We start from the raw sequence: 72,089 nt of genomic DNA on the forward strand, positions 1-72,089 counted from the left end.
TCTAAAGCTTTCGACATGGTATGGCACGATGGGCTAATACAAAAACTTAAAAAAATAGGACTCAAAGGTCAGATAATAAACTACATCCAGGACTTCCTAAACAATCGTAAAATAACCGTGGGTATAGACCAAACTCTATCGGACCAATGTCCCCTAGAAAATGGTACTCCACAGGGCAGTATCCTCAGCCCCACCCTCTTCAATATAATGATAAACGATCTATTCGAGGGCCTATCCCCTAAAGTAAACACATCAAAATTCGCGGATGATGGAGCCATCTGGATCCGCACTAAAAGCATGAACATGGTCCAAAATTTACTCCAAAAATCTCTTAATAAAATACAACAATGGGCTGACAAATGGGGCTTCTCCCTTAACTCAGAAAAAACAACAGGAATAGTATTCAAACATAAAAACATGAAACCCGCCTCGCCAATCCTCCAGCTAAACAATCAAACAATCAAATTTCAAAAACAAACCAAATTCTTAGGACTTATTTTCGATGAACATCTCACCTGGGATGCTCACATTCAAAACCTAACAACTAAATGCAGTAAAGACCTAAACACCCTAAGATGCCTAACTGGCTCTAACTGGGGAGCATCCAAAGATACCCTCCTCTCTCTCTACATATCACTAATTAGATCAAAACTAGACTACGGCTGCGCCATATACAACACCCTAAACAACTCTCTATCTAAAAAACTTGACTCAATACAATATCAGGCTCTCAAACTAATTACACGCACCCAACATGGCACCTCCTACACCTCACTTCAGGCCTTAACAGGAGAAATGCCACTAAGTCTACGCAGGGAACAGCTAAGCTTAAATTTCTGGGCCGCGTCCCAATCAAACCCTCTCATCCAAAACTTAATAAACCAAAACATCAGCCCCAAAAACCAAGCTCTAGCTCGTAAACACCCCTTACTTACCCCAATATCCCAAAGAATAACAAACTACCTAAATGAACACCAAATTAAAAATCTTAAACAAAACTGCAAACAATCAAATATCTTCACCCCTAAACTTAAAATACCCAAAATAGACACAACACTAGCTAGCCAAATAAATAAACAAACCGACCCAAACATAGCTAAAACTACCACACTAGCATACATACACGAAAATTGGCCAAATTGGTGTCACATTTACACGGACGGATCCTCAAATCCGACCTCCAAACACACAGGTTTCGGAGTCCATACCACACAACCAACTAAAACCACACAATCCTTCCGACTCCCAAACAACCAATCAATATTCACGGCAGAACTAATGGGCATGGCCTCAGCCCTCCATAATCAAGAATCCAAAAAACACAAAAAAATCCTAATACTTACCGACTCCCTAAGTGGACTGCAAGCCCTCCAAAACAAAAATACCAAAAACCGACCTAAATTAATAAATCAAATACTTAAAAGCTCCAACGACCTAACTAAGGCAGGCAAACAAATAACCTTCTTGTGGATACCCGCCCACGTAGGAATATACGGTAATGAAAACGCCGATAAAGCAGCTAAACTATCCCTCAAAATCCCAGAAATAAGCTTAAACTTACCCATCTCAAAATCAGAAATTAAAAGTGTAAACAAGCAAAAAATCACAAAAAAATGGCATAACCTATATCTAAACTCAAATAGCCAAATCAAAAAAGTGCTCAGCAAACCACTAACCAAACCAAAAATTCTCCATCCATCCAAAAAAATCGACAGAGTAATCACTAAACTCCAAACAGGACACACCAACCTAAATAACCACCTAAAAAAATTTAAAAAACACACTACAGGTAACTGCCCACACTGCAAACAACCAGAAACCCCAGAACACGCACTCATCCACTGCACACACTACCTAACACATCGAACCGCATTACAAACCACCCTTAATCTAAACAAGGCTCTAACTCTAGAAGAAATACTAAACCCACAAAATAAACTAGAAAACTTCAAGGCCTTAGGCGTATTCTTAATAAAAACGGAACTAATAAAACGCATCTAAAAACACAATAACCTACCAAATCAAAATCACATAAACAAACAAACATCCACCATACCCAGCTCCCTTAGTTCTCCTCCCCAAACCCATCGGCATCTATTCCAAATCTCAAAATTCCCAAATTCTATATAAGCAACCCCTAAAACCCCCCTCTTGGGTTGCACAGACCACCTTCGCCCCTTTCGGAAACACATTAAATGGCCTGGCCGGGCCCGTGTGCGAAATACGCATCAGTCGGAAAGCGCACGTTAAATCTCCAAAGTAAGTAAGTAAGAAACTCTGTAAATCACTTGCTTGATAACGGTGTTAGAACCTACACCGAAACGTCGCTCTTAATTGTAATAAAGACTTCTAAATGCCTATCAAAGAAGTTATAGATACATAATTGTGTCTGCATTCACCACGTTTTGTAACAAAAGCCCCATGGACAATTTATGCAGTGAATGAGAACACAAGGTATTGTGACCACAGTTTAGATCCACGATCCACGATCAACAATGAAATCGGCACATGAAGCCCCGGTAAATCCTTCAAAATGTCACAATTGTCAGTCAGTATTGTGTATTTTAATTACTGGGATCAATGTATGCCCCAAGAGGACGATGGCCAGAAAAAATGAGAGGTCTGATAGCAAGGAATGTGATTCAACACCCCTTCAGAGGGCCTGTGCCATAGATATTCATCACATATTTTGAGTTCTCCTCTGACAAGTTTTAATTGACATGGCTCTCATGACTGTTATGTTATGTTATGTGGGATAGTGGTGTACAAAGTTGAAAAGATAAAATGTTTGACAGAATGGAACTTGGTTCTTTTCTGAGATTGCAAATGGTCAGTCAAATTCTTTGAGTTTTTGAGAATCCACATGGTATTATTCCATTTGACTTTCTTTGATTGTATTAAGGATTATGGTCAGTCGTTGAAACAGGGATTTGGTGGTAGATTTGCTGGACCCAGCAATATATCTCTCTTTGTTTGGATTTTTAGGGAGCTTTGGAATCCATTACAAAAGTGAAATGTACATGTCTTCAGGTTTTAGAGTCAACAACAGCAACGACAGTAATGTGTATATGTGTTCATGTACATCTATTAATTTCATAGGGCGAGTAATATGTGTTATCATTACGCAATACAAAATGGGACAGTAGGTAACTTTTGTTTAAGTGTTCGCTCGTCACACCAAATTCTGTACATGGGTACAAGGAATGAGGCACATTTGCTGGAATATTGCTCAAACCAGAGATGTATATCTATGATCACAACATTTTGTGAAAAATTACCCAGAGGCGTTCCATGTCGTGTAGTATAGTCGTGTGTAGCGTGAAAAAGTCAAATGTTTCTGCAACATTATCAAAAAGTGATGATACCCTTGACACGCTCACCTTTTCGCGAACACCCTGTAAACTTGGAAGGGGTCTTGTGGAACACATTTCTTTGAACACAGATCAATTCTACATAAACTACAGACTTTGAACATATATATACTAACTAAGAACAAGATTTACGGATGAACAACTTCTTTATTACAATAAGGAGCAAAGTTTCTATGTAGGTTCTTACACCGTTATCTAGCAAGTGATGTACAGAGTATGGTTGACTCTTAAAGAAACAGGCCAACATTGATGTAGTTTTTAAGAGAAGTCACACCATTTAGAATGCAATTAAAACCACATGAAAACAAACATCCAGCCACAAAATAGAACCATCAGGAGCAGTGTACCACATTCCATGCAATTGTGGAAAGCTTATATTGGAGAATTATGTAGGCCCCCCAAACCCAAATCAAAGAACATAAAAGCTCAGTCTCCAAAGATGACTCGAAATCAGCACTCTCAGACCATATCCGTGACAACCCAAGCCACAGCGTCAAGTGGAATCAAGGCAAAGCCCTCACCACCAACATCAAAGACTTCAAAATCAGAAAACTACAAGAAGCCATCAACATCAAATGACTCCAACCGTCAATCAACCATGACCAAAGGCTATTACATACCCCAGTGTACTATCAACGTATCAAAAAAAACAATCAGTCATAATCATTTTGTTATATTACTGGCTCCACCCTTTTATTTATATTACTGTCTTCGCCAGTCAATATGTTTACTACCCTTTTGTGTACATAACAGGCTTCTCTATTCCGGCGTTACTACATCTGATGTCTACTCATCATTGTCAGGTACATGTTCTGGTGGTGTGTGTCTCTGCGTTAGGCAAGATGTTGTGAACATGTGCACTCACCTTAGCACCGACATAGAAAATTTCATATGTTTAAAATTTCCAAAATCTGTGTTTAATTTGAAATGTGATTTAATGTTGTTGTGTACATATGTCCCTCCGGCAGGTTCAACATTTTACAAAGGGAGAACTGATTCAGGTTGCCTTATTGATAAAGTTGAAGCTTTTATATTGGAGCATTGGTCTGATTTCACTTCTTCACATGTGCTACTATGTGGTGATTTTAATGCCCGCACAGGCAACGAAAATAATGCCATTTCTGAGGAAAGTGATGACTTTGGACATGATGATGTATACATTGATGTCGACAATGCCCCTGTTGAACAACGTGTATCGCACGATGGTACTATCAATAGATTCGGACGCATTTTATTGAATCTATGCTTTGTACTTCGTATGTTTATACTAAATGGGAGAGTTTATGGTGATAGTGCAGGCGAGTTTACTTTTGTAGGAGATACTGGTTCTAGTGTTGTTGATTATTTTATTGCATCTGCTGATTTTTTCCAGTATGTAGATATGTTAAATGTTGGTGATCGATCAGATTCAGACCATTTCCCTCTTGAATTATCCTGCAGGTTTCCTTGTAGCAATCGCGCCATACATAGTTTAGACTCTGAGTATGATGCCTCTATGAACAGTACATTTTCATGGAACGAATCGAAGAAAAGCATTTTTATCACAGCACTTAGATGGTCCTTGCATATTCATAAAAATTCCTTGATGGATAAAATTGAAGCTAATGTAGAGGAGGGGATTACATATTTGGTACAGTATGTTCTAGACTCGGCATCCTGTATGAGGAAACAGATCAAATATGGTGAAAATAAACACGATAAACCAAAGTTGAATATAGCATGTAGGGCAGCAAGATCTGAATCCAGGAAGGCTCTCAGAAGGTATAGGTGTTGTCGCAGTGAATACAACCGACAACGCTACTGTAAACTGAGAAATGTGTATAAAACCTTTTGTAGAAAGTTCAAATATGATCTTAAATTGTCACGGCTAGTCCGACTAAACAGCACTTTACACAGTCCGAAATTATTTTGGAATACTATACGTTCTCTTCAGAGACATCCTACTCCCAAAGGATCTATATCCCAAACAGAATGGTTACATCATTTCAAGAAGTTTTTCTCAAAAGATGATTCGAAATATTTGGTAGACAATGAGTGCTTTGAACGTGATGATGATGGCGTCAGTGAAATTCTTAGTGATATTGACATGCTTCTGTTGGAATCGCCTATCACGGAAACGGAAATATTTAATGCTATATCTCACCTTAAAACAGTAGAATCTGCTGGTACTTATTGTGTTATAGCTGAAATGCTCAAGTACTCACTACCTGATACTTTGCCTTTTCTGGTTAAATGTTTCAATCGGATTTTTGATACAGGTATTTTTCCTTCTATCTGGTCAAAATCTATTATTATTCCGTTATTCAAGAATGGAAACGTAAACAATCCTGACAATTATCGGGGTATATCTCTCACGAGTATCCTTAGTAAAGCATTTACATCTATCATCAATAATAGATTAACACAGTGGTCAAATATGAGAGATTTGATCCCTGAAACACAAGCGGGATTTAGAAAGGACTATTTAACTTTTGACCACATATTTACTTTGTATGCAGTCATTGAGAAATATTTATCGCACAGGAAACGTAAGTTGTATGTTGCCTTTGTTGATTTTAAAAAGGCATTTGATTCTGTAAATAGAGCTTATTTGTGGAGGTGTTTGAAAAATAAGGGTTTAGGAGGCAAAATGCTTGTCATTATTAAATCAATGTATGCAAATGTAAAATCATGTGTTCGCTGTGGTGATATTAAGAGTAACTTTTTTGATTGTCCGGTAGGTTTACGTCAAGGATGTGTTTTAAGTCCTATACTTTTCTCATTTTTTATAAATGAGTTATATGTTGATATCATAGAGTCTGGTAGACATGGCGCCCAGCCCTCCCCTGATATAATAGAACTTTTCATGCTACTTTTTGCAGATGATGTGATTTTGATGTCTAGTACTATTATTGGTCTACAGAAGCAGCTTAACATCCTTTCCGAATATTCAGATAAATGGAAACTTAGTGTTAATCTTCATAAAACAAATATTGTTATATTTCGTAGAGGTGGTCGAGTGGCCACAAGAGAGAAATGGTTTTTTAAAGGTACATGTATTAATGTTGTGCATGAATACAAATACCTTGGCATATTGTTTACCCATACTCTGAATCTGAATAAGTCAGTAATTAATCTCACAAACAGAGCAAAGAACGCTCTGTTACAAGTCCACTTTGTTATGTCTAAGCTCGGAGTTATTTCACCAAAAATGTATTTTAAATTATTTGATTCTCAAATACAACCTATTTTACTATACGGGTCTGAGATATGGGGTTGTAAAGAGTTCTATACAATTGAAAAGGTTCATCTCCTCGCTTGTAAACAGTTTTTGAATGTTGGTATGTCAACACCAAGTAATATGGTTTATGGAGAATGCGGGAGATTCCCATTGTACATTGGATCTTACACTCGTTGTTTGAAGTATTGGTGTAAAATAATAATAATGCCTGAACACCGTTTACCCAAGAAAGCCTACAACATGCTCGTACACCTCGACAATCTTGGAAAGAACACATGGGCTTCTTGTATTCGTACATTGCTTTTTACATATGGCTTTGGTTTCATTTGGCTGTCCCAGACAATTGGTAATGCAAATGCTTTCATTAAGTACTTTCGCATGCGTGCCATTGACATGTTTCATCAGAAATGGCATTCAGATATTTATGAAAGTTCAAGATATGATACTTATTGCCAATTCAAGTCATTGCTTGAACCAGAATCCTATTGATCAAATTTACGGTACAGGAATTCTCGTAACACCCTTATTCGTTTCAGACTTGGCCTGAATGATCTAAAAATTAACACAGGGAGATTTTCATCTATTGAAAAATCGATACGATTATGCCCATTTTGTGACATTGTTGTCGAAGATGAATACCATTTCATGTTTATTTGCCCTATATACGAAAATCTAAGAGACAAGTACTTACCGAAGTGGCCTCCATCTCATTTCAATGCTAAAAGATTGTCTTCAATACTGTCTTGCAAGGATCTTATAACACAACATCAACTGGCTCTGTACATACATAATGCTTTTTTGTTACGAAGTGAATTGTTACCTTGACTTTGTATTTTATGAAATATGTTATGTAACTCCGTTGTATATGGGCCTGTGGCCTTTCATACAATAAAGAATTGAATTGAATTGAACCATACTCTGTAACAGTGTTAGAACCTACACCGAGACTTCGCTTAATAAAGAAGATGTTCATCCATAAATCTTATCCTTACTAAATACTCCAGCTTCTAAATGCCACTCAAAGAAGATAAATATACCTATTTCATATACACAGAATGGAAAGTTCATAACTTCACACACATACACATAATCAGACATACAAGATGAAACTACATTATATTTGTGTCCAACCATGTCCTTATATTCAGGTACATCGGAGAATAACGTCAAACCAGGAAATCAGATTAATATGTCTTTTGCATTCCCCAGAGACTTGCAAAGCTTTTTCAACCGTCATATATCTTCTAAAAATAAGCACGCAACAATGGAATGATTTTATGTTTAATCAAATACGGACTGTACGCAATATACTTTTCAGGTTATAAAGAAAACAGTGCAGACATATTTTCATATAGGAATAATAAGATATAATATGTAGTGTACTAATGTTTACACAAATCTACACATACACAGGGATATTGTATTGACTACGGCATTCAAGAATTCATATAATTCGTTTGAAATTAGAGGTTTCCTGCAAATATTTTGTAGTAATGACTTACAGGTTTCTCTCATACGAACATCAATACCAATGCGTCATCCTGTATTTATTTACCACATGTTATGTAATTATCAGCTAAATATGAATAGGGTTTTGTTTCTGATTTTAGTGATACTGTATATATTTACCACACGCTATTACAAAAACACAATCTAAAGGTTAATGTGATAAATCAGGATAGTCTAAACGCACATATATTACAACAAACAAAGACTCTGAGATATTTTTAGACTTTCGACTGACTGAAGCAATAAGCTAGCACGCGTTAGTAGGATATGTGTTTGTAGTTATATTCACAAACCTAGTACTTCCTTGTGAAAGTACCATAATATGTTTCGTAAGTGCCAACAGGTGCTTGGGCTGTAATTGTCACGTGAATCTCTGATGTTGTGCCCGGGACGTTGACTGTGACGTCAGCGTGACGCGTAGTGTACAGATGCATGTAGTCGCTGTAGCCCATGCTGGAGCCCACATTGATGGTGTAGGTGAGATGGTCTCTTCTGGGATAAAACACATCTCCAAAGGTAACCATCACACTGTCAGAGCTCCAGTAAACTAACGCTTTTCTTCCTGCGTTTGTAAATATAATATAGTAATAAGAGTAAATATGTAAACATTCATGGCTTTATAATCTATAATTTATGATTTCATCGTTCATGTTTGTTTTCTTTATCTGCAAACATAATACACGCTGATGAAACTGAATAGCAACAAAAGATAACTGCATGATAATAAAAATACTAGATCATATCAGCAATGTTATTATGTGCCTATTCACGAATTTCGATTGAGTGAGTGAATGTTGTTCACAACAACATCCTACAATATCATGCAATAACTACTGCACAATAGCTTGTAATATCAGATAAATGATCGATTGATAGCATTAGTATCCAATACACCTTAAGGCAGATCAAATATTGTAAGGACAATCGCTTCACAAGGTGGCTCTTGGGACAAGGACGGACTAATGCAGACCATGAATGTATGTTGTATCAGTATCACCATAAGATCATGACGATGACCAAAATTTAAAATTGTTGTATGCCCGTTAACATACCTTTGTGTACCAGTAAATTAAATTAAATAAATCTCATCACATGCTAAGATTTGGGAATATACCTCACGACAGTTCAACTGTACCTGTAAGTACTGGCACTGATCTGTCTACTGTTACAGATGCTGATACTGCCTCGCTGACTTGCTTGCGCTTGTTTACTGCACGAACCATAGCTGTATAATTTTCCCCATCCTTCAGTCTCACACCTGATATTTCACAGTATCTCAAGGTGGTGTCGAGCCATACTTCCATCCCTGTTACCCGACACTGGTAGTGATTGACAGACTCCTGGTCTGGCCAAGTCCACTGAAATGCAATATAGGACATTACAGACTGCGGCACATCCTTCCCATGTTGGCTGTAGCTGTTCCGTACCACAAAGTCTACCATGCTACCAGCAGACAATGGTGGTCTGAAGAGAATTTCTAGCTCATTTGATGAAACGAGCGTGTCTAGTTCCACGTTGTTGGTGCACTGTATGGTCATGTATATTCTGAGCCCGTGGGATGGATGTGGAACAGGTATCTGACATGATGCACCGCTCGTGGAGGTAACCCAGCCATGGAGATCAGATGTCAGTCTCTTGTAACCTATAAACATAAATTACGTTTTTGGAACAATATGTTGACAATAGGACACAGGGAATAATATGCTTCTGGTTATCATACATATGTAGATAGTTGGAAGATATCACAACACACACTTTACCTAGAGCACACCAGCATGCAGCAATTCCTGATTCATCGTCTTCAGTTGACCAGGATCCAGATGTGTGTGTTGTATCAGAAGGTTGGCTACCAGAATAGACAAGGTGGACTTTTACATCAGATATTTTAGGTGGAGTGTGGTCGAACACAATCGGGTCAGAAAGATAATGCGTCGTCAGTCCGGCACTATTCTCAGCTATGACTGTTGTATAAACTGGCGTCCCATGGGGGGCGGTGACCTCCACCAACTGGTGGAACCCAGCTTCTGCTCGGCGAAGGGTCTGTAGCTGAAACCCTCCTGGTGTTGTACCAACTCCAATCTGTATGTTCTTTAAGCCGCTTTCAGGGTCCATCAACCTTGTGCAGATACCTAGTAGTGAGGGCGTAAGTTGTCGTGTTGTTATTACATCTGACCCTTGTGTTCTCTCTTTGTCTGTGCATAGCTCCATTTCTATATTTGCATCCTGGAAGGTTTCTTTACTCTGAATAGTAACTTCTAAAACAGCTGAGCCATGCATAGTTTCTGCATCAAGTGTAAACTGGTATTCAGCACAGAGCAGTGTGTGGTTATATCTCAGAACAAATGGGATCTGGATGTGGATGCCACCCACTGAAAAAAGAGCCTCTTCATGATTGAGATGATCATGCTGAATAGAAACCCTCACACGATAATGTGAACCAGTGACTCGAGGTAAAGCAACTGTAAATACATTCAGGAAACCAGATGGAAGATTATTTTCCTCAAAGGACATGTTGGTGATGGAGACATTTGTGAAGTTCTTGCACACAAATCCATATGGAGGAGTCGCATCAATTAACACGGGAAGGGATGTCACTTCGTTACTGAGATGTCCTGCAAAATCCTCTGCTACTACAGACGCTGTGTAATATTGTCCATGTTCTAGATTCAAGGCATCAAAGACATTCGAGTTCCTGAGTGTCACTGTGGTGTTAGCTACAGTTTCTGATGAGTTGTCCTCCTTCAGGTGAACATGATACTGCTTCACACTTGAGTGATGGTCTTGAAATCCATGCCACGAAACACCGAAGGATGAGTTATCAGACTGTGTAAGTTTACTTTGATGATATTCAGTGTTGAAGACGTGTCCACCAACTGGAATGTCTGCATCCACCACAAAGCCATCAGAGATGACAGTGGCAGACATGTTTAGGGAGTTGATGGCACGAATGCCCACATAGTACTTGGTACCATGAGTCATATTTACCACAGGTAAGGAGATGTCTGTGGTCAGGCCTACACTCTGATATGGCAACAGGTCTGTACCTGGATAAAATAAAAGCTTTTATAGAGATTACGAAAATGAATACACATAGGATAATATGAACGTAACTGCAATATTTCCCGAAAACCACAAATATTTATTATTTACTCATCAAATATTGAGATAGGGAATATTGAACTTACCATATTTTGTAACACCAGCCCAGACTATGTATTCCTTGATATTTGTTTGCATTTCCTGGAACAATCCTTGCCAACAGGCAGTTATTTCACTGTGATTGCTGTTGAAGATGTCAAAGTCTCTGTTGCACGATGAATCTGAGTCTTTTAGCGCTCTGCCTCTTCTCACAGAAGGGGGTGTGTGGTCGACTCTTATACTTGGGGATGTGAAGACTCTGTATTCCGAATCTGAGTACCAGGCCCTAATGTAGATTGCATAGTCTTCTCCATGTTCAAGGGCTCGACCATATGGCAGACAGTGAATAATCTCAGTCCTCTTTCCAACATCATACCAGGTACTTTCACTAGCTGTAAATATTCCAGCCCCAAATGGTTCGTTGAGCAGGCCCATGCTCCATTCATATCGTTGTATGTCAAATGTTGTCTTCCAATGTCCAGCAATACAAGACAGAGAAGGTATGGCATAGGCGCCAGTTTCGTTATGGGCTTCAGGATATATTCGGACATCCAGATGCCTATGTGATGTACTATTAGACATATCGTGACAGTCTACGGGTGTAGAAGGTGGATTACACTTCCGCCCAACCACTGCACATGTACAGTCGTCAGTGCAGTAGTGTGTGTCACAGGAGTGGCGCTGTAGTTCAAGTATTCCTTCACGTCTAGTCTTGATATTTGTTGCTACTACTGATACTGTAACTTTACCAACTGGACTCAGAAGATGTGCAGAATTCTCAGCCCAAATAGATAAAACAATTTCGCCGCCACTAAGTGTCTGTGATAGTTGGATTGTGCTTGACTGCTCTTTCACTGATGAGTCATGGTTGACTGTGATTGTATCATTTGTTAGCTCACCTCCTTCATACGATGTTCCCACATTTATATGGTAGCATGAAATGTTCGATTCTGCATCTGAAAAGCCATACCAGGTAAGATTGACAAATGTTACTTCGGATGCATTGATGCTCATGGTTTGCCACGTTAGTGGTGGCTTAAAGCCTCCCAGTATCGGAGAAGTAGAATCAATCAGAATGTCGTTGCTGTGTGACGTTGTACACAACCCTGCCCTGTTACAGGAAGTCACCGACATTTGATATTTATCTCCATTCCTGAGTCTCTTATCTTTCTGTAGAATAAGTAGGTGATTGGTCTGTGGTCCTAACGTAATCTGTTCGACTGCTACTGCTGCCACGTGGTATGTTTTAAACGTAAGTATGTGCCTATGTATTGGACTGCCATCGTCAGTGAACTTCCACTTTGAATACAGGAGACTGTTATCCCATTGTATTGTGATATTGTCGGGTCCATCTGGTGCTGTTGACATGAATACTGGTCTGTCGATGGCTTTTGGTGCAGTGTCATCAACTTCAAAACTGGGTGAGACAGCCTCGACAAATAGACCCACAGGGTTGTATGCTCTTACTGTAACAAACAGAGGAACAGAGAGTGGAAGGTGCAGCCCACTTGCCAAGTAAGAATCGGAGAGGGCTGTGTTGGTGAAATTCATAATGTCACAAGAATGTAATGTCTGTCCAATGCAACACTCAAAGTGATGGATTCCTGTCTCTGCATCTTCAAAACCAACCCATTTACTGTGGACATATGATCTGCAGTGAAAGAAAGCATTGAAATAGAAATATAAGAATGTGGATTCAAATCGTTTTGGTGTTAACTAATATGGTTAACTGTTTTCTTTATTATTCGCACATGTTAAACAAAATTGTTAAGGTGGGGAGGCTGATGCAAGACAGAGAAGGATTTATAATGTAAAAATATGGCTATATAGTTTAGGACAAAGGTCTTACTTTATAATCTATTAATGCTTTCAACACAATTCACCTGTGACCGTGATATTTGTTATGGGTGTCAGTGTGACCGACAATAACAACACCAGCTGCAGGAGAGGATCCATCCATAACAATGCCATCAGAAGATGCAGTAACACAGAGTCCTGCATTGTTACACGCCTCTACAGTACTGTAATACTTCACTCCGGGGATGAAGGCATGTGTCCAGTTATAACCTGAAACATTATTCATATACAGTATACTCTCATGTGTGTTTACATGTAAACAGAAGCTATGTAATACATTAACAGTTAATTAGAACAACTTTGAACAACTATACGTACTTGTCCGAAGTCCAACAGACAGAAGAGGCTGAACATCCAAAACCCCAGGTGAAGTTCCAAGTCCTATTCTGTAGCCCTGGATGCCAGAGTGAGGGTCGTCAAATCCAGTCCAGTGGCAGCCTAATTCCGTAGTGCTTGTTTGAAAGTCTACTTCGTCCTTACGGAAAAGACAAATGATAAACTTCATTAAAATGGTATTAGACTGCATAAACAAACCAGTGTGGATTCAAGTGGCAATAAATCTACGTTTAGGAATGTAGAATGTAGATTAGAAATTCAACCACACTAGATACATTTTTTTAATTTAAAACCATGAGTATGATCTTTCTTTGAACATTTTTGAACATCTTTCTTTCTTTCCCCCCCCCCCCCCCCCCTTCACACCAAGTTTATTTCTCTTTTGATATGGGTTATAATTAACCTTATTGAAATGTTACATACTAAAACGACCATTACCTTAATGCCATCATAACCATCTCGAAGAACGCCAGCATGTGGTTGGGAGTTGTCAATGATGAATGCCTTGGATGTGCAGAGAGACTGAAGCTGGGCGTTGTTGGTGGCCTATAGTGTTTAGAAATACAGAGTAGTAGCAACAACAATCATGTTCAAACTGTAGCAACAATGACGGTTTATTTATGTTTCTTACTGTTTACCTGAATTCTGATTTCATAAACATATCCTTCAATAAACGTGTCATCAATGGGAATGTGTGCAGATGTAGTTCCCGAGCCAAAACGTAGACGTGACGTCTCTGTGTTGACTGATGTGAAAATAGTTAGATGGAAGGAGTCGATGCCACTTTCAGGGTCGTGGATATTTCTCCAGTGGATGTGAAGTGTTTTCGTCCTCAAAAACTTCTTGTGCGGGAATAGTCTTTCAACATGAATGTCACCACATACAGGTGGAGTGAGGTCGGCTACAATTTCAGGAGAAATTCTCTCTGTTATATGACCGACATGGTCTTCAGCTGAAACATAGGAAAATGGTGCATTTAATTTTCTGTGTATGTATGCAAAATAGTGTTCATCTTGCTGATAATGAAGTTGTGCGAAGTATTACCCTAACTACAATTGTGAAATGACCGCTTGTACAGTTTATGAATTTCTGTCAGATTGTTTACCGATTATGTGTAAGATGTCAAATTATCAGATGTTTCAGATTTTTTTCAAGGATACCTAGTATCATCAACTTGTGACAGTGATTTACTAACACATGCTTATGATAAAGCGAGACCCATACCATGGGCTCTTATGGTTATTGAAAGGGTTTTGTTGTTATAATTTCTTCCAGCATAATCACCTTTGATGGTGACATAGTACACTTCGCCACTCTTGATGGAAAGCCCCTGTGCTTGAAATGACATGCGTTCACCAATCTGTGTCCATGGTTTGACATTTTGACCATGAGGATAGTTCCCTTAAAATAAAAAGTTCAATGTTAAACTATAATCAAATGCAAATTTACAAAAGAACTGCTTATAAAACAAACATAACTGTATTTCATCGCTATCAGACTCATTCATTGCATTCTATTCTCTCTTAGATGAGATATAGAATCGGATATGCTTAAAATGTTTCAACAGCTTCATACCGATTGCAATTGAGTATGATTTGATTGCATGAGCATAGCCAAGTCCAGGTGGCTGCTTGTCAGAAAACCCAGACCATGTGATGGACATATGTGAGGAATCTGTGATGAAGCCTGACACTGTGTTAATTACACTGACGGAACCTCCAACAGGAGGAGTCTTGTCCACCACAAATCCATTTCCACAAATGGTGAAGGTCGATAGTTCCTTTTCTTTATTTCCACTGACATTGGCACAGATGTAATAGGATTCAGCATCGTCAAAGTCTATCCAGCCGAACCTGACATATCCAGTTTGTGTACATTTCCATGCCAAGCATGATTCATCCGAGTCACAGTCATACACTGGAACATGATGAGTTCCTCTCATGATGAACCATGTGATGTTACGTCCAGCTGTGTTGGTGATGATAGAACTCACTCTGCTGCTGCTGTTGATGAAGTCAACATCCAGTTCATGTAGCAGTTTTAGCCTTGTGCCAAGACGTTCACTGTGGAGAATATCCTCGACATTAGCCAGACGTTGATCATCGGCTGGTAGTTCAAACAGTGCATGCTCACTATAAGACTGAGCATATGGGTTCAATGTCAGCTCCGCACATTTAGAACCAAACTGCCCCGATGGGCAGAACACTCGTACACATGTAAACATCTTTTGAAATGAGTGGATTGGTAGCTTCAGGCATCTTGATGTCTGAAATCAAAACAAATAAGTATTCAAAATTTGAATTCAGTATGATATATGACGTGCAGATTATTATGTTACGAATACATATCATTTGTATAATTGATATACATAATGCACTGTTTTGTCTGGTCCTGAAATATCAATTATATATTACTTAATTGGATTCAATGTATATTTACCTTGACATCGCAAGAGGCAGTGTCTACTGGCATCCATCTTGTAGCTGGACTGATATCAGATTCGGATTTGGTGATTGCCCACTGAATGATGCAGCTCCGAGATACCTTTCTAGTTGCTGCACACTCAATACTTGCCACTTCAATAGATATGTTTGTACAAGCTCCAGTGTCATCCTGTATAAGAGAGATTATATTACCAATGTCTGGAATTCCAGATAGCATCACACCATCAGACAGCTCACTTGACAGGCATATGTGTCCAAAGCAAGGCGATACGGAAGCCAAATAATGTTGTCCAGTTTTCAGATTTAGATTTATCAAGTGTGCTATGCCCCTTCCTGCTTTAACCGTTGTGGCTCTGATGATGTTGACACAAGTTTCGGAAGATTCATTGTTACATGTCCTTTCCAGTAGTTCGAGATGGTAATGAGTGGCCAACTTCATGTATTTGCTGTTGGACTCCCAATGCAGTGTGTAGGATGTTGTTGAGACCATGTAGTCAACATCCTGAACACATCTGTACATATAAATGTTTAAACTGCTTCCATTTGATACACTCAGCTGGAACTTTGGATTAGTTGTAAGAGGAAAAAACTGTACTTGATATGTTGAATTATCTACGACGTTGCTGCCAGTGGTGAATACATCATCGGATAGAAATGTGAATCCTTTAAAGGTAGTAATATTTCTAAGTACAGTACTGTAGTGGTGTCCAAGATGCAGTGGCTTGTCGAATGTTACGTTAACGATCATGTGGTGAGAAAGGTTATGTAAATCAAGATAGTTAACCCAAATCTCCTCATTCAGTTCACATCCAGGGCCATCATTAACAGAGATGGAATGAGGAATATCGTCCACAATCATAAATCCATCTGACGACGAAACAGTCCCTCCACCCGAGCATTTAGCTCGTATTGATGTGAAGTACCTGGCAAACAACTTGAGAGAGGATGAGTTAATGCAGGCAGTGAGGGTATCCAGCCTAGTGACACCTGTAAACTCTACCACGTCATCCATACCTGCTGATGACCCGAGGCCGATCTCAAAGGTAACGTTTCTGTGATGCTTGAAACCAGACCAGTGAGCACAAGCAGAATACTGCTGGTGGAAGTCCACATCTATCAGGGAGTCTACATCCGAAGGATCTACATCAACGACCACAGCTGGACCAGGAGGGAACAGCGATGGAAGACGGATTGACCCTGTTCTTACTGTTGTAAAGTGGCCTGCTGAGTTGTAAACATACAACTCAAAGAGACACGTCTTTCCGAGTTCTGAGTCCTGGTGCTGCAGAGGAACCAGTGGATACTGAATACAGCCAGCATGCCCCTCAGCTTTACACATCTGACTTGCCCCAGAAGGACTCTGCAGGATTGGTGTCACATAGTCCTCATCTATAACTGCAAGAAACATTATACAAACTCTCAGTTGCCTACAAGTCACAGATGCATACAAGATATATTAGAAGGAAAGCCATGCGAAATATGAATGTCTCATATTAGTTGACTGTGTAGTCAAAGGACAGTGTGGCATCATTGTAATATTAAAAGGAACTTTACATAAACATGCTTTGGGGGGACAAACGTCCTTGTATAGTTACTTTGCATGTCATGATATTAAGATATTTTACATGAAACACTATCATCTGTGGCCATGATTTCAGCACAGGAATGTTTGTTATTGTTATCAACATATAGTTCACTTTTTTATTCTGATTATGAATTTGCTATCATAGATATTTCTGAAATTACCCATTGTGTGGTACTTATCCTACCAACGCACGCTCTTCTTTTCGAAGATGATCATAAACAATTTATATAATCTGAATGTTAGTGGGGTTTTTTTTATCTGAAACATGTATTTCATATCCCTGCCATTAACCAACCAGACTCACATTTAAGTATTACAAACTTCATAAAGTGTGTAAGTACTTTTGTCCAGGTTCCCAAGCCAATTCACAAGTTGATTTTTTTATTGTTTTCAAAATTAAGACTACAAATGAACCAACATGACCAAATATGAGCCATATCATGGTGCTACACGTCCACCTAAAGTTTCAGGGATGCCCCTCTTGATGATTCAGAGAAAAAAAAAGTCAAGATTAGGTGGCAAACAAACAATTGACAACATCTACTTCAATAGTAATGAAGGATAAACTATACCCTACATATATATAATGAGTCAAATTAAAAACTTCACATTTTTAAAAGTAATCCTATATATGAAATACAACGGACAAATGTATCAGAGAAAGTATTTTTAATCATTAATGTCCAAAGAAGGTTTTTAATTGACGGTGGTAACCATAATTTTTCCAAGCACCTACGGTATTCGGTAATAACATCAACAGTTTAAATCATAAGTCCCAAGCACGAGAATCTGATGGCACACAAGATCAGTAGTGTGTATGACCACCATGTGCGTTGACAACTGCCACACAACGCCTCGGCATGGACCTTGTGATGCTTGTGAACACATGATTGGGAATACGACGCCATAGTTGATGCAAAATTGTGCCAAGATCTTGCAAATTCTGTGGTTGGTTCTGGAGAGTGCGCAGACTTCTGCCAAGAGCATCCCAGACGTGTTCGATGGGATTGAGGTCGGGAGACCTTGACGGTCAGTCCATAACGTTGACTCCCGCAATCTGAAGGAAATTCCTTGTCAAAATTGCTGTTTGGGGTCTGGCATCGTCATGTTGGAAGATCAAACCCGGTCCATGTGCTGCCATAAAAGGCAGGAGTTCTGGTGCCAGTACCTGGTCGCGGTAAGCAGCAGCGTTGAGGTTGGCACGGATGACAAGAAGCATTGCCACACAAGCATTGCCCCACACCATGACACTTCCGTTTCGAAATCTGTCAACTTCTTGTACACAACACTGGGCGTAACGTTCATGACGGCGCCTCAACACCCTCGCCCTACCATCAGCAAATCGAAGATTTAATCGGGACTCATCACTGAAGACGACTTGATTTCAATTCCTCTGAGTCCATCGTCAGTGTCGCTGTGCCCACAATTGACGTTGACGTCTGTATGGCCGTCGTGCTTGAAGGTGAGCAGTTCTCAGATGGTTGCGAACAGTTTGCGCACTCCTACCCCTAAACAGTTCATTTCTGGTTAATGTAGCCGTCAAAAATCGGTTATGGAGGTGACATAAGACAATCTGGCGATCCTCTGCATGTGACGTCACACGTGGTCGACCTGGCCGAGGGCGATCAGCGGTGGTCCCCGTTTGCTGTAGACGCGTCTGTAAATCATAAACACTCCGTCGACTACAACCCACAGCCCTTGCGATTCAGCTTCGGACGTTCCCGTCTGCAACATGCCGATGGCACGTTCACGTTGCACATTTGAAAGGTGTGGCATGACAAATGGCCGTAAAGACTTTTGTTTTCTTGTGTTTTTCTTTTTTTGTAAATGACTGCTAACAAGTATGGGTGAAAACACGTGCGGTATTATGGCCCTGTGACCAGTTGTACGTGAAAAACCACGTTTGCCACTATAGTGCTATGCACATGATTTTGATCGATTCACCTGCACAAAAACGGGTGTTATCTGAAGACAATACGTGGCCATTACTGTTTAAATACATAATAAGGGCCCACAATGATAACTAGTCAAAATGTTAAAATTTTAGAATTGTGAAGTTTTTAATTTGGTTCAGTATACATTCACAAATATGGATATTCAACTTTGACTTCAAACTTACCTGCCCGGTATGTAACTATGAACTGCTGACGTACTTCTTCGGGATCAGAGAATGTGTGATTAGTCCACGTGACTCTGACATGATCCCCAACTATCTCTGGGACGAGCGTCCCGTGTACATCTGGAGGGGTGTCATCTATCATCACAGGACCGAGTGTCGCCACTGACGAAACGCCTGCCTTGTTTTCAGTCTTGATAAATATGTAAAACTCTGTCCCACTGTCAAAACCAGTTTCATGACTGTGGAAACTTGTTTTCCCATGGGTAGGTTTATAGTCGGCTAGATCTGGTTTGCTGTATGTGGACACATCATACCCAAACCCTACGAAGGAATCTCGAATCTGGCTTTCACTTTCAGTTATGCTCCAGTTAAGAACAAGCTTGTGAAACGGCACATACATTACAGTCTCATTCAGATATGGTAGATCCCTACACAGACTATCGCCTGTCTCATTGTTTATGTAACCTGCATGTACAATAGGAAAACGCAAATTCCTATCTGTGTTGTAATCATGGCATCGTTCAAGGCACTGTGACACCATTGGAAGCTTAGCCATTGTCATGTTAGAGTTAATTAGCCATATGTGATTACCAATACAATGGAGACTTGAAAGAGAAGCTGCTTGGAGTAGATTGATGTTTTCAATGATCGGGGGAGAGAGATCAAACGTGATGCCATCTGAGCAAATAACGGCAGAAGGCTCAAGAGCATTGTTAACGGCAACAAGTGAAGTAAAATATCTACCTTCGGTTGGGAAAACTAAGGATACACTTTCAGTTGTTGCTTTTTGAATGACGTAATGACTGGCATTTGTTTGCTTCAATTCATCAAGAGTAAGACATCTGTCTGCTAACCCTACGATGTAATACCTTATACCACTCTCGTGGTCTATGAAACCTTGCCAACTGATCAGTACATGTTCCTCACTGGTGTAATCTATGTCTGGACCGTCAAAGCTTCCCTCCTGAACGACGCCAACCGCAGGAGGAGACTCATCAACCAGCACATCCAGGTGAGCAAAACTCTTTAGCATGGCACCATTAGTTATGAAGAGGGTGAAGTAATACTCTCTGTTGTGTTGTCCTGTGTTGGTATTGTTGGCTTTAAGACTGGTGCTGCCTAGGTTCAGTGTATAATTCTGGAATTCACAAGGCCCAACAGATGGGCAGTAACAATCTGGCCCCCTCGGACAGTCCACCTGAAACCAGAAATATATAGATTAGCTTAGACGTGATACCAATTGTGTATTTCCGGATATGCTGGATTAATAAAGTATTTTGAAACCCATGAGTTTTCGACGGTTATATTTGCTGGGCATTGAATAATCATTATATCATATATTTAGGCAAGGTAACACAAATGTAATGCATACAAGACAGTGTTGTGTTGTATATTGTCTTCACTTCTCAATCGTAAAGAAATCAGTGTGTCCTGGCTACTAGGGTGACCAAACGCTGTCTGATGCGATGTATGTACATTGAGAATCATGTCCATGAATGGACAGTTATGTTTGTCCATTTGCATTAACACTTCTGATCTGCCTGCTTAAGAAAAGGCATGTACCATCCAGATAAGGCAATGTCGTTTTCATAAACATGAAACAAACTCAAGATAAACTGAATCTGAATTCCAATAAAAAATAATGTTTCACAATATATTCAAGTTTGTTTCCAATTTCAATGACAAATTTGCATTACCTGATCATTTAGTTTCTTGACACGAAGCGCCCCATTTCCGAGATCCGATGCCGCATTAATTGTCCCAAGCGCCCATAGCACAGATGTGATCCCACTGTGGACATCCCATGCTCGAAACTGAAGAACCATCGTCGAAAGATCTGTGTTGTTGTGAACGTATATCTGACTCGTTCCATCTCTCACCAGCCAGGTATCAGCAATATCAGCCACACTCCTGTCTATGTGCACCACTACAGACTCCGCTATGGTGTTCAGCATGATATCCTGGGCCTCAATCCACACTTCATATGTTTCACCATCCGTCAGATTGAGACTAAGACTCAAAGACTGGTTGATAAAATCAGGAACGGATTCCCACGACGTGTTTGAACCATTGTTGAGACACCACTGATACTTAAAACTGGTGATACCATGGATACTCTCAGTGCCCATGACAGGTAAAATGCCTGTTACTTGATCATATACACCTGATATTGCATTGCTTGTGTCTGGTTTCATATGGCAAAAATAATCATTCTTCACGTAATGATCATTATGATAACGTTCGTTCCAATCTAACTGAATATTTCCATGGTGAATTTGCCAAGTATATCTCGAATCAACTGACGCAGATATGACCCTCAATACTCTAGTTGTCATAACCTCAAGTTTAGATGAATTATCATACAACAGAAAACGTCGAGCAAATCGGACATTTCCAGCAACATCATGAACTTCCAAATATGTAACATACATGGCAGGTTCTACTGGGAGTGAGACCGAGATGTTCACATTGTTTCCTTTCAGTTCATCTAATATAAACACACGGTTAGCATAGTCCACGTCCAGCGTATCAAGGCCAAGGAGTTTCATACCATAAACTTCCACCTTAAAGTACTTCACTCCTGAGGCTTGTTCTTGTTTCCCAGACTCAGGATAGGGGTCTATCCAGCCTGACACCCCAACAGTGATGTTAGGAGATTTGGTTGCTCTTGTGGATAAACGCAGGGGACTGGCAGAGGAGCATGGGAATCTTGAATCTTTTGTACAGTGAACAGGGGAAACGTTGTCGTATCTGAAGCAGATGGTCTTGCTTTCCTCAAGGGAGTTAAATCTGTTGTTGCCAAGGATGCGCCCATCGAAGTTCTTGTATTCAAATGAACCCCCTGAATAAACCTTAATTCGTCCACATAACCTGAAAGCATAATTTTAAATGTGTATGCGGTAAATACATGTTACGTGTTGATTATGACTGAGCTGAATTGCTGTGATAATGTCATGCGCATGTAATTTACAAGTGGCTTGAATCTCTTATGACAGTCCTCTCTTCAAGTCTTTGTAATAAAACAAACCACTGGAGTAAACACCCATTAGTCCTTGTAGCCTAAAATACATTTTAAAAGTATTATTTTTTATGTGATTGCTCTGGTTAAATTAAAGTGCATGCATGGCCAATAATATCAATAGCAAAGCATATGGACCAGACATTGCATACTATCTTTACATGTATGAATAAATGTTAATAATATTAATTACTCATTCATCATGGTAAGGGACGTTTCTTCAAATATGTTAAATGTTGTACTAGGCAAATAGTATCCCTAGTTACCATTCTCCATTTTGCAGGGAAGATGAACCATTCAATACTCTGTCACATGACACAAGTGCTGAAGGTGTGGACGATGAGAGGGCCTTGCTGCAGTCGCCATCTCCCCTCAACTTTGTGAATGACAGAATGTGTTCTGTACCTTTTAACATTGACAGAAACAGAAGGTTGGTTCAGCTTAATATTCAAACGCCAAACATATATAATTGGTTGCTGCCCATGGTACCTTTGATAAAGTGGATGGAGATATAGGGCGGGATGCCTGCTTTATATATCAGACATATCATAAAATGTATACAAATGCATAATATTCATATGAGCAGAGTAGTCCCTTGTTGGCTGGCAACTAACTGCAATGTAAACGGCCACATGTTGTCGAAAATAATAATGCTCTGGAAATCCTCGACAAGGTAGGAGTGAGTGAGTGAGTGAGTTGGGTTTAACGCCGCGTTTAATATTATTCCAGATATATCACGGTGTGTCAGGTTAATGTGGGAGGAAAGCCCGAAGTGATGCAGGTCTCAAACATTTACCACTTCGGTGAACGACAAGGTAGGAGACGTTACTGAAGAGAAGATTATGGGACTTAATTAAATAGTTGTTTTACTGGGGACATACTTACATATTACATATTTCTTTTGGATATGGAAAGGGTTTTTATCTCTTTATTTACAAGTCACTTGGTTATCTGGCAAAGACACAGATGTATCGTCAGTACATTGACAAAGTTGAACTTGGGCTTAACGGAATGAAGCTTTTCCTAAAATTCGCTGTTTGGGATAATAGTGTACAAAGTTGAAAAATACAAAAATTGACATTATTGAACATGTTTCTTTTCAGATGTATTCTTGGTGTTTTTGAGAACCCATGTGATATTAATTCCATATTTATTTTTTTAAATTTAAAGTTTACACGATATACGGCTTTTCAATTGGACGAGAAGTCGGTTACCTACCTGAAATTGACGTGCATAAGTATATAAAGGACACAATTGACGTTCATACGTTTTTCACGACACCCTGTTCTTGTAATGACGTAAACACTGACGGACTATTTCAGTATTCCTGAAGAAACCCCTGGGAATTCACAGCATGAATACATGCAGAAGCGTTATTTCTGATCATGTAGACCCTTTAAACTGAAACTCAGCGTTTTAGTACACATTGAGACATGTCTGACAGTTTGTCTACACGATCACTTATGAATATCCTTGCAACGATCCATTCTAGTGAACAAAACGAAGAAATTGTAGTATCGACTCGATCCGTGTCTAGGCTGACAGTGACAGTCTATAGTAATCTATGAGTTTTTCTTAGTGTCTATTTGACACATCTTTAATCAACTTTCATGATCGGCCATTTGATCAATGATGACTAAAACATGTATCCGACATAGGTTCATTAGCAATTTCCGAAATCTTTCCAATCATGTTGATCCTGTCGGCCAGTTTGACGTCTTGCCCTTGATGTAAATGTATTACAACGTGCTGTCACTGTGACTTACTGAGGTAGTTCTTAATAGACCTTTTTCATCTTATGGTGATATTATTTGAATACATAAGATGTTTCTGATGAAATTATAAGGATTGACTTTCACTTTGGGTGAGTTCATTGGAGTATGAACCTTCATAGAGTGAGGGCCAAACAAAATATGAACGTCGTTGCAAGATCAGACGTTCATACAGTTTGGCCCTCACACTATGAAGGTTGTGCTTCAAATATGTACTGTGTTCTAAAGAAATACTTTCTTCATTTTAGTGATCCTAAATGGTAGCAGATTGCTCATGATACGTTGGGCCATATTTGAATAACTGAAGGTTGTTATTATCCGCTTAGACACAAGATCATGTAGGAGATTTTATTAACCTGTAATTACATATTTGCCAATTAGACTGGTGTAGGCGGCCTATCATAGACTAGTACAATTAACTAATCAGTTGAGATTACTACTAGTATCTATCTTTCAAAAGATCTTCTCTTAATTTTCTAACTGCAAAAAAATATTTACTATGCTTGTATGTTTTACTACACATACATATACACTGAACTGCAAAAGATATCTAGGTACTTTTTGTCAAAGTTTCTCAAATTTAACATTACCTTGTCCGGAAAAATTAAATTTGATGATAAAAAAACAAAGCAGCTGACAATAAAACCGATCGTCAAAACGCATCACGCCAACGGTCATGGCAACCCGATGCAAATTCAAATGCATTTGCGATCCCCAATTTCTTGCCCTATAAAAATACACCCAGATCGGAAAACATTCATTCGTTATTGACTTGCTATGACATGCCAAGATTGACAAAGAATCACGACACCAAGCCCTTGGACGATTGCAAGCTGGACAAACCGCCCGGCAGGTAGCCAATGCATTTCAACTCCACGTAAGGACGGTGTACAGGATCCAACAACGGTACCAGACCACCAACACTACAGATGACTGACCACGTAGTGGAAGACCAAGGGTCACGGCCTGACGTCAAGATCGTCAGATTGTGCGACAGCATCTTCAAGATCGCTTTGTTACTTCTGCGGTATCTGCTCGACAGATCATGGGGGACACACTAACGACACATAAGTGCGTACACCATGCGTCGACGATTGACGACCAGACACCTCCAGTGACAGGCTACACCGTGGACCCATTCTGACACCACGTCATCGCCGGGACCGTCTTTAGTGGGCAACGCAACACCAGCATTAGCGCCACCAGCAGTGGGGAAGAGCCGTTACTGTATCTCAAAAGCAGATGGCAGAGAGGGAGTCTGGCGACGCCGTGGGAAACGTTATCCGGATGCTTGTGTTCTGGGGTGGTCCGAGCACCAAGGTATGGGGTGGAATTGGTGTTGCACAGAGGGTCGGCCCAGAACATCGATCCAGGGAGAGGCAATGGTGTCACAGCTCGGTACATTGATCAATCTTGAGACCACACGCTATACCTCATTTGGCACGTCGCCGCAACCACGAGTTTCAGCATGATCACGCCCGTGCCCACACTGCGAGAGCAACAAGAGGCTTCCTCCAGCAGAATGGCATAAGACCCATGCAGTGGCCTGCCCTCAGTCCCGATTTAAATCCCATTGAGCACCTTTGGGACGTGTTGCAACGACGGCTGAATGACGTCCGACCAAGGCCGACAACTGCAGCTGAACTGCGTCAGGCGATCCTCAGAGTGTGGGCTCATGTGCCTATGGCCTTCATCAACCGCCTCATCCATTCCATGAATCGACATTGCACGGCAGCCATCAATGCACATGGCGGACACACGAGATACTGACTTGCGATGCCATTTTCTAGTGTTGTGACTAGTGTTGTGTTTCACTTGAAGGACATTTGACACTTTAATGTCAATCTTGATGATCAGGTTTTTTTACAGTGTTTGGACAAATAAGGTTTCTCATATATCTATCCATTGTGACGTTTCTTTTGCGGTTCATATGTATGTTCGTTTCATGGTCATTATGCACTCCCTGTTGACGGCTGGTGAATGCAATTTTCAAACAAACACGTAAATAACAAATGACACAAACAATACAGGTGAAGGATAATATATAATAATTTGCCGTGGGATTTAAGCCAGACCGCTCGGATACGATGTCAAAAAGGTCTAACCTATTTTAACTGTGGTTAACATTCATTCGAAGAACTCAAACACCTAAAATGTGTATGCAACATTGTTTTGATAACCGTAATTAAACAGATATTCAAGAACGCTTAACGCTATGGTTAACTGTTAGAGTGTGAGCGAGTTGGGTTTGACGCCACTTTTAACTGTATTCCAGTTATATTGCGGCGTGTCAGCTTAATGTGGGTGGAAAGCCCGAAGTGATGGAGGTCTCAGACGTTTACCACTTTGGTGAAACCCACGAGCACGGGTATGGTGATGACAAACCTAGAAACATAATCGGGGCGAACCGGGATTCGAACCCACAATCATAGGTTTCTGGCGTGCCCAAGGGACGTAACTCTGAACAGCAAATCGCGGCGCGTTAGACGACTGGGCCACCTGTGCCCCTTAACTGTTAGAACTCTTAGTGAGTCTGTCATGTGTGATCCACGTGAACTGTGTTCACTGGACTTTTTTCTCAGAGTCAGCAATAGAGAAGTCACCTGTGATACCAACAGGTTGGTAGCAGTCTGATGAATCTTAGCATCCATAAGTAGTAGAGTTTATATCATGAGCTGCAAAGTCCACGTTCTCCAACACGTTCCTATAATTTAACAACTTGGATCATAATGAAATACGTTGTTTGATAGGCATTACTTAGAAGTTGACTGATGACAAAGTATACACAATATATGGATAACAACTTTACTTCCATGCTGGGTGAACCGAAAGCTCTTTGTGTATCAATGAAAACCATTTACAAATGGTTTATCAAAACGATACTCTGTCGTCGATATTGTGGGCTCTAGATGGTTGTCGTCCCATCCTTCGTCAAAAGCTGCAGTAGTTTAATTTCCTTTAACAACACAGATATAGTATCGTCTTAATCGTACTTTATGCAGTCCAAATCCCAATGGTGTTTTTTAAGGAGGAGCAAAGCATCTTCCAAATTGACGTTGACCGTTCCGAAAGATTGCCCATGTTCTTATAATTGTCATTACATCTATATGGTTAATGACCTGTCAACACCTTTTCACCATATGCAGGTAAAATATATTCAGCTCAGTTGTATGATGTTCTTGGTATGGTTAAAAGGATAGATATAATGTCGGTGATATGTAGCATTTTCATTAGACGAGAGGCCGGTCATATGCTATCTTTTCCTCATAACCTATCAATCAAAATGTCTATTCCAGGGAAGATGTCCTTCTTCAACATATATTTTCATGTATGGTCTGTCAAATGATGAAGATGACGTTGATGCTGCTGATGATGGACGATACATCCCAAATCAAGTTTGTAAGCAGAGAGACATTTCGCCCATAGCATATGTAGTCCAACATTCATTTTACCTGACAGGTTTCTTCTTGTCACAGTCACGTTGCTATCCACGATGCCAATGTAGGTTCGACCAAGATACACAGGCGGAGAGGATGATACTTTCTGTTGAAAGTCAGCTGTGATGCTGAAGGTCATAAACTCAGGTTGTATGTTGATATATACGTCTGTCTGTGAATAACAGTCGGTCATGTTGCCAATGCTGGTGCTGTTCCTCATGCTGCCTCTGATGTCTTCTATTCCAACGTTGCAGGTGAGCAATGTGGCCTTTGTGTCAACTACCCAAAACATACACCAAACGCATTTTATGTTAAAGGAATTCATCCAATATATACAATATGTATGCATAGACATTATAACTACAAGTTGTCTTCAGAAAATAGTACTACAGTTTTTTTATCGTCGATTATGTAATTAATTTAATTTAACAATGACCGGCATCTAAAAAGAAAATGCTGCATTTAAATCAAAACTGCCAAATAGTAGTTTTTATACTGTCCTTTGTTGACAGATGTTAACATGCTATTGTATTATATTAATGTATACCTTCAAGTCAGGATATGGCTGAAAATATGCCGATGTGACATGTGAACTTACTCACTAACTAAATTGGACATTTTATCAAAATGATACGTTTGCATTTTTACATAGCGCTTGACTGCTTGGTTATTCATGCCATGTATATTTCCATATAAAGCCTGACGAACCAATCGCTTATATTCAAAAGATTTATATTATCTACGTACTACTCAAATTGTTTCAACTGTACATAAAGCATTTCTCTGACCAATAAATGTAAAGGGACATGCCCTTAAAACTAATCACCGTCATGGAGCAGTGGGGCAGTGGTTAAAAAAGAGATATTGCCGAAAGCGTCGTAAAACCTCACTCGCTCGCTAGCTCGCAGGCAAACCCAAAACCAACCACCCCTCACTCACTCACCGTCACATATTGCACTGCCTTTCCTTCTGAATCCGGCATCACACAAACATGACTTTGTGAGACCATCAGAGCATGTTCCAGGCCAGCACCACCTGTCTTTCACATACGAGCACGTGGCTGAAACAGTATGATGACGAAACTTGCGTCACTGTATATAAAAACAGAGAATATTTACTTAAATACACTTATGTGGCAATATATACAGACATGAAGAATTGACTTCATACATTTTACATCCCTACCATTTGTCCACGTTGTCATAGCCTTTTCTAATTTTGATTAACATCTATATATTTCTAATACATGCCATCGATTCCTTTTCTCCCACAGCGAAAAATCCTGTTTTATATAAACAGAACAGTTGTTTTCAAGTTCTGTAACCCTGTTTAAAAGTTATGCAGTCTACTGACACGTCTAACGTCTAACTGCCATAAATTGTTCTTTTGATTACACCGTTGAATTGGCAAGGTACCCAACAGGCGTGAAATCACAAAAGACAATACTAAGTTGAGACAACAGAGTGTGGGGGCAATACAGACAACATGGCACATGTGTTATAACAGAGGCTGAAAAAAATACTGCATCATCATACGTATCATTCGAACACATTCGAAAACAAATATTATTAATTATTTTCTTTTGAGGGAGACAGGTACTGCTAAAAGTCTAGTCTTCAGTGAGAACTGTACTTGATGACAATAAATAACACGCTCGGTTCATGTGTTGATATACTCACCGTCACAGTGTTCCTTATCCGGACGTAACCACAATAGTGAATGTTTGATATCCCCATTCATATCGACACAACTACCTGCAAGGTAAAATTTAAAGGTTAAAGTTGAAGGTTATATGTGCGGAAGCCAACAATCCGTCAGTATCAGTATCAGAAATATTACCATAGTGCTTTGAGTTAGACATATTGTGTTAAATTTTCTTTTCAACCATGACAATAAGCTTGAAACCAATATCCATGAATAACTTAGCTACTTAGGAATTATTACGTGATACATCTTTTGTACTTATGACAGCACTTATCATATGAATATTTACATAAAACCTAGCTTTTTTTAACAAAGTCTCCCAGCACCTCTATCGCGTTTGTTCCAATGGCGATTAAATGAAACGGATAGCTTTGGATACTAGGTATGTTTCAAAGTGTATGAGACTTGGCACCTTGTCTGCAATAGTAACAACGCTAATACCCACGGTAACATCTTTGCTTGTCTTTTTGCATCCGATATATATAATTTGCAGTTGCAGGAGGGGCATTACAGGTTGTGCATTCGTGACATTCTTGTTTCATGCAGTTTTCTAGATAGGGACACACTGAAACATAAAGGGCATCAGGTTGTCAACTGTCACTTAAACATTCAAATTCCAAGTAACATTCTAATTGTCTATGTATTGTTACCCATCAATATAAATATCGAAAATGTTTGACAGCAGTATCTAGTTATAATGTGTTTCTTTATGTTCCAATTATGACCTTTGGTGTCTACAAATAATTAACAATGTTGTTTCCTTATCATTTTCTCGGCAACATAGGCTGATATTATACAAAGTTGCAAAAGTGCAAAACACTTCTTGGAATGCCAAAAGGCAAGCCTAAAAATCAGAAAGCGGACTATACTTTTCCAAGATTTACCCTTTTATTGTGCAAATCAATAAACCATTCTAAATCTAAACAAACAATGTATGATGTTGTATGGTTATTACTATCGGGGAGTAGAAACTGCGTCAGTTAAACACACACTGCATTATTAATAGAGGCGCATTTCAACCTAATTATTTGGATGTATACGCAAAAGTGATTTTAGATGTATATTTTATGTATCATATAAAAAATCAACAGATGGTTATCTATTCTTCAAAATAACCACACGTCATTGTCTTTGACCCAGGTTCCATATGGCACACATGGAACTGTAGATTTTCAAGGTGAAGGTCATCTATTCTCTTCTATATTGTAAGGCCACCATTAGATTCTAAAATTGACCGGCAACGTCGTCCCATCGAAGCAATCAGATCCCGAATTGTAGCCCGGGGAATGTTCATCAACTCTGCCAGCAGTGCTTGCGCCAACTGTACCACGTTGTTGTAACCAACGAGCAGGGATATAGTGCTGACAAAAACCTTGAAACATTACGCGATTCGAACCCACAAGCATAGCGAATTGCGGCGCCTTAGACGAATGGACATATATGCCGAGCCCACCTTCTGATTACACAATCATCATCGTGTGTTGATACTTGAAAACTTGTGGTGTCATCATTGGTGGGAACAAGTATGTGAAATTTTGGCTTCATTGCTAAAGACGCACGACCGAGTACATGTCACGATAAGAGCCCACTAGATTTTCAGGCAGGTGATTTGAAAAATCAAAGAGTTATATATCCTGTATAAACTATGGTATGACAGATGTTTCTCGTTGAAATTAATAAATCTGCTTTAGAGTCATATGCCAAATTGACATCACTTATTATTCTCCATAAACTACGCATACTCTCTATATAATCCCTACATGCATGACCCGAAAATATGTACACAAATAGGCATAGTTGACCATAAGAAAAGTACGATTCACCTTCATTGTGACCTGAATATTTGCTTCATAATTCAAGCAAAATAACCAAATAAGCTTCGTAATGATATCGCTGCATGAATTTTTGTTGCAGTAGAATTGATACCGTTTTAGTCATGACAGGATACCTTTGTAATTTATTTGGTCCGGACAAAGAAATTCACAATGCTCATAGAATTCTTCAATTGAGTTTCCACTGTTATATTCGTGATATTTCAGCTTATTAACTTACGTGTGCAAGTATGTTTATCTGTACTTAGTTTGAAATAATGCTTCTCTGGAGGGGTTTTACACTCAACACAGGTGTGACATCGCTGTGTGCGGCAGTTGTCTATTGATCTGCAAACTGAAAAAGGGTGTAGATTACTCTGATTACTGTGACCATGTTTTCATTTGTCGTTTTACATTGATTTACATAATATGCATGTGCATACATGTATATTGCTAATCTCACATTGATTCTCTTCTCTGTTCGTTTTAATTGATAGATGCAGCCGTGGTACTCCTGCCATATTTTCATATCGCCACAATTTCATATGTTCACGCGATTTTCAAAATATTCATATCTGCAAATGTTTCTTTACCATGGGTGATCTAGACCACAAGTAATTATGTCATCATCTCGAATAATTCGAAAACATAAATTGAAAGTCACATCAATCGATCGCAATACGATTGCAATAGTGGTATCTTATTTCAATAGTGTTTGATTTATGCAAAAATAAACCTGTCTGTGACAGTCACTCTTCGCTACATATGATCTGAACACAAGGACCGTTTAGTTTGATTTAAGCTTTCATTTGTAAGCTTTCAAAATGACCTTATCCATTTTTGATGACTTCTGTGTGCTTTTCTTCATGCTGCAACTCACAGAATCAATGAGACAATAACTACAATCCTGAATACAAGCGTTATCGCCAAAGTGAGATTGATACGATCTATCCATCGAAATAATATTCACGTCACAACGAAACATTGCTTTGCAAAAATTATCAGTGAAGTGGACATAATTTCATTCACAGAACTTCAGATCCACTTAGGATACTGATTCCTAAAACTTTATTTTATGCAATTAGTTATACACACATATCGCCACACCTATTGGGAATTACAGTAGCAAAAGGTATATGGGAATGGTTATGAATATTGAAAACAACCCTAATTAGAGAAATCTATGATTTTTATGTCAGAAAAAAGATAATTATTGACACAATTATCCGTCATGTCAGTTTGGTACTTAGGTGTCATCATTTTAAATGTCAGTACATAGACACTGAATAATATGCGTGGTTAAAAGAAGATAACATTTAGCCTTAAAATTGTAATTTACCACTTATTTATATATGTTCCATGCATCAGACAGGCACATCCCAAAATGAAATGAACATTTAATAAATCATCAATGAATCATTTAAAAGGAATAGATGACACCGGACGTACATGTACATGATGATAACTATGGACTGTCTTAGTTGTGGTATCCCATTTTAAGAAAAGGTTTCATCTTACTTGTTGTATTTCTATTGATGTAATGCATACACTACCTGTGCTATGTGTGCGCTCGTGTGCGTTGTTACCCCCTTTCAACGAGCAGCCACAGTGGAATTCGTAAGTAACACCGCTTTCAGATAGCTCGTGAACACGAACCTAAACAATCAAACAGCTTCGACAGTTGGCTCATTAACAAGGAGAAAGGGGAAACAGTTAAATTCATAGGTTAATTTTCAGTTAACTTTCAAAATAACCCCGCATAACCCCGCAAGCGTGTTCGTTCATTGTGAAATGATAAACTAAATTTTCAAAGTGATTAACTATAAAATTATGCTTTTATGTGCGTTGCATGTTGAAAAAGGTTAAAACGTAAATCGTTAAAACATGCACCTTGTCTTCTACAGCACACAGGGCACATGCGCTGATCGACAGGCAAGTTCTCACATAGCCTGTTTTCTAACCGAATGGAGGCAATCTCTTATTCATGCCAACATTCTCGTAAGTAGAGGTCGATTCATAAAATAATTTCACCTATGAAAAGGATTTAGTAAAAATATACCTATTGTCCTCAAATGCGTGTAATATATTATAACAGCGTTGAAAGTAATGAATAGATAAGTGATGACATAAGATGTTCGCGAAAAGGGTACCCATGTCCTGTCCTACCGGTAGGACACAAGACATATATGACACAAAAGGCTGTGTTATGACATGTGGTTTTCTTGGTTGTATACGGTGGTGTTAAGAACCAAAATAACAGTCAAAGATAATTGGCATTTTAACTTAAGTTGCAACACTAGTCAAGTTTTAATTGCTCTGTAGGGTATAATTATCTTATGATTTATTAAGTTATGATTTCATAATATTATACAGGTTTCTTATGAATCCAGGTTAAGGCAAATTAAATTTAACATGCACGTGATCCTAGAGGGCTTTATATAAAAGTGCCCAAAATAAAAGTGCCCAAACCATTTCCCATAATGCTTAAACTTCTCTTCACACCAAGTGGTGTGGGTAAAAGAGTGTTCAGTACACTACAGTGTGTATCATGACGTTTGAGGGGCGGTCGGGTAGCCTAGTGGTTAAAGCGTTCGCTCGTCACGCCGAAGACCCGGGTTCGATTCCCGACATGGGTACAATGTGTGAAGCCCATTTCTGGTGTCCCCCGTCGTGATATTGCTGGAATATTGCTAAAAGCGGCGTAAAACCATACTCACTCACTCATGACGTTTGGAACTATCACGTCTAAATGCAAATGACCCTTTAAAAATACATCAATACATTACCCAGTCAAGATTCCATCCAGCCCTCGATCCGGTATTGTCATGCCATATTCTGAAACATGGAACCAAATAATGTCCACGGGTTTATATTACATAACTTATATATGAAAATGATATCACATTTTAGCACAGTTGACAAACATTTGGGTGTACGCTTTTGCAGACTATTGCCCACTGACAATGCATTGACGGTTGTGACCCCAGGTACTTTCAGGTCGATTTCATAATGCATCTGATAGACTTTACTCTTAACTGTGACTTCTCAATGAGGGAAAGTTAATATTGTATTTTGGTTTAGTAATCAATATATATTTATTCTATTTATTTTGTAGCTAAGGGGACACGTTGGTTCGTCAATATGATATCAATGCCTGACTGATAGGTTGACCAACCAATTAGTCCTAAAAATCAGTATCTGGTATCTCCTGGCATATAACTTTTTAGACATTGCTTATACATGTTTCTCTGAATAGATATTCAATTAAAGAAAGCCTTCATGGGTTTTTTTAATATTTAAATTTGTCAGTGTTCAGTGCCTTGAAGAAATCGAAGCATGAGACACCTTCATACAATTTCAAGTTTCTAAGACTTGTTTCAGAAAGAATTATTTTATAAATGTTTTTACTCACACACGGCATCTGTATTGTAAGGGTACAATACTTCATTGGCTTTGGTGTCTCTCCTTGTAAAAGGGACACAGAGATATAAAAGCCCCTAAGTATTTATTTGGTTGTTTTTCATTTATCCGTCATATGTTGTAGAACTATCTACAATAATGTCTCAGTTAAACTACCGTGCAGCCACCACTCCTTCCCGCTTTATTCTGAAAAAATGTGTCATATAATTGCGTATTCCGGTTATTCAAGTAAAAAACGACAAAACCATTTCCATAATCATTGGAAAGCTTAAAACTAAAATTCCGACTACATCATAAGCACTTGTTTATGAAATCACTTTCAAATTGTGATGATAACTGGTGTTCGCGAAAAGGCTTACATTGTAGCAATACCCCACATATCGTTTACCTTAATTTCTGTATCACTCCTATTTCGTCGATACTGACAGTGTTTCTGGCAATGTCCCCTTTACCAAATCCCCCAGTCATGCGCATGTCTCCCGTGACACCTTTATCACCTGTCAGTCTGACATACACTTTGGCACCGGTACCAGAAAACCAGGCTGAGCTCGTGCGAATTTCAATTTTTAAACCTAAAACAATACATCAAAAGAAACAAGATGTAAAATATATGTATACTTAAATCAGACACGATAAAACAGAGAGCTTATATATTTGCTCACTGGCCTCATTTGAAAACATGAAATTTGTGATACCAATCATAAAAACATTGGCACAGGACTGAGTCGTACTGGCGGTATTTCAGAAATGTATTGGAGATGAAAATTCTGTCGATAAAGCACCGTAAAATAACCAGTAAAGTTATTACACAACCGCACACTATAATATTTTGCTTGGCTATAGATCGACACCAACCAAAGGCCACCATTCTGGAGACAAAGGGGGCATACAAAACCTCTGCTACCCTCATGATGTCCGAACTGGATCTCAACCAACTCTTTTGTTCTAGACATGTGTAGGCTAGAATAACCGGTGAATAAAAGCATGTCCAAATATTTTCGCGATAAGTTAAAACGGCAGTAGATATAAACAAACCCTTAATGAAGTTGTCTTACATACCCTCCCAAAGGGACGCTATTTGATGGTGCTTCAACACCATCCTTTGGATTGGCGTGGCAATGCATGTGTTTGACAACCCTGATATAATTAAGCTGCTTTGATAGATGAAGACTTTAACTAAGTTAATCCTTAGAGAAATCTCGTGAAAGGCCTTATATAACAAAAACTAGAGTAACAATGATTAAGATATATGATTTATAGGTACTTGTTAAAGGCAGGCATTCGCCACGACAGCCGTCGGAATCACGTGTCGGTTCTAGCGTATTGTTTAATATGGCAATACAAATCATATGGGTTTTTTTGTATCTGTATTAATGATGTTTTTCTATATGGAATATCCCAGGTTAAAACAAGAAGCCAAAAAAGATCATCTAAACAAGGCACCTCACCGTACACGTAGGTGAGGCTCCGCTTGCGAGGTTTATAATAGAACATAAATGTACTCATAAACTTCATACTGTTGAAAACTTTAAATAATATTGTTTATGCTCCAGAATATCGACAAAGATAAGTAAGGAAAACTATGAGATTGCACAAGATTCTCTATTTGGAAAACCAACTGATAATACTGTCGTTATATAGAGATGACATAGCTGCATCGCCCGATTGGAAGAAATTTCATTTTTGCTTTGAAGTGTTAGTGAGCAGCATGAACTAACGAAAACATCAGTGTAATCAATAATGAAACCATACACACGCGAATCGATTTGGATGAATTAAACATATATTGTCAGTCAACACTAAAGCGCATTACTTCTGCTCCCAGATCGTCGTTTTCGGACCAGACGCTGAAGGCTTTCCATCTCAGATAATTTCCTCACACAGCGAAAGGCAGATGGATGAACCAAGTTTGTAGAAGTGACATCTATTGCCTCTGGGATTCTAAAGTGACCACCACGCCAAGCAACCTGTTTGGTAAACATCAATTTCGTGCACCATAAAACATACAATACAACTTCATGCTTACTTGCTAAATTCGTATGCTCAACACTTCATGCAACCAAAAGCAACTTCTAATCATTAAACGCTATTTGTTTCAACTCTTGCAGATGATCTGTTCTCGGTTACCTGGGAGCTTGGTTAATTGGAAATTCCACGAAATACCACATTGTTACCTGACAAGAAGGTATGGCATCTTGTGTGTGTACCAGAGGTACCATGAGTAGACTGGTACTTATTCATATTCTTACAGTCATGGTGCATTTGTCACGAAACGTACTAGTCGGACACCTTCAGCAATGCTGCCGGCGGAAGGTTAGTCGATGGGCGACCTTGCTCAGCTAGCCTAACACATTAGAGTTTCTAGGACTTCGGGGGGCGGTCGGGTAGCCTAGTGGTTAAAGCGTTCGCTCCTCCCACGGAAGACTCGAGTTCGATTCCCGACAAGGGTACAATGTGTGAAGCTGTTTCTGTTGTCCCCAGCCGTGATGTTGCTGGAATATTGCTAAAAGCGGTGTAAAACCATACTGACTCACTAGGACTTCGGTCCTGCTTTCCCCCACCCTCTATTAAACTCGTGGTGTTTCTATATTTAAGTAACTGAATCGAGATCTGCCTCTGTTCACAAAACACTAACAGGAATTCTCTGGAGATGATACAGCAATGTGAATTATGTAATAATGATATGATAAAACAGTTTACCTCAAGTGAGATTTTTGTGAGGTTTCCAAAGAGCAGTCCTCTGTAGATTAAAGTTTCTTTAAGCAGAGAGCTGAAAGATGCAGCCATATGTCTCACATTTCCCTCACTAGTTTGTTTTGTGTCCGTGAAAAAAGTAATGCCAACCTGAAACAATAATGTTAATTTGTGAATGTCCAAACATGCTACACATAAGAGATTTCTAGCATTTATCATTAATGTTATAACTTTATGCAATGTAATTGACGTTAATGCAAGCAGTGGAGCGAATTTACAATATATAAACAAACCCCCAATCCACCAGTTCTAACTCGAGCCATTAATTACGTCGATTCTGATCTGTAAGCTATTTACTATATCAATGTATCCACATGTATATAATACAATCCGTACTATACAAGATATACTACATTTTCCAGAACAAATATGCACAAAATACAACGCAAAAGAAAACGATAAGAGTTGTCACCAATTTTCAGGTTTCCATTTCATGATCAAACTTTCTTTTGTTTCTTCATTTAGGGAACGTGTGTGGGTGTCATCACATATTATGTATGTTTACAATAAATAACTTTGCAGGTTACCTATTTTCTCAAACAACAGTTATGTTGCAGTTCACTTTAAAAATGTGACATCGCACTATACCACATACAATGCAAAATCATTACCTATAAATTGACACAGACTTCGTAAGCATCGACGTCAAACTAATTACTTGCAGTTGAAGATGAAGTTGTTCTATTTGTGAAAAAGGCTTGGACCATTTGTAAAAACACAAGACACGTGCATGTTGAGAAATATACAATATTTATACACATGAAGCTAGGCAGTAGTTATTCACAAACAATGTATTATCGGTATGTACTCACAGACATATTTCTTCCTACATTGACATCGACCATTCCGCGTGGCATATGCGTCTTAACGACATATACAGCATTCTGTGTGGTAATGTTTGATCCATCAAAGTAGGAATAATTTGTGTAGACGTTGACATCAGTCTGTAATATAGAAACTCAAAGTATTCCAAGATATCTGGAACGTTCACAAATGCTTTAAATAGTGTAGGGCCACATCCGTGGTCAAGTGGACAGAGCGGCTGCCAGGAGGGCAGAAGGTCGATTGTTGCATCCCCGACCGCGTCATACCAAAATACGTTAATAGATGGTATTGTTGTTACCCTGCCTTGCTCCCAGCATTAAGGGGATTAAACCAGTACTTGTCTGCTCGGAGTCAGTATACTGTGTCTCTGGGGGCTATTCATGTTAAGCTGCAGCATAGTATCTCAGTGGACTATCACTGTAAAATCGGCATCAGTACAGACTAGTACAAGTACCCCCCCCCCCCCCTCCACACACACACACACATACACACACAGACGCACATACACGTGCATCCCTGTCGCTATCATAGGTGTAATAATCTTGAACGCGTCGTCAACCCCCAATTTCACCTTTAAATAGATTGTATGGACTCATGGACGAACACAAACTATGAAATCCATGCGTGGTGTGTGTGAACAATACAAGTGTAACCTGAACGAAACTCCGTAGTCATTTTTTAAAATTTTATATAACCTCTTTGTTCAAACATCCAAAACATGTCAGAAGCACAGCGTTGATTTTTGGAGATGCAACTTTATCAAAGAAGCATGATATTTTTCTTATGTAATTTTACTCACTCTCTGAACAGCATGAGGTCTGCAGTTGTATTTGTACGTGGAGGAAACTGAAACAAAAACTTCAGTATTAGAATTGCATCTTACAAACCATGATGAATGCTTCATGTTCCAAGGGTATGGTCCATATCAACACCCTCGCATATTTATTTTGGGAACATCCTTAGTATATGCTGCCAATCTGGGCAAAACTGACACTTTTAAGCCTTTTACCAGACCCATATCCCAAGGGATATGTGAAGTGTGCACAGGCGCCTTGTCATTAAGGGGTTGTACACCTGAACAGAGCTTTCTTGGACGTTTTTCGTTGATTGCTTCTCTCAACTGACTCTGTGGAATACAACAAAACAATATATGTCCAACAAAACCATATATGTCCACGTGTTCGGTGTCACACACTTTATCTGATGACCAATACGTTAGGTTTCTAAATAAAAACATATAAGACCCTTTCAATATGCATTAGACATCGACTGTACGACTCCGACTCTTCCATGAGCATCTATTCATGAATCAATATCAAATAGGGATGATACATATTCGCGAAAAGGGGAGCGTATCCTGCCCCACACGTCACAAACACTTACAAAAGGCAAAGTCAAACGTTGACCAAACAAACATGGGAACATATGGTACAAGTCAAAATCAGGCATTGCATCTGACGTTGCAATGACTCATCAAATTTTTAAATGTCCTCCACATCTCTACAAAAACACTTGAATGCCTTGAATGAAACTACATCTAAGCAAAAGTCGTATGACGCTCTTTGAAATCTTGGTAGAAAGAACACGCTCGACTGTACCTCAGGTTGTGAAATGTAAACATCAAAGGCTGGAGTTGCAGGAATATTGTTCGACATAAAGGGAATGTTGACTATTGGACTGCTGTCTTACTGTCTAATCTTTTGCATAGATCTAAATATGAAACAGATGAGGCGGTATCACTGGTCTCTTATTTATGATTCAGATGGGTAAATCAGTGGAGGGAATTGGCTAGTTGAACGATATCAGATCATCGATATACCTGAAGTTAACTTCTTGGCAAACCTGTCATTTTTCACTTTGCTGATCAGAGCAGAATTATATACAGAAACAAATCAGCAAGAAGGGAAGCACAATTGGTTCCGATTGGGGATGCCGACTTCTTGCCTCCATGTCTTAGTGCCAATTTTCACATAGATGTTATCGATGAGGAAGTTCATTACTTCAAATATTGACTTCTCAGTATACTTCAGATGGCATTTGCATTCCTTTTTGACAAATTGACCTGAACTTCTAAATATAGATATGTAACAAACAAAAAACATCAATCAAGGAATAAAGTTTTCACTTCAGTGTCTGACTATGACTGACTGCGAGTATGACTATCTGACTATCAGTATCAAATATTCACTTGAGTATCTGACTCTGCCATTAACTGTTTCATATGGCATTGATTTTGTCTTACTTTTCGTAAAATTATATTGGTAATTGTGAGTTAATGAAGAATATTTGAAGAAAAAAAAATGTATTTACTAATATTGGCAGTAATAACACATATGTCATCTAACATAGCTTCATGTATAAGGTGTAAATGTTACGGGTAAAGGCTGAAATGGAATTTACTCAAACACTTGCAACTACCCCTTGGACACTCAATTACGTTTTGCTTTGTTTGTTGTTTAACGCCGTCACCTATACTGGACGTATGGGGCGAAATCATGGATCGGAAGATCTTGCTCAATGACTTGATTGGTGATGTATCAACGTACCCTGAACGGATCTTTGCTCATAATAACAATAACTTGATTGGCTGGTACTCTCAGTTATTTCCATTAGATCAATCCAAAATTAACAGGAAGTTAAAGCCATCGATATCCCCCGCACTTTATAATATGTTTGTTTGTTAACTAACACCACACAAAGCAGTACAAAGCTATATTAAGGCGGGCTTAAAATAATTGCGTCTGGTCCTGACAATCAAGTGATTGATAGTATAAGCACATCTCACGCTTAAGCATAGGTTGCAAGGAATCCTCACAGGGTTGTATGATGCTGTAAACTTTCATCAGGTTATTGAATGGTTTATGATATATACTCTGGACACGATCCCTACTGATCTTGAAAACGTAGAAAAAAAGTGAAAACGTGAATGGCAAAAAATTTCACGAAGACATATTGAACCGTTTATGAGTTATACTTCGTAATGGATCTCACACACTTTTGAACCTGTCAAATTGTCAACCTGAAATATTGAACAACTTATGAGCTATGCTCCGGAAACAAAACGTCAAGGACGGGCGGGTTTCTATTTGTCTCACAAACGTGTGGGTGGATTTAACAGTACGGTATTGTAACACGTACTACAGTACAGTGCAAGTTCTGCAGTGAATGTGGCGGACTCCCGGTCGCCAAAATGTTTTCTGTTAGCAACTGTTCAACTGAGAAGTCATGTCACAACTAAATCATAATGGAACAGTATCGTCGGGCGATTGCACTGGGAAGAGGTCGGCCGCAGCCAGGGTATTCTATGCATCCCGGACCTCCATCTAGTTTGACTTTGGTATCGGTACCAACAACAGGGTGCGTCAGGTGACCGACCTCTTGTTACAATGGCTGCCAAGGACGACGTATATCCGGTTATTTGCAATAAAGGAGTACAACAGAATCTTCTACCATAGCAGCAATTCCATGATTCATGAGGCAGGTCTCAAAGCGTGTCAGACGGGCCGTGTTCATGCCACAACATCGGGCACATTTATGCTGCATCCAAAAGTTAGCCAATCACACTTATGGGTTGTTGGTTATTGAGAGTTAGACATGTGTAAGTGTTACATTCATACAATTAATACAGGGTGTATTCAGTCGGAGGTACACTAAAATAGGACCCTCGTCATAAACTCATTGCTGAGCCTTTTAGGCGTGAATCATTTACAATCATATTTTAGTTAGAATATTTTTAAGTAAGTGAGCTTTTGTCGTAACCTTTTTGTCCGCCGTCCATTTCCTCCTCGCAAACCACTGGATACGTATACGTGTTCGCACCAATGATGTCACCAATCATGCCACTGTAGCCATATTAAAAATCTATATGCATAACTGCTCAGCAATTTTGTTTTCAAAATATACTCAGCAACAAAAGTTCCGGTGACACGATATAAATCAAGGCCTGGTCAAAGTAGACGCACACATCTAAAAGAATTCATATTTTCAAACAGACAAGGGACCAGTAAAACAAGTTTACACATTTAATGACACATGTCTATCAAAGACATGGCGTTATGCCAAAGTAAGATGCAAGAACAGAATTGTCAATTCAGACGTCAGTAGCGTGCGTGTACCTCTCTCAATTGGATGCATGCAATGCATTTTCTTCGCATAGAACGGATCAAACGTCTAACATAGTTTTAGGGGATGGCATCCCATTTCTCCACCTGCCTGTCTCTCAGTTCCTGTACTGCAGTCGGAGCACATGGTAAACGTCGGAGACAGCGGTTATTTTTCATCCCACATGTGGTCAATTGGAGAAAGAGCTGGAGAGCGAGCAGGCCATGGGATCACATTCACGTTGTTTTGTCTTCTAGTGCTTGTTGAACAATCCGGGCTACATGGGGTCGGGCGTTGTCATGCTGAAAAATCATGCCAGGTCCAACGGCACACGAAAGGCTGGATGACTTGCTCACGGTAACGCTACCCGTTCAAATTGCCATTTACAACACATTGCTGAGCGTAACGTTCAGCGCGACGTCGGGATACTTGTATTCGGCCATCGCCATGGGGGGTGAAAACGAGACTCGTCGGTGAACATATCCTGTCACTATTGAATTGCCATCAAACGCACTCGCTGTCTAAACCACTGCAGACGCAAACGACGGTGATTGGCTGGTCTCATCGCAACAAATTCCGTAACGTCTAAGACGGCGATGTACAGTCTGTGCCGATGTTCGACAAAGGCCATGGGTGGTTCTCGCAGTGATTGTTGCAGACTTGGTGGTTCGAATCCAACGATCTTGACTGACGCTAGTAACGGGAGGCCTGTCTCTCTTTGGTCAGTATCCAATATTGTTTGTTTGCAATCACCGCTGCCATAACGTCAAAATATTCTTCTCCACAAAATACACAGTCTTGCAGAAAGCCAAACTCAGAACTGTAAGATCGACGAGCACGCTTTACATTTTGTTCATTCAATTCACTACCAACAGACCGTTTGGTAACTCTCTTCAAATGGATTTTTGATGTATATATTGACACGCAACATCTATGACACTGTATTTGGACACTGGCACCATTGTCAAAGTTCCTTTGTAGCTCTAAATGCTTTCCATTTCCAATGAGTCCAGCAGTAGAAAGTTTCTCGGAGCACCTTTAGAATACAGTACCACAACTTCTCGTGAGGACGATCTCTGCCGTAGGTCACATGTCACAAGACAAGCAACCAGTTTTAGTGAGAATCCGTCGGACGCGAACCCGCGACCTTCGGATTGTTAGCCTGACAGCTAACCGACTGAGCTACGTCCACACTGATTAGCTTAGTGCAAATTTACCTAGTCATGCCTATGACGTTACGGAACTGAAAAGGGTCGAATAGGTGACGGACACTTACGAAGGTTATGGGTAGGCATGGTGTCTCGTGACTTTAGTCGACGGACACTTACGAATGATCCCGATGCCATTTGGCACACTCGTCCCATTCCGTAATCTACAAGATACCGGGTGGTGAGGAATGAGCCGATATGCCGCGAACTTTTAATAAATTGAATTGAAAAGAAAACTGTGAAAAATACTTACACAATTGGTCCCACTGTTCAGATGTCAAGTTCAAGCTTTGGGGCAGCCATTGAAAGGGACCAGTCATTAATTGTTCCATTCTTTTTTTCCAAAACAGTTGGGCCAATCTTTTTTGGCCCAGTTTATTTTGGCATGAATTTCTTAAAAGTAAAACCATGTGTTTAACAAACATAATAGGTTTTGCTTTATTTGCACCTCGTTTGAGGTTACTATTATTTTTATTTATTCTTATTGGGTTTTTTATAATTTGATTTCAAAATGTACTGGGAATTCATCTTATTTTGTAGCTATAGTACATTAATAAATTCCACAAGCATCCCAGTTGACACTGAATAATATCATAACAAATGTATATATAACGATATTGCCTATTATTTTGATTAATTACATTTCCAAATGAAACTATTTCATTGAGAATAACATATTCTAATATGTTGAAGGCAAAACAATAGTGATATGCACCAAAAGTAGTCCCATATTCAATAAAATTAACACGGTACATTAGCATATTTTAGCGGCCATTTAGGCGGCCATCTTGAATATTTTAAAATGCCCGACAGAGTGTCATCAGTCAATTTCATAACCTCGAATGTGTACTTAAACAAGTCCGGCAATAAAAAAAACCTTTATCCCCCAATTCTTGGTTTTTGTCCTCTCTGCCGGACGAAAATGGTGTTTCTGTGCACGTTCAATCGCCTAGCAGCTTCACGCCGCGTTACTGACTGGGGCACAGCAATGGCTCTCACGCGGTCATATTTCAGATAGGCGTGGCATCTCCAAACTTAAAATAATGATGGAAATTTGATCTTTTTCCGTATTGCAGTTGTCAAGACAAGCAGAAACAATGTATACCGAATCCCCACAACACGCCTACTTTTATATCCTGGTTTACATCATCAATTGCATGATTGCTGCATGAAAGACACTTTGTGCCATCCGATCCTACTTTTCTGCTTAAGTTGCGTTTGTGCTACATGTTTTCATATTTTCGTATCCGATTTGAACACAGGAAAGGTTTTTCTTGTATGCAACCAATTGGAAAGTGTCCCACTACGCTCCCTAACTACCGGATATCAACAGGTGATAGCGTCCCCGGGTGCCAGTTGCTGCGTTTAGGGCAGAAGTGGTGGATCGAGCTAATCGGCGCTGGATCGTTTGCGGGCTTGGGTTGTTATGGGCTCCAGCGGCCTTCGTGGTGAGGTGGATAGAGCGCCTGTCAAGAGAGTGCGAATTCGGAGACTCGATACCCTGGCCGTGTCAACCCAAAAGACGTCAAGAGAGGATACGTTTTGTTGTTGACATGATGTGTACATACACACCTGTCACACACACATGCGCGCGCTCAAACACACACGCGCGCACATTAACGATGCTATATAAGTGAAAACCGCTTCCGTGGACTTGTTGATAAAGCGTCTGCCCGGAGAGCGTGAGGTCGGTGCTTTGATCCCAGGTCGCGTCATACCAGATGACGTTAGAAGATGGTACTTGTTGTTACCCTGTCTGATGATCGACATTAAAGGGATAAAACGAGAACTTGTCGGCTCGGAGCCAATATGTGTCTGTGTAAGGTATCAAGGTTAAACTGTGGTATGGTATCTGAGTGCGCTAACACTATAGAACTGGATTAGTCAAGCAGACTAGTACAAACAGCTGTACAAATATGTGCATAGCCGTTACATAGTGCAATAATCATGAGCGTGATGTTAAACCCCTTTTCACCAAATTAACCTATATGAGTGAAACAATCTTGAACGCAACGTTAAACAAGTTTGATCTCCCGTCACCTGTTATAAACTCCCTGACGATGTGGAAAATGGTATCCTGTTGATAGCCATTGTTGCCAAAAAACTATATGTATATTTGAGTATTTCTCAACGCTCCAGATTTGCCCGTCCGCTAGCACTGGATGGGCTGTTATCAGCAACCGATCTGTTTACCGTGTATTGTCAGGGTCGGAGTCCGTCTCAGGTTCTGTCTTGATACTGTCTTTGAGCAGGATTATCTGTTAGCGCTCCCTTTTCGCTAATTGTCGGTTGGTACGACAATCCATTCGTGAGGCCGCAAGACGCATTATCTGTCGGGTATCGGCGGGTGTTGAGTCCCCTATATGTTCGCAATTTGAGAATGATGATGAAAAACGAATGACGAATGGTAATGACAAAGTCATTTGTTCAAACGAGGAATATTAAGTCCACATTGAAATTCCAAAATGAATAACGCTCTACACCAACGTGGAATGACCAAGTCACTTGTAGGTGCAAATATTACACTAGTTGCTATAGCCTCTTAGCTAGAAATTACAGAACACAAGCTGCGAGCCGTGGCCCGACAGTTACAAAGGCATATGTAGTCAAGAAAAGATATTTTAAAGTATTTTGGAATATGAGAAGAGTGTCCAAGATTTCTTTTCTCAGGACTGTTAGTTCCCATATACATACTGTAAATCTTGGTATTTTCAAGGTATGTCTCATTGTTTTATCAGATACCACATGCATGTGTGTATACACAGCGGATTGCAGATCAGTTGCTAAATGTCTATGTTGGTCATGGTATTTTATATCTTTGAGGACCGTCTCCGTGGTCTAGTGGTAGAGCGTCCGCCCGGAGAGCGGAAGGTCCGGGGTTCGATCCCCGGCCGCGACATACCAAACGACATTAAAAGATGGTACCCTGTATGGCGCTCGGTATTAAGGGGTTAAAACATGGACTGGTCGGCTCGGAGTCAGTATTCTGTGTCTGAGTGGGTTTTTCATGTTAAACTGTGGCATGGTATCTCAGTGAGCTAGCACTATAAATCGGCATCAGTCCGCTCTAGTACAAGCAACCACACACACACACACACACACACACACGTGCATGCACGTCGCTATATAAGTGCAATAATCTTGGACGCGACGTTAAACCCAATTTAATTTATTATCAAGATGATTGATTCTACGATTAATACTCAAAATGACAATGCCGTTTTTTGATCAGGGACAACTGCGTTTCCAAATATAATTATGATGTCGTATTGTAATAGAAATACTTCTGTCTGAATATCTGAATATCTGAATATATAACCTACGCCAGGAGGTGTACACCTACGTTGTCGGGGGTTGCTGGGGGACCTATAACTACCCGGAATTTATAGGCGGGGGGGGGGGGGGGGGGGGGGGGAGGGGGGATGGGGGTGTCATGTTATATAACTGTTTGTGTTGTAAAATGCAGTAAAAAGTAACGCTATGGTCTGACATTAGCAGGGTAGGAGGTAATTGCAAACATGTATGGACGTACTCATGTCCACCTAAGTAAGTTGATCCTATTCCCCCCAAAACTAATTGGATTATCCACATGTGTGTTCTGCATTGTTCTTTTATGAAAAACTAATTTGTACTAAACTCAGCCATCAGTATAGTACGTTGGTCGTACAAGGCGACTAAATGGATTATGTGTTCAGGCTCGACGACTTGGTTGTTTGCCTGTCAATGTACCGCGACAGCGCGGTTAGTTGATCATAGTATCAATCACTAGTCCAGACTCGATTATTTACTGGTCGCATAGTCTGATTTCCAAAAATCGATAAACGCAACAAATTGTGAAGAAATGAATAATATTACCCTTCTGACAACATGTACTTGTCCATCCCTGTCTACATCTGCATACGCCAGTGTTGCCATCGAACGTCCCTCCATTGAAGCATACGTTGTTGCACATTCTGTGGGTGTCTGGGGCACCTGCATAGGACTTGTTGTGGCATCGGTCCAGGCATGTTTCTGTAGACTCGTTGTCATGACAACACAGGGTCCTGTTCCTGGTTTGATTCCCTCCGCCACATGATCTACTGCATTCTCCCCACTCTCCCACACTCCAGTCACAGTCCGCTACACATGTTCCACAAGCAGAGTTGGTTCCAAATGTTGCAAGTACGAATACGAACAACAGTGTCGGCATTTTCAAAATAAAGTCTGAAACTTGACAGATGTGGTCCGTCAAATTTAACAGTTTTGATCTGATTTACACGAGTCCATGTATACGTGCTTACTGTTTGCAATCATACATGTGTCTGCCTTTGTCAACGACAGTTCAAGTATATCGTTAAATAAGAGGCTTATCCCTGAGCTCAAACAGCGGGTTTCGAAAATAGTCAGTGTTATCACCAGGTCCACTTACATATAAAGCGCACGTTGGAGCTCCAAGAATGTTGACCCTAAAGCGTGTGTACGTGTACTTAACATTTCCGTTTTTCTTCAAAGAACCCTGGGACACAGCGTAAACGAATAAAGACATTTATTGATATGTCAGCTTCAGCTGTCAGAGCAACTTTGGTCCAAAATGATGTATTACAATTCAAAAAGGAGCAGAAACTGTACACTGCATTTGCTGTCACTGCAGTTCGCTTGAATTATATCACACAACGATGGCGATAAACCGTGTTTTAATCATGAGGCATGAGATCGTTGATTAATGCTGATGTCCTCAAACTATACTGAACCGCAATAGAAACGTCACCCCAAGTAACATTGTATGAAAAGTTGTCATTTAGATATCTTGGTACTTTTTGTAAAAGTTTCTAAAATTTAATATTACTATTTGATGATAAAAAAACAAAGCAGATGACAATAAAACCGATCACCAAAACGCATCACGGCAACGGCCATGGTAACCGTGCAAATTGAAATGCACATGCGTTCCCCCATTTCTTGCCCTATAAAAATCCACCCAGATCGGATAACATTCATTCGTTATTGAATTGCTACGACATGCAAAGATTGACAAGAAATCAGCGACACCAATGTCACAGGCCACAACGAGGACCCATTCTGACACCACGTCATCGCCGGGACCTTCTTCAGTGAGCAACACAACACCATCATTGGCACCATCAGCAGTGTAGAAGAGTCCTCTTCTCAGACGAGAGCCTTACTGTATCTCAACAGCAATGGCAAAGAGAGAGTCGGGCGACGCCGTGGGGAACGTTATTCGGATGCTTTTGTTGTTGAGAGATGATGCTCGTGGAGTGGACCGAGCATCATTGTGTGGGTGGAATTGATCTTGCACAGAGGGTCGACCATGTGGTCTTCCAGAACATCGGTCCAGGGAGAGGCAATCGTGTCACAGCAGCTCGGTACATTGATCAAGTCTTGAGACCACACGCTTTACCTCATTTGGCACATCGCGGCAACCACGAGTTTCAGCATGATAACGCCCGTGCCCACACTGCGAGAGCAACAAGAGACTTCCTCCAGCAGAATGGCATCAGAACCCATTGAGTACCTGTGGGACGAGATGCAAAGACGGCTGAATGACGTCCGACCAAGGCCGACAACTGCAGCTTAACTACGTCAGGCGTTCCTCAGAATGTGGGCGTCAAGTGGCCTATGGCCTTCATCAACCACCTCATCCATTCCATGTATTGACATCGGCAGTCATCAATGCTCATGGCGGACACACGAGATACTGACTTGCGATGCCATTTTCTCAGAGACTAGTGTTGTATTTCACTTTAAGAACATTTGACACTTTAATTTCAACTGATGATCAGTTTTGCCAAGTTTCATCTTTATAATATGTCTCAAAGTATGTTTACAGTGTTTGGACAAATAAGGTTTCTCATATATCTATCTATCCATGGTGACGTTTCTGTTGCGGTTCAGTATATAAAACACTCACAGTTGACTGAACTTCTAATAATGTACTGGCAGTGATTCGGTCATCAGTGTCAAGTACGTTATGGTTGAAGCGCACACGTGTATATGTATTATATCTAAATGAAACACGTCATTAAATTTTTAAGAGCATATGTTTCGTTTAAGTCGCAAAAATGATAATTGTAATTTACACACTGTAGAAAATATGATAAACATAATACCAACTTCCATATGAAACCGGAACACGTGAGTCTAAGTCATATTAGGGGTCATAACTTTCTTTACAGATTTACGTCCCTTATACATGCCAGAAACCTATAGTCGTGGATTCGAATCCCAGATACTCTCTGATTATGTTTTGTTTTCAGCTGTCTTCTTGGGTTTCACCAAATTGGTAAACGTTTAGGGCCGACCACACTACACTGCATCAGCTGACAAGCTGTGATACTGTTCAAAACATTTTGTTGTGTCAGAAATAACATATTTGATCAACTCTCCATTTCTTACATGCCTGTTCTCTCTGTTGTACAATCATGTTAAGTATTACTTTATCTTTCAACAGCTTTGAATGGAAAATGTTTGCATTCTATTTACCGAATTGAGCCATAAACCTTAGTTTAATGTGTATACGAGGTAGAATGGAGAGGTACAGGCTACAGCATAACACAGGGTTATCAGTAAATCAATAAATTCACTTAATGGAGTGTGTTCAATGGCCCAGTGACGTCGCTTTGACTGTAAGAAGGGCTTCGAATATCAACGTTGATTTAAGGTTTGATTTATACATACCTTTGCTGAGCAACGTGGACAAACAGGGGTGAAAGATCAACACGTCATTAGATTCACGCTTGATATAGAGCGTAGAGTGAGTGTTGGTTGGTTTGTTGTGTAACGCGGCACTCAGCAATATTCCAGCTGTATGACGGCGGTAAATAATTGAGTCTGGGCCAGACAATCCAGTGATTGACATCATGAGCATCGATCCACGCAATGGGGATACAATGACACCATCAACCAATTCAGAGAGCCTCTTACGACAAGCATAAATGATGTATGTCATCCTGATTGTTTAGATCGATGCTCATGATGTCAAATACTGGATAGTCTGCCCAGACTCTATCATTTAAAGATCGTTATCATATGGATTGGTTATCGCTGGTTGCGGCATTAAATATAAAAAGTCAATGCAAGAAACGTCAACGTCCAGATTATCCGCCGAAACAGATTCCATTGGGCGTGAAGGGCAAAATAGTTGTGGCAATGATGACACTAGTTGTATTCACGAATAGGTTTAGCATGTCCTGCCCTACCGGTAGCACCCGTCATTCACAAAATGTGCATACATATGTAAGTACTCCTGCCATGCGACGGCTGCCTGTAAATAACCTGGCAATCAAGTGATCGATGAACAAGAAAACCGAGCCTCGATTTTGTTGAAACTAATACAAACGATACGAATTGCGTTTGCTGTGTAAAAGGGAAGAGATTCTGCAGCCTTTAAGTAAGGAAATACGTGTAAGAAATATATCCATTCAGCAACAAAGTGGTGATAAAGTCGGGGATTTCAGTCCACCTCCAGAAACATCGACCTTGTTCAAGTAGATATAACACGTCAATGTTAGCGAACCAGTCTGGAGTATTCTCCGAAAACAGGTTCCATTTCTCGTAATGGGCAAAACAGCTGTGTAAATTATATGAGTGAACCATTACAAATCAGTGATGACATCAGGTGTTCACGAAAACAACGTTTAAAAAAAGGATATTACAAGAGTGCATTTTTCTTTCGACAATACTAAGCATAACACATGAAGGAGAAATATTCTGATTCACATTAGCATTTTGCTTGGAACGAATATGCATTCGATACCTTGTGTTTATGTGTCTTGGTGTTTTCATTGGGGCATCCTTTTACGTGTAAAACATGATACGATGGATGAATCTATTCTTTAATACAATTAGGAACGACGTTTGGGGGTAGGTTCTAACATCTCTATCGAGCACGTAATGTACAGAGAATGGTTGACAAGCATATATAGGAGGCAGTATTTATACAGATTGGGGTGTAGTAACAATAGCATGTAGACAATGCGGGTGATGTAAGGTAAAAACCATAACAGGTGAAACCAATAGTTTGAAAAAAATGGATAAGGACTGATTAGAGTATTTGATGAATTGATGATGAACAGGAGGTATGTAATAGCCTGTATCACGGTTGATTGATGGTTAGAGTCTTTCGATGTGGATTGCTTCTTGGAGTTTTCTGATTTTGAAGTCTTTAGGGTTGGTTGTAAATGCTTTTGTTTTATTCCGTCGCTGTTTCCAATATATATACAATGCACTTCAATCCAAGCAACGTTCAATCCCGATCACGACCAGAAGAATCTGTTCTTGTAATACAGATATTTGCACAAGCTGGTATTCAGCAAATGAATTTTATCGATCTTTCAATCCACGGTTGTCCTTAATCCCGTTGTCTAGTGCTTCACAACAGACAAAACACATCAATTACTTTGTAAGTGGCAACTGACCTATATTTAAATTTTCAGTCACCATAATTTATCTATTGGCGAATACGCCTGTCGAAGTGATATAGTAGTTTTGTTCACACACTACATGCTAAATTGTTATTTATACTTGTTCATTATTACATTCCTACAAGGGTTCTTACGTAAGTGTATAATATAGTTTTCCATAAAATAGCAATATATTTGAAATTTATTAACTGTTTTCAACTTATTTACAACGTTATATTTTAGTAGTAATTCACATAAAAATAGAAGGTCAACGCCAGAAAATAACGAGTCTTGATGAAATGAAAGACATCCTTTGTTAGTAACACTAATATTTTTAAAAATTAAGAGCCTGATCTCATGGCTGATACCTAAAATTTGTGGGTACTCGTAAGGCTTTAACATGTTATGTGTTATGTGTATTTGTTGTTTTATCAATATTCAAGCCTTACCAAGGCATCCAGTAATTAGTCATCACATCTTGGCAAGAAAACTAGTGGTTGATATTATGAGCAACGTACCGCGTCTTCAGGGTACTGTGGCATGCAAGTAATCAAGTCACATCTTTAGTTGCCTCGGATGATAGGCAAATATAGTTTTTAATGCGAGTCTTACAAATGAGTAATTATTTTTCATACCTTTCAAAGTATCAGAATTGAATGTCGCTAATGTGTCTTTTAGTTTTAAATTTATTCAAATTATTTCGGGCACATGGGTAATCTAAGTCATCTGATATGATGTACTATATTGCCTGCAATAACAGGCTTTTGTCGCTTTTATATATGAATACCACTAAGTTTGGTCTCCTTTTCACAAGCCTGGTTATTCAACAATTTCAAATGTAAGCTAGAATATTATGATATTCGTGTAATGTGCCATTCATTTATCATATCATTGAACCTTTGAAACCGTCAAAAGGGCTACCCTTTGGGTCGTCCATATATAATAGGATGTAGATCTAGCACAAGACGTTCATTATCAATATGGTAGTGCACCGTACTCAGCGGAGCAATATATCAGTATCTGACACTGTGGTCATACAATAACGTTGGTTGCCCAACACGAGGTGAACAATGTGTTTACGTTCCAAGAAACACCAGACCACATGGATTAATATGTCAACGTAGATCAATGGGTAGATTATATTGTTACCTCCCTGAAGTTAGCCTGTTCAAATAAGATAATACTGGAAAGGTACAATACAAGGGACACAGTGTCTATGTTTAATCACAAAATATGCGAGGATTATTTCAGAAACAAATAAGGGATTTATGTCACTGAAAATCATGAAAACATATAGACACAAGTGGAAACGTGGTTATCGACATCTGCCAAAACAAACTTATCAAGAATTGATATCATGGACTCCTTTTCTTCGATAGAACCCCACAAGGATAACATTTTTGCATTTCATTACCATATGCACCAGCCTTCGAAAGAGATTGTTTTATCGTAAATGGTAAAAGATATGAATCGAGAGGTTATCCCTTTGCTGTCATGATAAAACAGTTTGAGATATTTTCCAGTTCATACTCGATAATATTTCTACTTCACTTTACTGGTATCAGTAATCAATTTGACGTAACAGTTTTAACATTATTTCAAATTTTAGTCCATTTCTGTACATATCAGTCTTACAAGGTTTCCAATAAAAAGGTTAACCCAGAAATTGGTAACGCCATTGAATGTCTTGAGAGAGGCCTGTTTTCGCTCTTCAATGTAGAATAGTGATGTAAGCTGGCAGGAATTCGGTGTCTAGAAATAGGTATCCAAAGCGCACTTGGCAGGTAGATATGAAAGACATACCACTGGTTCGCTCTGGTAAAGCTACAGCTAACAGTTAGAAACTGTCCTACCCAGAAATTTCTTTCACAATCAAGTCCTTCATGTGCATGTACACTACAAGGACAAATAATTCTAATTCGAGTATAAATCAACAGAACCACTCGCTGCCGACCACGACAGCACTAGATTTCTTAACATTTGCTGCCACTTACAATGACTTATAAAAACATTTTGAAAAAGTCCCAGCGCTAACCTCGTACTTTTGAAATACATAACCCCATTAGTCCCCATGCACAGCCCTCACCCACCATTGTCATAACAAACCGGAGCCGACAAAACTAATTGATTTGTTGCAATAGATGCCCAACGGCAAATGATGTTCGGAGCGGTGACGTTTTGATGTTTGCAGCGTCAATAAATCCATAGCATTTATGTGCAGGAAAATGAAAATTACTGAATCAGAAAAAATATATATATGCATTAGATCCAATTTGTAACACTTTTAGGCTCGTGAACTAAGTTGAAACAGTAAATCAAATACATGGAAAATATCAAATAGGTAATTAACTAGCGCTTGTCGTGAAAGACTGTATTTGGAAAACAAATATTGAAAACTCTCAACGCTGGGCTTATTCAATGACATTGCATGTAGAGATATAGGATGACTGTGACGAGTTTAAGAACTCGCGATGATCCCCAGCAACCCTGTTGCTAGGCTGACATCAGAGGCATTGTTTCGCCTGTGTGTCTGGCAACATCATTTTCACAAATTAATTCACAGGGTATTGAGACCTATTCGTAGACGTTTTAGTGCTAGATTCTAAAGGTAGGTCCTGGCTACTTTCACGTAATCTTATCCCGATCCAGTTGGGACGGTGGGAAGAATGCGTCCCAAGCATTGCATTGCTAGTCGTAAGATATTTATATATTATGTGGTATGTGTTCATAGAAAAATATTATTGCTATGAAAGCGCAGCTTTCATTTCCATTCAACCAAGTAGGAATGCGGTCAAGGGAAATGTTCCCCTTCATTGGTCACAGAATCGATACCTAGAAACCAATGCTGGTCGTAAATTGATGCGGGATGATAGCGTGTCATTGTACCCGGACGGCTTGGATCATTGCGCATAAAACCAATCGCTGGACTGTCTGGACTACCAGACGCCATCACATAGGTGGAAAATTACCACGTCCGGCTTTAAACAACAAACACACACACATACGCACACACGTACACAAACACAGTAATACGCGGGACAGGATTCATTTATTCACAGACCACAGTGATATAGTTTGAACGTGTAAGTCAACATCCACTTACGTAATTCAAGCATGAAAGCATAACATATTTCAAGAGATACTTTGATCAAATAATTTCATCAAGAGACCATCTGGCCAATACAAATAAACATTTCTCAAAAACGCTCAAAGCTATATTCCTTTTTTTATTGATGCTCACCTGAAACAGATAATACTGGTATTTCTCTGTCACACGAATTTATGAGTGTGTATGATTTACGCCACTTCTGGCAATATGTCTGTAACATCACGAAGGGGGACACTAGAAAGGGTTTTTAAACATCATACTCACGGGGGGAATCGAACTAGGGCATATGACGTGACGTGTGAACGCTACCCCCCTGCCCACTTCCGTCACAAGATAATACGTACACAGTATGTGCAAATATAATGAACTCTTGGAGTTTTCATCTGATGTCTGAGGTATTGTAAGGTGGGGTTTATTCTACAATAGCGATACAAAGGCATGATGTACCCGCGCGCTCTGTAAATAACCGTCAGTTCATAGAGATCAACCTAATGTCTTCAGGTGTAATTGTTCAAATTATCTCCAATAACATTATCCATCAATACATATTTATTTGACTACTAAACAATGGTGGTATTGCTTATGAATATATATTATTATTATTAACAGCGCCACGTCTACGCGGGAGATTAATTACACACACCAAAAGACCCAAAGGGATTACCTATGTCAGACTTCAAAGCCAAAGATCAGGTCTCTCACAGGAGGTCGTCGTTACGGAGCATAGTGTGTCGAAACTGGCCAGTAAGCCTTCTCACATCTAACTGGCAGGATTATTATTGTCAGTCATGTTTGAAGTAACTGCTCGTACAAAAGACAAGTAACATGTTTCACTCGTTTGCCAAGACTGCCTCAATGATTATAAACATTCCATATGGAGTTGTAATATCTTAGCAGTGGGAAGTGGAAGACGCATCGAAAATGCTTTCTTAGATATTTGTCTGTATGGACGGTTGTAACATTTATCTATCGTTTCCAAATCACATAACTAGCCCCATGTCCAGTACTGAATCATTGTATACCATTCGTCCTTTAACGCTAGCTCAACACACAAGAGCACGGGATTTTTTCATGTCGATGACAGGTCTTGGGTCACCCATCTCAAACAAATATTACGAAGTTTTCAGATAGAGGGCTGAACACGGACATATGACAGGTAGGCTAAGTGTTGTACAGCATCGCCGTCGTTGAGATCACTGCACACACCTGCGACAACGTCCACAATGAATTAGCAATCATCTAGCTTGTTATATATGGCAATGTATTGGTCTTCTTTAGTTTCCCTTCTGTGAAAGATGTCATACATAATGTTGTTGCCTGACTAATGGATTGACACCCTCTACGTTCGTTTTTGGTCTTCATTATGTTAATTTCTTCGTTTGTTTGTTTGTTTGTTGTTTAACGCAACACTCTGCAAACTTTCAGCTATTCGACGTCGGTCTGTAAATTATCGAGTCTGGATCAGTTGATCCAGTGATAAACATCATGAGCATCGATCCACGCAATTGGGATACGACGACATGCATCAACCAAGTCAGCTAGCCTGACCACCCGATCCCGTTACGACAAGCAAGGGTTGCTGAGGACCTATTCTTTACCAGGATCTTCACGGGTTCGTCTCTACTGGCTGGTTTTATAGTCGCGTGTGGACATTGCATCAGACGCAGAAGTGGGGAGAATCTGTCAGTCAGTGAGCTGCAGTTGTAAAGGAAGTGAGTCCCGTCATTGCAGCTGATGCTAACGATCCAAGTCGCAATATAAGCTCAATCATTTTGATCTCAACGTTAGAACCCAATTCATCTCACACTTACCGGCTGACAACCCCTGACCGTTACACAATGCGTAAAGAACAAGTGGACTAAAACGTTGACTATAAACTGAACATTTAAAAGGTTTTCAATTAATACCCAATCTCATTTTGCATTTTATTATGAAACATATTAACTTCCATTTGAGGATTAAAAACACATTGTATTCATTCTTTGTATTATTATATGTGGATGTAGAAACTGTCATTCTCGACACCTTTGAGCTTTTTGTGATGGGTATGTGGCCTTGTAACTTAAGTTAATATATTATAATATCAGCAGTATATAAGTTGTACTTTTCGTAGATATAGAAATATACTTATTTGAACAATGGCCAATATATTTTGAATCAGTTGAAAGGATCAATGAAAACCTATCAACAGTTTGAGTCGCCTGTCTTTGGAAAGTATATTTACGGATTGGTACTCATTTGGTAAAAGTGTTATGTAAAGGGAGAAGAATTTTTCACGTTGTTTTGGACTCAAGATATGTTTTCATTGCCTACCGTAAAGGCAATTTAGCAAGCTAACTATTGTATATTACATTTGGAGAAATCTATTTATTTATTTCACCATTGAAATTATTCTATACGACTACAACTCGGCAAACCATTTATCACGACAATATCCTATAACCTTCAGATTATTAAAACTGACAGCATCATAAAAATGCAATACTGACAATATGGAAGACAACATGGACAACATAGGAAATGTGTTTCGATACAACAAATTGTATACATGTGAAATGTGATTTACTTAGGGAATTTACAAAACGCCTATATTTCCTCTCCTAAAATAGAAATACTAAAACAGTATTCTTTCGGTAAACTTTTCGATTGCAACTCGAAATAACGCCATCGGACGTATGGAGGCTGGATAGTCTCAGTCGTAAGTAGCCCGACATTTGAACACAGCATACTTTTACGTGTTTGTGACAGATACCAACGGTATCGCCTAAGATCTGGCAAACCCAATGATCCCAATGCAGCTGAGGACAGGTTCATCCGGGTATTCCATCTTCATCATTGGACCGTTGCAGCGACAGACACACCTCCAATGTGCACGGTCTGCGTAGAGTGTCGGCGCAAACAATGTGTCTTCGTGAGTTGGCAGTATTGCGGTACTATTACATGACGTCATCACCGACGGTTGCGTGTTCGTTGGTGTGTGAACGTGATGAGACACTGGCGTAGTGTTTGGTTTAGTGATAAATCTCGTTGTTTCTTCAAAGTCGAAATGGGCGAACTCGTGTCTACAGACGTAGAAATGAAAGTTTTGCTAAAACATTGTGTTGTCGGAGTGGATAGATTCGGAGGTGGCAGTGACTATTGGAATATCTGTTATAAATACAAAGCAAACACTTTCCATCTCATTAGACACAATAACAGAGGATGCATCAAAATAATTGAGCGTGTGACAGGTAAGGAAGAAACCACGCCTTTTCATCACCTGAGAAAAAGTCCTCTTACATCGGTGTTGTCATCCCTTTACGTGACGTTTTGTTTTCGAGATTTACCAGATTTAAAGAAGTAATACAAATATGACTACTAGTACTACTACTAATAGTAGTAGTAGGAGTAGTAGTAGTACACTGACTCGTGATCAACATCAGAGGATGATGATATTCACTCAGTGTGTCAATAATACCTGATGATATAAAAACAAAGTCAAAGAGTTACCATTCATCTTTACTGTCAAGAGTGACACGGGAGGGCTACAAGAAACAGCCTTCGCGACTGTAGAATGCTGCTGTAGTTAAATGCTAACAGTATAAATATATAGTGAGATGAAGGTAGTGCTGAAATTTGAGCAATATAAAATAGCTGATTTGGCAATATTTCATATGGCAGCAGGTACATCAAAATGACGAATATCGAGAAGTTCCTGTGGAGGGACCTGGAACTGGAGTATTGACATGCAGTGCTATCTCAGCTCTTATTGAAAAACGTGCTGGGCCAAGTTCTGGACATGTATGAGATGAAGCAGCCCATCTACCTCTACACTGACAGTGGGCCATCATAAGAGGCAATGTACCTTGGTCATCTAATACCATTCATCCTCACACCATTTATTTTCACTGTCGTTCTATTAGTGACATGCAGTACTATCTCCGCTCTTCTTGAAACAAAGGTGACAAGTGGGGACAAACATTGTATCGTTGTTTTCTAAAACATCATTCACGATTATAGAATGTTGCTCTGTTCAAACACTTACTTTATGAATACATAGGTAATAATAGTGTTGCAACGTGAGATCTATGAACCAGCTGAATGGGCAATATTTCAGATGGCTACAGGATACTTTCGACGTTCCGTTGGTGATACAGATGACAGATGATGAGAAGTTCTTGTGGAGGCACACCGCCTCGCGCATGAGAACGCCAAGGACATCATCGCTTGTGGATTTGGAATACCGATCTGGAATATTCTGGGTACACAATAAGACCTGTCAAAATGATACCCATGAATCTGAGATACTGGTTTGACACATCAGGAACAATTACCACACCCAGATCCACGTTTGTGTCTTGGCATCCTGGTACTTTTTAATCTGTAAAGAAAAACGTTGAACTGCTTAGCTTATTTGATAGGCTAAGTGTACCAGCAGACATAAACAGTGTATCTGCAGTTGTCACCTTACCATGTCAGCAATCTCATTGTCCGAGTCCGTTGTAAGGTTGAATATGTTGGGTACCCGGTGTTCGGCCCACTTCAGATCAGGAACAAAGAACGTTGAGTGAACCAGTAGTATTTGTTACGTTTCATCCGGAATCCTGTCAGCAAAGTAACACACACAATTGTTTTGGCTTGCTTTGGTAAACAGGGTACACACATAGAGGTATGTTGAGTTACAGGATCCCAGTCACAGCCTTATGAATGAAACTGCTTCTGATTTAATATTTTTACACTGTTATTGGTGAGTGTACCACACACGTAAAATGTATACATTAAAGGCTGGGGCTGTTGTGTAAAGCTTGCTGTAATAGGAAAGTTGACAAGCGGAAAGTAAACGTCATCCTGAGTGTCATACAGTCTTGTGGATAGTTTCTTGTCACTATCAATCTTAAAGTGCGGATCTAAATATAGAACTGGTCGTTTTTATTGTAGGTCAGGTGATTAAATCAGTCAAAATGAATTGCTATTTGAACAATATTACACGATATTTTCTTCCCTTTTTAGTTCTTCTTTCGTCTCTTGAATGTAAAGTGACAAATATAAATCCAATAGAAATCTCTGCATAAGGGAAAAAGAAGAAGACAAATTTCAATGATACAAATGTATTCTGTCGAATAATTAATGTTGATGGTTATGTTACAACCGGACACAACTCTTCTTTCGAAAATATTGATGACTTAGTAGATTGTGCCAGCTCTGTAAAAACTAATTTAACAATTGACGACAACACTTAAATCTATCAGGTAAATTAAAAGTATGTTCATCGTACATAATCTCTAAGGATAGTGTTCATGCGCAATATGTCTTATTAGTATCTCATTTGTGATCGACTCATTACTACTTAAATGTTACCATATATTACTTCCTATCATTCAAGCAGGGTCGTCAACGTTTGATCCGCTTGGTTTCTGTCATAATCCGGGACCCGACAGTCAGGTTGTCCTCAAAATTAAATGTACAAATTCATATAGGCGGGGCACACCTGAGAGATCTCTAAAAGTAAAGATTGGATGGATTTTAAAGGAAAAGAAGTTATTTAAATAATAACATTGCATATAAAATATTTGAATGTCATAGTTTTCACATTGACTATTGTTGGAAGTCGAAAGAGTGTAAGTATATGTGAAGTAATATATAAATTACACATGACTACAAAACTCATGGTATCTGGTCACGAAGGGGAGATTAGAATCAGATTGACGATCATCTGATTTAGATGCTGGTACGATTCATATAAAGATGCCTTTGTTAAATATACTCACGACAAACCGATGTAAACAATAGCTTTTAGGACCGGCATTTGCTGTCGCAAACTGTCTGTAGCAGAATCATTCCGTATTATATCTGACACGGATACAGGATGTAAATGCAGTAATACTTGACAAGAAACTTACATAGCATTAGTTGGATATATATACTCAGCGTCCTTGTTAATGTGTGAACGTACCTGTATATTCGTGTGTACAGGCGTTAATGTTTGAATACTTATATATTACCAATGCTGCATTGTGTTCTCCCTGCCGTGATAAGTATAACTGCTCTGTTACATAACCTTAGTGAGTGAGTGAGTGAGTGAGTTAAGTTTTAAGTCACATCGGCAATATTTCAGCCATATCGTGACTATCAAAGGTTTAAGATTATAAATACTTTGAAAACGTATAAAAAAACCTGCCAACGATGGGCAGTAAAATAACTAGACTTATCACAGAGAAATATTTAAAACTAGTATGGAATCATAAAAATTGATATTACGATACATAATAATACATTATAAAAACAGGCTATGATCTCCAACAACTGAAGGTAGATCACCATACTGGGGACCATGGGGACTTACAGTACTTTTGCTACCTGCATGGAGTTACATTACCTTAATGTACATAAAATATGGTATATAAATACATGTAGTATGTGGTATATTGTAAGCATTTCAGATATAGCACACATATAATTTACTCAAAAACACAACAAACCGAATACTATACACGACAGCCATTAGGAACAGCCCAGCAACAGCCTCGGATCTGCAAGTAATCTTAAGTGTACAATATTAGTAATTTTTATCTGAACAAAAACGCCAAAACTATTTTATACTCATGGGAAATTTCTGCTAAAAAGCATCGTACGATTCCGACTTTACAATAAGCATGTGTTTATGAATCACTATCAAGAAATAATGATACGGGATAGTCGCGAAGAAGTGAGTGTCGTCTACTCCTCTGATGGCACCCATCACAGACAAATGCAGAGGCAAGACAATTGTTCTCCGGAGAAAAGACGCGAACATAACATACAAGTAAATATAGGGAATGGCATCTGACATTTTTGTCCATTTTGAAATGTCCCTCACCTATTTATCATAAAACTATTTGAGAACTTAAGAATATTATCATAATCAAACAGCTCTTGAGCAAGAGTCGTATGACGCTCTTTGAATCCGTGGAAAGAACATGCTTTTAGTATTGCTCTGCACAAAGCGCAAGTTAAAATTATCCCTCTTGCCATACAGTTATGGAGAGTTTTGTCACTGTGAATCTTTACTCATAGTCCTCATTATGAAACAGATGAGGCGGTTTCACTGGCACCTTTATTTCTAGTTGAGGTTATTAAATCAGTGGATGGTAACTGCCTATTTGACCGTTATTGAACGATATCAGACCATCGATATCCCTGAAGCACAACATCTAAAAATCAAATGTCTTCACAGATTATAACTTTGTTCTTTTCCGCGATTGCACAAATTCAAGCAAATCCTTTTAATATTTGAGAATATTAGTCTCAGATACTTTTTGTGAATGTAAAAATAGTTGTACCCGTCTTTGAACCTTCATAATTCGCCTCATTCTGACGGTCAGTTGTACTTACCTATCATCAAATATTGGCCAGATTTATGACTTACGATCTCGGATTTACTTACCTTAACTCATACAGAACCGACATCATATGATCTGGTAATTATCACCGTACTATCAATCATCACATTCGTTCCATTCACAACTCATTCTCCTTTAAAGCTGCTCATTCACTTTTTAATATCACCATTTCAATGTAATGAAAACATTTTCTGTTTGCATAATGTTATATGGAATACATATGACTGCAGATGAAATTGGTAGCAAACCATGCAAGTCAGTTGTTTGTTTTTTTCATGTCAAAGGGCAGGAGGCACTCTCTACTTTTACTTTTGACCCTGGCAGATCTTTAAATAAGAAACCATTGGTATATATATATATATATATATATATATATATATATATATATATATATATATATACAAAAATGAGGTAAATGTTCACTCGGTGTACATGTAATATATAATAAAATAATAAAGTCCACGTTAGTCCATCATCTCCTTTATATCAGTTTCATACAACTATCGTATGAACTGATAGAACTGATATAAAGAAGATGATGGACTAACGTGGACTTTATTATTTTATTATATATATATATATATATATACAGCAAATATTTGGAAATCTTAAAGGTTAAATATGTAAACAAACATTCACAGTAAGTATGTGAAAATCAATATGTATTGTTATAGACGATAGTTAATTTTCATAAGAGTCAATGTGAATTGATAAATTGGTAAACACACTGACTGCTTGTTTTTACAAATCATTATTTACATTTTAACTTACATATAATCACAGCGTTGGTTTTCTCAACATCAGTATCCTGTAGGTCTACAAACACACCATCAGAACAAACTGCGTCAGACGGTTCAAGAGCATTGTTGATTGCAAGAACAGACGAGAAGTATTTTCCTCTTTTGGTGACGTTGAAACTGGTCCATTGTGACTTGACAACCATGAACAGTGCATCATACTCTGGTATCTGTTTATGGAGTTGTCCAGCCGTCAAACAACGATTGATTGTTAAGCTCACTATGTAATTTCGTATTCCACTTTCACGATCAAGGAATCCTTTCCAACTGACAATAACATTGGTGTCAGTAGTATAATCTAGATCATGTCCGCTCATCACACCTTCCTGGATGATACCGATCTCTGCTGGAGTCACATCAACCAGCACATCAAGATGTTCAAAACTTTTCAACAAGGCTCCATTGGAGAGAACAAGTGTGAAATAGTACAGTCTATTATGCTGTCCAGTGATGCTTTTATTTCTAACAAGTCTGTTGAAGCTTAGTGTGTAGTTCTGGTACTCACACGGACCTACGTCTGGACAGTAACAGTCATCCCCCGGCGGGCAATATCCCTGAAAGCATATGAAAGCGTATGAAATAATGTTTGCTGAGGCGCTATGTGGTATGTGATGATGCATGCCTATGACATTAATACTACATTAAAAGCTCGAGTCAAACTTTATTTATATTCTGATACCCCAAAATAATCATAATTCTGACTTATTTTAAGGACACATCGCTAGGCAACCTGACTTCAAAATGGCTCCAGAAAAGTTTCCTGTACTATTTTCAATTCCTGCAGAAACAGATAACAGTGAGTGAGTGAGTGAGTGAGTGAGTTGGGCTTAACACCGCTTTTAACAGTATTCCAGTCATATCACGGCGTGTCGGCTTAATGTGGGAGGAAAGCCCAAAGTGATGCACGTCTCAGACGTTTACCACCTCGTTGAAACCCACGAGCACGGGTATGGTGCTGACAAACCTAGAAACACAATCGGGGCGAATCGAGATTCGAACCCACAATCATAGGTATCGGGCGTGCCCAAGGGACGCAACTCTGCACAGCGAATCGCGGCGCCTTAGACGACTGGGCCACACGTGCCCCAGAAACAGATAACAATTGAAACCAGAAATAATTTGGTTTTGAACAGCATTAAACATGAATCAATCCGAAAAAGAAATAGTAGGGTATGTTTGAATTATATTCACAGTTGTGTGAATACATCACTATGATGCAATAGTGATACCCGTTTGAGCTCTTTGACATCAAATTGACATCAACAAATTTGCAACAATAACACTGTTAAGTATTAAGTATATTTCTAGTCATCTTATTGGATATTGCTTATTTTTATTGGAATGCAATTTCGGTAACTGTAACATTCAACATGATACCTACAATGGTTTCATTAAGAAAAGGGATGTATAGAAGTCTTCAGCAGATATGAAGGTGGGCAATGAGATCATATATTAATGAGCTGTGATCTCGCCTCAAACAATTGTAGTTCGTATTTCCCAACTATCGACAATACATAAAAAATTAGACATGTTGTATAATCCAAATAAAAGTTTTAAAAGCGATTGTGCTGGGCCGAAAGAAATTATCCGAATATTGGATGATCAGCTTTTAAACATTTACAGTCTCACACCTGAGGTACAATGTATTACAACAATTTGCCATCACCTTATCCTGAAGTTTCATTACTGGTAGGGTCCCTGTTTCGAGATCCGATCCTGTATAATTTGAACCTAGTGCCCACGATACGGTTGAAATACCACTATGGACATCAAAACCACGAAATTGAAGAACCATCGTAGAAAGATCTGTACTGTGATGGACAAAGATCTGACTCGATCCATCTCTCACCAGCCAGGTATCAGCAATATCAGGCACACTCCTGTCTATGTGCACCACGACAGACTCAACTATGGTGTTCAGCATGATATCCTGGGCCTCAATCCAGACTTCATATGTTTCACCATCTGTCAGGTTCAGATTGAGAGTCAGAGACTGGTTGGTAAAATCTGGAACTGATCCCCACGGCGTTTTTAAACCATTATTAAGGCACCATTGATACTTGAAATTTGTCACGCCGTGAATGCTCACAGTGCCCGTGACAGGTAAAATGCCCGTTAATTGATCGTATTCACCTGATATACCATTGCTTGTGTCTGGTTTTATCTGACAGAAACAATCATTATTTATGCAAAAATCATTATAATAACGTTCGTTCCAATCTAAAAGAATGTTCCGATGGTGATTTTGCCATGTATACCCAGACTCGATTGACGCAGATGTGACCCTCAATACTCGAGCTGTTCTGACCCCAAGTTTAGATGAGTTATCATACAACAGAAAACGCCGACCATATCGGACATTTCCAGCAACGTCATGAACTTCCAACTTTGTAACATACATGGCAGGTTCTGTTGGGAGTGAGACTGTGATGTTCACATTGTTTTCTATCAGTTTGTTTGATGCAAACACATGGTTAGCGTAGTCCACCTCCAGAGTATCAAGGCCAATTTTCTTCATACCATAAACATCCACCCTAAAATACTTCACTCCTGAGGCTTGGTCTTGTGACCCGTGTACTGGGTGGGGATCTACCCAGCCTGACACCCCTACAGTGATGTTGGGCGATTTAGTGGTTCTGGTGGATAGACGTAGGGGACTGTCAGAGGAACACGAGAACCTTGAATCTGTTGTACAATGAACAGGGGCAACGTTGTCGTATCTGAAGCAGATGGTCTTGCTTTCGACAATGGGGGTAAACCTCTTGTTGCCAAGGATGTGTCCATTGAAGCTCTTGTAATCAAATGAGCCCCCCGAGAAAACCTCAATTAGTCCACAAACCCTGAAAGCATAAGTTGAAATAGTTATTTTTGGGATGATAATGTTTATGCGTGAGTTGTCTTTACATGTTGTCTAAGTGAAATCACTGGACAAGTTTAAATAAGTCAAGATGGTTTTATTCATATTTCATAATTGCCGTAAGGCACATCTGAAAGTATTACGAATATAGTTGTACAAGATCGTAGTTAGAAAGTTACCATTCTCCATTTTGCAGGGAGGATGCACCACTTAATGTTATGTTACATGAAACAAGCGCCGAAGGTGTGGATGACGAGAGGGTCGCGTTGCAGTCGCTACCTCCCCTCAACGTGGTGGATGACAGAGTTTGTTCTGTGCCTGTAACATGTCAAAACATTGATTGAACATTTTGGTTTGTTTTGGCTTTCAAGGTTCACATATAGAATATTCAAAATGTGTTTCCGCTCAGGTGAACAACTGACTTGCCTTTGCAAGAGTTTGTGACCAGTGACACTGGTGGGGCAGGCTATGCTCACCTTTTCGCGAACTTCACTAATTGATAAATGATTCACACACACATGCTTATGATATAGTCCGAATTGAACAAAAGGCTCAGATAAAAGCAGAGGCAAGGCCTCAAATGTAATAACCAGTATATGTAAGCATCACTACATCATTTGTCTCACAAAAGAACTAATAGAAATTACACATCAAATAATGCCATTAATGTGACCAGTATGTTAACTGAGGAAGGAAACCACGCATCAACGTTGCATACATTTTGACCCTAAAACATACAGACGTGACTGTAAGACCTGAAGACATTGCCATCACTCATTTTGTACTGGGATTCCAATACTCCATAAAGATATGTACAAAGAGGAATATATTGATCCCTGAATCCCTGTCTCAAAGACACCTAGTTCAGTTAAGGCAAAACATTCGATTTTGGACACCACTATCCCGTATTTTAAAAGTACAACCGAGCATGGCCAAAGAGTATCATATGACTCTTGTTCAAAAGATGTTTGATTATGATTACAACGTTCAAAGCCTCAGTAAATCTTTCAAAAATTTTCAAGTTTTTCTTAATTTGATGCATCAGTGACCAATATAACGTTCAATATAATTCCATTTTTCGACTCGTTCCATAAGTTCCTCGTCTCTTTCAGGTGAACAATAGACTTGTTTTTTGTTTGTTTAACGCCGCACTCAGCAATTTTCCAGCTATATGACGACGGTCTGTAAATAATCCAGTCAGGAACAGACAATCCAGTGACTGACATCATGAGCATCGATCCACGCAATTCGGATGCATCTGCCAAGTCAGCGAGCCTGACCACCCGGTCCCGTTGGTCGCCTCTTATGACAAGCATTATCGCCTTTTACGACAAGCATGTTATGCTGAAGACCTATTCTAACCCGAATCTTCACGGGTCCAATGGTCTTGTGTCTCCATGTGTGTAACAGGTACCACCTGTGGGACAGGATACGCTCACTTTTTCGCGAACACCTGGTATCATCATTATTTGACAGCGATTCATAAACAAACCTGATATCTATTATTATTATATAAACGGTTTTTGTTGTTTTTATTTACCAAATCTTTATTTGATAGAGCATATCTAAAAGTGACCTGCAAACCATCACAATATGTCAAGTTCTTTGGACATTAGTAACTTCCGCGTATAGTTAGCCGTATCTATAAGTTTCTGTAATAATCATATGTATATGAAATCATGTGGCATTACAAGAGATTCAGATTATGTTCACGTACACCACGTTTAAATGTATATTATGCCCTGTATACTATTTTTCAAAAATGACATACTCTATGGTATAATCATCTTAGTATATTGAAACAACTATATTATAATCTTGTTCCATACAAATACCATCACAAAAGTCCCTTATTATCCGTTCCGATTATATACCAAAACAGATTCTATTGAGTGAAAAAGTCAACATTCTGCTGAAAATTATATGAATTAATCACTGTAGAACAGTGATAACCAGGTGATCGCGAAAACTGTACAAATGTCTACCGGTAGCACCCGCCTGTAACCAAAGCGACCATTTTCATATTCATAATAAATCGTTAATGAATGCAGAGTCAATGCTTGACATGACATGACAGCTCTCTGATACATTTGGTCTATTGTCAATTCTACCTGATAAGGTCCTTCGTGTAACTGTCACGTTGCTGTCCACGATACCGGTATAGGTTCTACTGATATACACAGGCGGAGATGATGATACTTTCGTTTGAAAGTCAGCTGTGATGCTGAAGTACATAGACTCAGGCTGTATGTTAATATACATTTCTGCCAGTGAAGAGCTGCTATTGCCAAAGCTGTTGCTGTTCTTGAAGACACCTCTCTGGTCTGCTATTCCAACGTTGCAGGTAAGCAGATTTGCCTTTGTGTCAACTAGAAAATAAGGTAACTTATCAATAATATATACATGTATGCTTAGCGATGACCGGTCAACATAGGGATAGTATGAGGAATGATTAGAATAAATTCAAATGGTTGTCATAAGGTATTATTCCCTTTGGAATGTACCCATAAGAAACATATTCGTTGGTAATGTATGCAGAAAGCATGTTTGCGTGATGCTGGCAACCATGCATTGTTGTGTAAAGTATGTGAAAGGTAGGAAATCGTTGTGTTTCAGTAGGAAAATGAATAACAGAATCACTCAAATGTAAGGAAATACATTATTAAGTCAGGAACTTCCAATGATCAAACCATATCAATAAGAATAACGTCAATGTTTCCAATATTTCATAGGAAAACCACTGAGGTGAGACCATGATCGTGACTGACGTAAAGAAGCAACCGACTCCGAAGACCGCCGATTATAACTAATTCCTTAAGGGAGTTTAGGGCTTGCTCCAACTGTTGTATGTTGCAGAAAATAAAGTCTTTACTGTGTATGAATTGAATGGAAACGACGTAAGAGCGTTAGTGAGTTGTGGTATCGGTGTCACCAGGCTAAATGGTGATATCTATACTTTACATATGTCCGGAGTCATGTTTGGGGATGTTCTTATATACGAGCACTACAGTGTACTATAGCATGGCTGATATGGTGTGTGCTGAAACCACCTCCAACTACACGACAGACCTCATCCATCTTGATGAGGGGCACTAGTGGCCAAGTCGTCTAAAGCACAGCAATACGCTGTGCAGAGTTGCAACCCTTTGGCAAACCAGTAACCCATAATTGGCGGTTCGAATCCCTCTTCGCCACGATTGAGTTTCTAGGTTTGTCAGCACCATACCTGTGCACGTAGGTTTCACCAAAGGTGTAAATGACGGAGACCTGCATTACCTCCTCAAACATAAAGCTGACATACTGTGATATGACTGGAATACTGTTCACAGCGATGTTAATCGCAACTCACTCACTAACTAATCTGAGGTTTTGAAGCCAGTCACGGTACCATTTTCGCATTGGGTACACCGTCAGTTTGAATTCAGATTGAATAACGTCCATCAACACATCCTTGACCGTCTGTGGGATGAACGTGTGCGACAACATTTTGTACCATTATCCAAAACAAACCCTAAGAATTCAGCCAGTACTCCAATTCCAATAGTGTCACAAAATTGATTTCCATTTATTTCATGTCATCCCTTGTTACTTGTTTTAAAGGATATCTAGAAAGTCACTCACATTGAAATAACTGTTATCAAACGACTTCCAAAAAATTCTATTTTTAGAGTTTTGCAGCATTCAATCAACAGTATCATCTATTTACGCAAATAAGTAACGTATGCAGTCTGGTTCATTTAGTACAGGTTAGAATATGATCTATGCAAAACAGATTGACAGTGTCAGTAGTTTTTTAACAATATTTGTAAGAGTCAAGCTCCTGACCATAAAAACCGACTGGCACAAGCAGCTAGACAGGCTAACATATACAAATTGAGTCCAACAATGACACATAAGAAAAGTGTAATGAACGAATAACGCACACCAACCACAATATATTAACGTTTTATTTGAGAACCTCTCAGGCGGGCTGCAGCAATCAAAGAAAATGATTACTGTATGCTCACTGATTGTGCGTGCATGTGCATCCTGGGCAACCAGTGTTCAAAACCACTACCACTCCTACTGCCACTACCACTAATACCAAAATAAGGACACGTGAAGGTCCATTGTAGAATATGTCTTCAACAACCAATGCTTGCCGTAAAAGGCGACTGCACTTGTCGTAAGAGGCGACTAACTGGTCAGGCTCGCCCAAGAAGAAGAAGAAGAAGAAGAAGAAAAAGAAGATTCACATATGCGGATTTCAATTACAAAACGTAACCCTTGAATATCCAGGACGAAATTGTCTCACTCTCCTTAGTTCTCGGTGACTTAGATTTAGTACCTCTCAATTGAGTACCTGCCAGGATCACCACTCTTCTGACAAGCTGGCTACTGCAGAAGGCTCAATGTTGGGCAGTCTTCACATTCTCCGAAAGTTCTTGGTTGGTTCGACTAGGCAACGCTTTCTGGGAGAAGTCACATTCCCTGTCTGGGCTGCGTGTAGATGGGGCTTGAGTCCTGAGCTGATGATAAGACCTAACACTCTTCGTTGCTTTTATTTATTTATTTTATGCTAGTTTCTGTAAACTACTATAACACATTGATAATATTAACCTGCTGTGATCCCTCATATATTTGTCATGCTTGACGTACATCGTGACCATTGATTTCAAATGTTCAAAACATTAAATTGTAAAACACTCACTGTCACACGTGGACGTCCCTGACTTCCTGAATCCACTATCACACGAGCAGGATGTCAGAAGACCGTTGTAGCAATTACCAGGCCAGCACCACCTGTTGCTTACATATGAGCAGACAGCTGGAACATAGATACAGAAAACATTGGATTAACAAAATTATTTAAAGTAAATATGGATCTAGACGGTATACTTACAGTGCACATTCGATAGAATGTTTTATGTCTGATTTTATGTTTGAGGATCGAACGTTTGCATGAGTCCCAAATTCCTTTGATATAAAATGCTCAAAAGCAAGAAAACCGTGCTGCACCACTAGGTTTCACTATTATTTCTAGTTCAGGGGGTAAATCAGTAGAAAGGAATTGGCTATTTCACAAATTTTGAACGAAATCGGGGGCACGGGTGGCCAAGTCGTCTAAGGCGCCGAGATTCGCTGTGCAGAGATACATCCATTGGGCACGCCAGAAACTTATGATTATGGGATCGAATCCCAATTCGCCCCGATTATGTTTCTAGGTTAGTCATCACCATACCCGTACTCGTGGGTTTCACCGAAGTGGGACCTGCATCACTTCGGGCTTTCCTCCCACATTAAGCTGACACCCCGTGATATAACTTGGGTACTGTTAAAAGTGACATTAAACCAAACTCACTTACCTACTCACTTGAACGAAATCAAAACATCCACATATCTGAAGCTTAACTTGAACTTCTTATTAATCTTCCATTGTTTTAATTTTGCATGTGGGGATACACATTTCTTGCCTAAATGTCCTATCCCAAAATTCCATATAAATGCTATCAATGTTATCTGAGGGTTATAATAGGTGAGGTGAGGTGAGGTGAAATTGGTTTTATTGTACTTATAGACATGCACAAAAGTTAAGCGCCACCATATTCATAGTCTATTGATTTCACGTGTGGGAATCAGAAATGCGAAATATGATGAAGTATGACTGAATTAGGCTTCCATAGTTTCATGAACCCAAATTTGTCCAGATACCACAAGGAAAGCGTGCTTTACGTGTTGCTGCAGTTCCCCTACCCTATAAATAGTGAAATTCAAATTTCAGACACGTGGTTGCATTTTGCTCCTGTGTGAGATTCCCCTTCCAGTAGAGGTTGAAAATCAGCCATGGTGAGGAGAAAATTAACGAACGCTGATAGATGGCAAGTGATAGGCATGAAAAATGCTGGCATGTCATGCAGGGCCATTGCAAGACAAATGGGTCGTCATTACAGTGATATCAC

At 39.4% G+C, this 72,089-nt stretch overlaps 2 protein-coding genes across 2 annotated transcripts; both read right to left on the reverse strand.

Annotated features, from left to right (window-relative positions):
* Positions 1–8,393: 8,393 nt before the first annotated feature.
* On the reverse strand, positions 8,394–47,819 carry LOC139444006 (uncharacterized). The gene is made up of 27 exons (XM_071224905.1): positions 47,486–47,819; positions 39,121–39,167; positions 38,309–38,440; positions 37,443–37,586; positions 36,556–36,709; positions 35,131–35,314; positions 34,109–34,157; positions 32,876–32,978; positions 31,564–31,677; positions 29,957–30,076; positions 29,487–29,561; positions 28,751–28,867; positions 27,823–28,086; positions 22,865–23,003; positions 21,277–22,450; positions 19,580–20,777; positions 15,871–17,270; positions 15,007–15,697; positions 14,716–14,832; positions 14,070–14,383; positions 13,870–13,977; positions 13,414–13,570; positions 13,122–13,305; positions 11,286–12,889; positions 9,861–11,144; positions 9,236–9,742; positions 8,394–8,662 (listed from the first exon to the last, which is right to left on the reverse strand). Exons 1-27 carry the CDS (start codon positions 47,817–47,819, stop codon positions 8,394–8,396), a joined length of 10,983 nt encoding a protein of 3,660 aa, XP_071081006.1.
* A 15,428-nt stretch (positions 47,820–63,247) lies between these two features.
* On the reverse strand, positions 63,248–68,412 carry LOC139443838 (uncharacterized). The gene is made up of 4 exons (XM_071224740.1): positions 68,262–68,412; positions 66,330–66,468; positions 64,960–66,133; positions 63,248–63,847 (listed from the first exon to the last, which is right to left on the reverse strand). The coding sequence occupies exons 1-4, from the start codon at positions 68,410–68,412 to the stop codon at positions 63,248–63,250; spliced, it is 2,064 nt and encodes a 687-aa protein (XP_071080841.1).
* Between the last annotated feature and the right edge of the window lie 3,677 nt (positions 68,413–72,089).

Source organism: Haliotis cracherodii, unplaced genomic scaffold (genome assembly GCF_022045235.1).
Source record: "Haliotis cracherodii isolate W230 unplaced genomic scaffold, xgHalCrac1.p SCAF_5, whole genome shotgun sequence".
NCBI classification, from domain to species: Eukaryota; Metazoa; Mollusca; class Gastropoda; order Lepetellida; family Haliotidae; genus Haliotis; species Haliotis cracherodii.

Coding starts and splice junctions, on each gene's coding strand:
- LOC139443838 (XM_071224740.1), bottom strand. CDS start 68,412: ATGTATATTAACATACAGCCTGAGTCTATGTACTTCAGCATCACAGCT. Junction 66,134..66,329: donor TCCCTGCAAAATGGAGAATG/GTAACTTTCTAA, acceptor TTATGCTTTCAG/GGTTTGTGGACTAATTGAGG. Junction 63,848..64,959: donor TAATGAAACTTCAGGATAAG/GTGATGGCAAAT, acceptor ATATGCTTTCAG/GGATATTGCCCGCCGGGGGA.
- LOC139444006 (XM_071224905.1), bottom strand. CDS start 47,819: ATGCCGACACTGTTGTTCGTATTCGTACTTGCAACATTTGGAACCAAC. Junction 38,441..39,120: donor GACCTCATGCTGTTCAGAGA/GTGAGTAAAATT, acceptor TCTATATTACAG/ACTGATGTCAACGTCTACAC. Junction 23,004..27,822: donor GACAAGAAGAAACCTGTCAG/GTAAAATGAATG, acceptor CAATGTTAAAAG/GTACAGAACACATTCTGTCA.